At 32.6% G+C, this 72,089-nt stretch overlaps 1 non-coding gene across 1 annotated transcript; it reads right to left on the bottom strand.

Annotated features, from left to right (window-relative positions):
- Positions 1-25,126: 25,126 nt before the first annotated feature.
- LOC139873922 (small nucleolar RNA R71) lies at positions 25,127-25,233 on the bottom strand. Its single transcript, XR_011767633.1, has one exon. It is a non-coding gene; the product is annotated as a small nucleolar RNA R71 (small nucleolar RNA).
- Between the last annotated feature and the right edge of the window lie 46,856 nt (positions 25,234-72,089).

The raw sequence follows: 72,089 nt of genomic DNA on the forward strand, positions 1-72,089 counted from the left end.
TTCCAACAAAATTTGTTAAGCAATCATTTTTCAAGTAAACACGGTCGAAGTCCAGACTCACTAATGCATACTAACAAACTCGATAAGACACACTAATGCAAAATTCTGGTTCTCTAAGACCAATGCTCTGATACCAACTGAAATGTCCCGTTCTTATTGATTAAAAACGTTCCATATTAATTGATTTCATTGCGAGGTTTTGACCTCTATATGAGACGTTTTTCAAAGACTGCATTCATTTTTAAAACAAACCATAACCTTTATTTCATAAATAAAGGTTTAAAAAGCTTTACGTAGATTATCAAATAATGATAATCTAAAATATCCTGTTTACACACGACCATTACATAATGGTTTACAATACAAATATGTTACATCGAAATCAGTTTCTTGAATGCAGTTTTTACACAATATCATACAAACATGGACTCCAAATCTTGTCCTTATTTTAGTATGCAATAGCGGAAGCTCTTAGTATTCACCTGAGAATAAACATGCTTTAAACGTCAACAAAAATGTTGGTGAGTTATAGGTTTAACCTATATATATATATATATCAAATCGTAACAATAGACCACAAGATTTCATATTTCAATACACATCCCATACATAGAGATAAAAATCATTCATATGGTGAACACCTGGTAACCGACATTAACAAAATGCATATATATAAGAATATCCCCATCATTCCGGGACACCCTTCGGATATGATATAAATTTCGAAGTACTAAAGCATCCGGTACTTTGGATGGGGTTTGTTAGGCCCAATAGATCTATCTTTAGGATTCGCGTCAATTAGGCTGTCTGTTCCCTAATTCTTAGATTACCAGGCTTAATAAAAAGGGGCATATTCGATTTCAATAATTCAACCATAGAATGTAGTTTCACGTACTTGTGTCTATTTTGTAAATCATTTATAAAACCTGCATGTATTCTCATCCCAAAAATATTAGATTTTAAAAGTGGGACTATAACTCACCTTCACAGATTTTTACTTCGTCGGGAAGTAAGACTTGGCCACTGGTTGATTCACGAACCTATAACAATATATACATATATATCAAAGTATGTTTAAAATATATTTACAACACTTTTAATATATTTTGATGTTTTAAGTTTATTAAGTCAGCTGTCCTCGTTAGTAACCTACAACAAGTTGTCCACAGTTAGATGTACAGAAATAAATCGATAAATATTATCTTGAATCAATCCACGACCCAGTGTATACGTATCTCAGTATTGATCACAACTCAAACTATATATATTTTGAAATCAACCTCAACCATGTATAGCTAACGCCAACATTTACATATAGAGTGTCTATGGTTGTTCCGAAATATATATAGATGTGTCGACATGATAGGTCGAAACATTGTATACGTGTCTATGGTATCTCAAGATTACATAATATACAATACAAGTTGATTAAGTTATGGTTGGAATAGATTTGTTACCAATTTTCACGTAGCTAAAATGAGAAAAATTATCCAATCTTGTTTTACCCATAACTTCTTCATTTTAAATCCGTTTTGAGTGAATCAAATTGCTATGGTTTCATATTGAACTCTATTTTATGAATCTAAATAGAAAAGTATAGGTTTATAGTCGGAAAAATAAGTTACAAGTCGTTTTTGTAAAGGTAGTCATTTCAGTCGAAAGAACGACGTCTAGATGACCATTTTAGAAAACATACTTCCACTTTGAGTTTAATCATAATTTTTGGATATAGTTTCATGTTCATAATAAAAATCATTTTCTCAGAATAACAACTTTTAAATCAAAGTTTATCATAGTTATTAATTAACTAACCTAAAACAGCCCGCGGTGTTACTACGACGGCGTAAATCCGGTTTTACGGTGTTTTTTGTGTTTACAGGTTTTAAATCATTAAGTTAGCATATCATATAGATATAGAACATGTGTGTAGTTAATTTTAAAAGTCAAGTTAGAAGGATTAACTTTTGTTTGCGAACAAGTTTAGAATTAACTAAACTATGTTCTAGTGATTACGAGTTTAAACCTTCGAATAAGATAGTTTTATATATATGAATCGAATGATGTTATGAACATCATTACTACCTCAAGTTTAGTAGGTAAACCTACTGGAAGTGACAAGAAATGATCTAGCTTCAAAGGATCTTGGATGGCTTGAAAGTTCTTGAAGTAGGATCATGACACAAAAACAAGTTCAAGTAAGATTTTTACTCGAATTAAGATAGTTTATAGTTATAGAAATTGAATCAAAGTTTGAATATGAATATTACCTTGAATAAGAAAGATAACCTACTGTATATAACAAAGGTTTCTTGATCTTAGATGATTACTTGGAATGGATTAGAAAGCTTGGAAGTAAATTAGTAAACTTGAAGGGATTTTTGAAGTGTTCTTGAAGTGTTCTTCCTATGATGATTATAGCTTGATTCTTGAAGTGATTTTTGATGAAGATGATGATTAACTACAGGAAAAATACGTTCATAATAGTGTGTGTGTGTTGAGAGAGAATTAGAAAGAGAATTGGAAGTGAAATGGAGTGAATGATGAGTGGTAATTGGTGAGTGGTGAGTGGGGTTAAAAGGAGTTCTAGTTAGTTGACTAGCTCATGGTAGAAGTTAAAATTGATTAGTCATACATGACATAATCAAGAGTGGAATCCCATGCTAGTTCCTATTGGTATATACTCATAGTAAGTACGTTTTGAAGCTGTGTATAATACGGGTAAGAATACGACTAGAATTCTTGATGAAAGAAAAGAATGGAAAAGTAACTGTAACCATTTTCGTTAAGTATGAGTGTTTTGATATATGTCTAGAAGTCTTCCAAAAGTATTTTAATACATCTAAATACACTACATGTATATACATTTTAACTGAGTCGTTAAGTCATCGTTAGTCGTTACATGTAAGTGTTGTTTTGAGACCTTTAAGTTAACGATCTCAATTAATGTTGTTAACCCATTGTTTATTATATCTAATGAGATGTTAAATTATTATATTATCATGATATTATGATATATTAATATATCTTAATATGATATATATACATTTAAATGTCGTTACAACGATAATCGTTACATATATGTCTCGTTTCGAAATCCTTAAGTTAGTAGTCTTGTTTATATGTATATAACTCATTGTTAATATAATTATGGAGATACTTACTTATCATAATCTCATGTTAACCAGATGTATATCCATATATATATCGTCATGTCGTTTTTACAAGTTTTAACGTTCGTGAATCGCCTGTCAACTTGGGTGGTCAATTGTCTATATGAAACATATTTCAATTAATCAAGTCTTAACAAGTTTGATTGCTTAACATGTTGAAAACATTTAATCATGTAAATATCAATCTCAATTAATATATATAAACATGGAAAATTTCGGGTCACTACACTAAACACCATTTAATCCGAATTTTTAGTGTTCTTGAACAATTTTATGCCTAATTCGATTTTGATGCTTTCTAGTGTAATAATGCTTTAATTGTTTGTATATTATGCTTGTATAACCTAGATTGATGCTATTTAACATGATTAGAAGCTTTGAACTTCAATTTTTGAATAATCTAGGGTTTGTGTTCTTGAGCAAAATTAGGGCTTTTTGATATAAACAGGTTATGGCCGAATTTTGTTGTTAGTTTATGCTAAATTGAGTAATGTAACACGTTTAGATTGCTAAATGATCAAAACTTTGATCGTAAACATGATTTATGAAGATTAAAGTGGACTTTTTGAACCAAAATTGCATGAACTTGATTTAATTGATATGAATGCCATGAGGAACTTATTTAATTGTTATAATGATTGTTTTTGACATGTTTTAAAAGATAAATGCGAAGAAACTTTGTATACATTTTTGTAAAAGTGTAGAATTGTTAATATTTTGAAAATGTGTATAGAGTTTAATATGGATTAAACATGTCATTGTAATTGTTTAGATTTATGACTTTGCTAAAACTAATGCATATTTGGATGCACAAAAATTGTGTTTGATATATTTTGCAGACTGAAAGGGGTGAATCTTCATCCCAGGCTCACAATGCTCCTCCGGAAGATGCAGATCAACAGGAAATTAATAACCAATACCGATAAGATATGCCTCACCCAATTGTTTCATATTCAAACATTCATGAGGCAGATTTACATCCGAATTTGAGATTTGATAGATATTGGATAGACTATCCAAAATATCAAAAGAACCTGCACAACCTTGTATCTAATAATGTTGAGGTACCCAGAGTTATAGATTGGGAACCATTAGAGGTAGTGGAATTGGCCGAGCCAATCAGGGAATTACTTACTCAAAGGTATGGTAATTCTACTTTTAGTGATTGGGTATGTTTATTCAACAGGCGTAGACCTGTGTATAGAGAATGGTGTATAGAGTTATTATGTACTATTGAAATAAATGATCGGGTAGATAATTTAACCGATCGTAGTTTTCTTAGATTTTTATTAGGAGGGGAGATGCGCCATATGTCTTTACTAGATATGGCTCGGGCTTTACGTATATATACGCCCGAGGAGCTAGCATCTTATGATTGTCAGAGGTTAATAGTTTATGGTAGGAGGGTGGATGAGAATTTTGATACGAATGACGTATGGAGTAGGATGACTAGCCATCGCCGATTCCAGGGGGGATTATACTCTTATCTTGATATTAATAGAGCTGAATTAAGAGTAATCCATAGGTTTTTAGCCAATTCGATTACACAACGAGGTAAGAATAGGGAAAAGGTAAATGAACAGGATTTGTTTTACCACATGTGTATTCGAGACCCACAGAGCGCTGTAAGTATACCTTTTTGTGTGGGTTATTATTTATTGACTATGGTTAGGGGTATGAGGCGTGGTAGTATAATAGGAGGTGGTATATTTATTACTTTAATTGCTGAATATCTCGGTGTGGATAGAAGTCAGGGGGAATATTAATGGCAGAACCAGAACCCCGCGATAGAATAGATTTACTTGTTTATCATGGTACTAAGGTCTTAAAAAAACGAAATAACACGGCAGCACGTTATGATGGTAGGCATCCACAGGTTGAGAGAGATCAACAGCAAGGTCAACCGGGAGGGGGTAATCCAATGACAGAAATGCAAATTTTTATGTCTCGATACGAGTATGAAATGGCTAGACAAAAAGCATTTCAAGATTGGCAGTATCATCAAAGCCAAATCATAAGTCATTTTACACATGTAGGTAGAAACTACATTCCTACCGTTATGCCCGAATTTGCTCCTTGGACATTAGAGAGCCGACCACCATATCCTACATATAACCCGGCCCAAGCATTTTACAGCATCTATGGATACGCTTGGGACCCATACTGGAACCATCCTCCTCATCCGTAATTTTCTTATTTTATTGTAATGTTACTAATTCTTAATTTTCTTATTTCTTATTTCTTATTTTATTATTATAATAGCTTTTATAATTTTCTAACTTTATTAGATTTTAATAATTTTTGAATGTGGTGTGAAAACCCAACTTCAAAAATATATATATATATGTGTTTGTAGTTTATCTCATGTACAAAACAGGGTAAAACAGCGCATTTTCAAAGACTGGCATTAAGTTCAGCAAAAGCTATTAATTTTGACGACGAAACGAAAAAACAAATGTGATGTACCAACAGATGGAATGAACAAATGATGTGCACCATTTATCATTCAGCAAACAAACGCCAATATGTTTGAAAATTTTGGTAAAATTTTAATCATCTTTTTACACTAATCACCCTCAATAATTTAAATTGTTATTGATTTCTTACAAATGAGGGCATTGCAAGATCTTAAGTGTGGAAAGGGGTTAAATTTTTTCGGATTTTAAAATTTTTTTTAAACACTTGGTTACCATTAAAAATACTAGTAACGTAGTAGTTGTATTAGAATCTAGTACTCTCTGATAACAAAGAACAGCCCTAGTCTTATATACTGACTACCCACTTCTAGTAAAAGTTTTCAAAATTTTCAATTAAATGAATTCAAAATCATGTTTATACATATTTATGAACGATAAAACTAGGTGTTAACACCGAAATTATTGTTACCTCGGAAAGGACATAAATTGAGAAACAAACAAAAATGTTAGAATTCATTTAAAATGGAATAGAGGACAATAAAAAGGCAAATAAAAGAAAATAAAAGCCAAGTGTGGGAAAATTTACCAAGTTATTTAAAACATAAGTCACATATTTTTGTAACAAATAACTGAAGATACTTTTGTTTTGGACGATTTTAATCAGTTTTACCCGATTTACTATAATATATTTGAAAGAAAGATGGATCTACATGATGAATCAATTCCATCATTAAAAGGAAGTAAAGTCTTCTGAAAAAGAAACGCGCTTCTTGATTTAGGTCATGAAGTTGTCGTCCAGACCAGCTGTAGGTTGACGAAAAATCTAGAAAAATCATCACTAAAATCAGCAGGAAATCCACAGACCTCAACATAAAACATGGTCGCCAAGTAGTCAGACTTATCCTAACCATGAGAGGATCTGTCTTGTAAAATAGGGAGGACGCCGTGCAAATTAGCTGGATAAGACTAATGAATCAGATCCCCAGAAAGGATAATCTCCTTAAAAGATCAAAAATCAGCTTTTAAGCCTGATATTACTCAATCCTAGAGATGAACCTTAAAGATTGAGAATTACAAACTCATAGAATTCGATGATATCTAAACTCGAGCTTCAACGAGAAAATATTTTGATCAAAATTATAATCCAATTTGTTTTCTGAAAACCCATTTTCAATGCGTTCATTACCATTGAACGTAAAATCCTAGGAATTCTCCTGGAATTCATTAGGTCACCTGAACCAATTCGGGTGTCAACCGTAAGAACGGTGGTTGCATAGCATGGTCAAAGACAGGACCTTGTGCCAGACCGAAAAATTATAAGGGTGAGCTTTACTATTGCTCCTACAAAGGATAGTAATTGCATCTGATACGTTATAGACCATAATTAAAAGCATGTCAGGGGACATTGCCTTAGCAGTTGCTTGTTCAACGCTTTCCTTTACAACCGAACGATAGTTTACCGAAAGGTAATATACGGAGCAAGTATACTGGACGTGTTACTTTCCCAATACAAGGTTAGCAAGTGGGTGACACAAAACCTTAAGTTTTGAGCTAAAAATTTCAAATATGAAACCCACCAAACCCACAAAAAGAATTTGCAAACACCAGTGAAGGGTTATCCCGGAAAACTTATCTAGGGTAAAAGCTAGATTTAATTTTCAAAAGATCAAATGTTTTCATAAAGATCCAATTTCCTTAATGGATCTAAACTTTTATAGTCATGTGGGACTGTAAACCACATCGTTACTACCATTGTTTATACCGCCGTATAGAAATCACTGATGTACAAAGTGTGAAGAATAAAGAAGTGATTCTAGTATATTTCAAGACTATATTGCTTGAGGACAAGCAACGCTCAAGTGTGGGAATATTTGATAATGCTAAAAACGAACATATATTTCATAGCATTATCCCTCAAGAAAGACAAGCTTTTAGTTGCAATTGTTCTATTTACTAGTGATATTCATTTAAATAATAAAAGGTGAAGACAAAAGACAGATGCGATGAATTGAAGACGCAAATGACCAAAAAGCTCAAAAGTACAAAGTACAATCAAAGTGGTTCCAATTATTGATGAGAAACGTCTCAAAATTACAAGAGTACAAGCCGCAAAACGCAAAGTACAAGATATTAAATTATACGAAAGGACGTTCGAAAATTCGGAACCAAGACATGAACCAGCTTTCAACGTACGAAGCAACGGATCGGAAATTATAAATTAATTATGTATATAAATATAATATAATATATAATTAATTATATAAATTATATATTTATATTATATTTATAATAAAATCCGTCGGCAGACTAACATCCAAACTTGGATGAGCTGGAATCACGACCTCCGCACTCGCAGAGTTTGAAAGCCCACAAAGGCCACACTCGCGGAGCACTCTCTGCCTATAAAAGAACATGCATTTCGACGATTTATATATACCTTTTATATTTTATAGATATTTTTCTTTCCCCATTTTTATGTATCAAGTATCACTCCAAATCGTAATCTCAATTTGTAATTTTAATTTTAAATTAGTGATAATAATAAGGATCGATTAGTCGAATGTTTTAAGGTTTTGTAAGTCGAAACTCTGTCCGTATACCACTACGCTAATAACACCCACTGTAAGTTATGTTTATGTTATTTTCATTAATGTCTCGTAGCTAAGTTATTATTATTCTTATTTAATGCCGAAGTAATCGTGATGTTTGACTAAAAATATTAAAATTGGGTAATTGGGCTTTGTACCATAATTGGGGTTTGGACAAAAGAACGACACTTGTGGAAATTAGACTATGGGCTATTAATGGGCTTTATATTTGTTTAACTAAATGATAGTTTGTTAATTTTAATATAAAGATTTACAATTGAACGTCCCTATAAATAACCATATACACTCGATCGGACACGATGTGCGGGATATTTATATGTACGAATAATCGTTCATTTAACCGGACACGGGAATGGATTAATAGTCTATGGAATTATTAAAACAGGGGTGAAATTATATACAAGGACACTTGGCATAATTGATAACAAAGTATTAAAACCTTGGATTACACGCAGTCGATATCCTGGTGTAATTATTAAACAAAGTATTAAGACCTTGTTACAGTTTAAGTCCCCAATTAGTTGGAATATTTAACTTCGGGTATAAGGATAATTTGACGAGGACACTCGCACTTTATATTTATGACTAATGGACTGTTATGGACAAAAACCAGACGAACATATTGAATAATCCAGGACAAAGAACAATTAACCCATGGGAATAAACTAAAATCAACACATCAAACATCATGATTACGGAAGTTTAAATAAGCATAATTCTTTTATTTCATATATAATTCCTTTATTTTCATATTTATTGCACTTCTAATTATCACATTTTTATTTATTGTCATTGTATTTAATTGCACTTTTATTTATTGCAATTTCATTATCGTTATTTATTTTACGCTTTAAATTAAGTCTTTTATTTATTTAATATTTTACATTAGGTTTTAACTGCGACTAAAAGTTTTAAAAATCGACAAACCGGTCATTAAACGGTAAAAACCCCCCTTTATAATAATAATATTACTTATATATATATATATATATATATATATATATATATATATATATATATATATATATATATATATATATATATATATATATATATATATATATATATATATATATATATATATATATATATATATATATATATATATATATATATATATATATGTATTTTTATAAGATTAAAACTAATATAGCGTTAAGCTTGTTTAAGTGTATCCCTGTGGAACGAACCCGACTTACTAAAAACTACACTACTGTACGATTAGGTACACTGCCTATAAGTGTTGTAGCAAGGTTTAGGTATATCCATTCTATAAATAAATAAATATTTTGTGTAAAATTGTATCATATTTAATAGTATTTCCTAGTAAAATATAAGCTATTTCATATACGCCTCGCATAACATCACCTAGGATTGACGATTTGTTCGACCAACTCCAAGGTGCAACGTATTTCTCTAAAATCGACCTACAGTCCGGCTATCACCAAATGCGGGTCCGTGAGGAAGACATCGAGAAAACGGCTTTTCGAACGCGTTATGGGCATTTTGAATTCGTAGTTATGCCTTTTGGTCTTACGAATGCACCGGCGGCATTCATGGATCTTATGAACCGAGTGTACCAACCTATGTTGGACAAGTCGGTAATTGTGTTCATCGACGACATACTTGTCTATTCGAAGAGTATGAAGGAACATGAACATCATTTGCGAAGTGTGTTAAAGACGTTGCGGAAGGAGAAGTTGTATGCTAAATTCTCCAAATGTGAATTTTGGCTAAGGGAGGTTCAATTCCTTGGCCACATTGTGAACGAAAATGGTATTCAAGTAGATCCGGGGAAAATAGAGACGGTAAAGAGTTGTGGACGACCGACTACGCCTACGGAAATCCGAAGTTTTCTCGGATTGGCCGGTTATTATCGTCGGTTTATCCAAGACTTTTCCAAGATTGCTTCTCCATTGACGAAGTTAACGAGAAAGAATGCGAGATTTAATTGGGAGAACGAGCAAGAAATTGCTTTTCAATTGTTAAAAGAGAAGTTGTGTCAAGCTCCGGTGCTAGTTTTGCCGGAAGGGGTGGAAGACATGACGGTCTATTGTGATGCTTCTTTAAATGGGCTCGGTTGTGTTCTAATGCAAAGGGGTAAAGTCATCGCTTATGCCTCGCGACAATTAAAGGAACACGAAACGAGATATCTGACTTATGATCTTGAGTTGGCGGCGGTTGTTCATGCATTGAAAATTTGGCGCCATTACTTGTATGGTGTCAAGTGTACGATTTATTCAGATCATAAGAACTTGAAACATCTTTTCACTCAACATTATCGTCAACGTAGATGGATGGATGTGGTGAAAGACTATGATTGTGAGATACTTTATCATCCGGGTAAGGCGAACGTTGTCGCGGATGCGTTGAGTCGAAAGAGTTAACATCAGGCGATAAAGGTAGGATCGTTACGTTTGATTATTACTAACGATTTTCTCGAGAAGCTTGGTGAGATTCAAATAGAGGCGTACGTTCACAACAAGCATACGGAGCGAATCGTGGGCCAATCGGAGTTTATTACTATGGGTTCGCGTGGGTTGTTGTCTTTTCAAGGAAGGGTGTCGGTGCCTAAAATGGGTGATTACCGATGGGTGCTACTTGATGAAGCACATAAGTCAAAATATTCCATTCACCCGGGCGCGACGAAAATGTATCTTGACTTGAAGAAAGATTATTGGTGGCCGGGCATGAAGCGTGATGTTGTAAAATATGTTGAACAATGTGTTACTTGTTTGCAAGTAAAGGCTGAGCACCAAAATCCGTATGGTAAGTTGCAACCGTTAGAAATTTCGAAATGGAAATGGGAGCACATTACCATGGATTTCATCACAAAGTTACCTAAGACGGCGAGAACCCAATTTGACTCAATTTGGGTAATAGTTGATAGGTTGACGAAAAGTGCCTTGTTTATTCCCATTAAAGAAGCAATATCGTCGGAGGCCTTGGCTAAGTTATTTATCAAGGAAGTGGTCTCGCGACATGGGGTTCCTATATCTATTATTTCGGATCGAGATACCCATTTTACGTCTCGGTTTTGGGAAAAGTTTCATGAAGATATGGGTACACAATTAAAGTTGAACACGGCGTATCATCCTCAAACGGACGGCCAACCGAACGTACAAATCAAACTTTGGAAGATATGTTACGGGCATGCATTATTGATTTCAGTGGTAGTTGGGATGAGCATTTGCCTTTGGTGGAATTCTCGTACAATAATAGTTACCACACTAGTATTGGGATGGCACCTTATGAGATTCTATATGGGTAAAGGTGTCGAACTCCCATTTGTTGGGGAGAAGTGGGTCAAAGGGAAATCGGGAGTACCGATTTGGTTTTGGAGACGAATAACAAGATTGATATGATTCGAGAACATTTGAAAAAGGCGCAAGATAGACAAAAGTTGTATACCGATAAACGTAGACGAACGATCGAGTTTCAAGAAGGCGATATGGTGATGCTTAAGGTTTCGCCATGGAAGGGTATTATTCGGTTTCGAAAACGGGGAAAGTTAGCTCCTCGGTTTATTAGGCCATTTAAAGTTTTAGCTCGTGTTGGCGAAGTTGCATATTGTTTGGAATTACCCGAAGAACTTGCGGGGATCCATAATACATTTCATGTTTCTCATCTCCGTAAGTGTCTTGCGGATGATTCTTCATGGGTGTCGTTAGACGAGATTGAGCTAAATAACAAATTGGAGTATGTTGAGGAGCCGGTTGCTATACTTGATGAAAAGGTTAAGAAATTGAGAAATAAGGAGGTGAGGACTTTTAAAGTCCAATGGCGTCGAAGTATAGGTTCCGAGTTTACTTGGGAGCCCGAAGAGTTTGTTTTGGTGTATCTTCCTGCTTGTCATGCGGCGTGGATTGTGAGGTCGCAATCCGGTTCAAGTGGGGGAGAGTTGTAAGATCCGGTTTTCTCAGACAGGTGGGACGCCATCCAAAGGGTGGGACACCGTCCCAGATCAATGGACTGGACGCCGTCCAACTTCCTGGACGCCGTCCAGAATAGCTAGCAGACTCAACTTCGTTTTTTTAGATATTTAGTTGGGCAATTTTGTAATTTCACTTTGTGGACGACTTAAAGGCTCAAGATCAGTTTTAGGAGTATCATTTACTCCATCTTTCAACCACCAAACCTCCTCCATTCAATTCTAGAGAGAGAGAGTGTTTCAATAGTGAGAAAGCTCCATTTAAGGAAGAAGAAGCTCTTTTCGGGTTAGAGCTCGGGTATTAAAGTTTTTCATCTCCTCACTAGCTACATTTTGATAGTTGAGGTAAGCCCTAAATCTAATTTCCTTGTTTTAATTGTTTAAGAGTTAGGGTTTATGTAAGTGATGAACTTTAAAACCCATTTGTGAGTGTTTTGGGGGTTTTGGGTGAATATGGGTCATGAAGGCTCATAGATGACTAACCTAGGGTTTGAATGTGATAATTGAGCTCTTGGGTCTTAATTTAGTTAATTAACTACTAGCACACTTTAATGATATGTAAATGGGTGTTATTTGGGTATGAGGTGACCCGAATGGGTATGGAAACCTTGAATGGGTAAAACGGGTCTTTGATGACCTAAGTTTGACTTGTTAGTAGGGAAATGTGATAACCGGGTGATTAAATGCATATTAAGACCATAAATGGCTAGAGTTAGGGTTTTTGGTAAAGTTGACCCATTATTGGGGTTAAGGATGCAATCGGGTTGGAATTGCACTTTGAGTCAAACGACTCTAGTATGTTGAGTGAGTTAGTTGACAAATTCGATTGTGTGATTGATTATGTGCCTAATGTAATAGGTATACTTTGAAGGTTTACAAGTTCGGTTAACTTTCACGAAGACATTAAGGTGAGTGGAGTAATTATACATATGTGTATATGACGTATTTATTTGTGGGTGTTATGGTATGAACCATCGAGCCGGTAGTGCCATAACATGTGTGTGATCAAGTGTGAACCATAAGCCGGTAGCACTATAAACTAAAGTGTGAACCATGAGCCGGTAGCACTATAAACTAAGATGTGAACCACGAGCCGGTAGCATCGAGTGTGAACCACGAGCCGGTAGCACTATAAAACAAAGTGTGAACCACGAGCCGGTAGCACTATAAAAGAGTATGACTCAATTGAGTATGGTGTGAACCACTAGCCGGTAGCACCATAGCGTTATGGTTAACCATATTGAGATTGTTGATTGTTTAGCATATTGTTTAAATATATTGTGTTGAGTATATGCTAATGCGGTTTTGTGATAATGTGCGACTTGTTAAGTATTTCGGGTATGATGTTATGCTATTTTGAGTTTCAAGTTCGTACGAGGTATTCAGAAATTGTGATTGCAAATAGATGGGTTATATATATGTATGTATAATTATTGCATTCACTAAGCGTTAGCTTACCCTCTCGTTGTCTACCTTTTTTAGGCTCGGGTGCGGACAAAGGAAAAGGTATTCGGTTAGATTAGTTCTCCCGCTTGATTTGATAGGGGATGCTTTTGGGTTAGCTTTTGGAAGTTCGGTCAAGCTTTGAGTGGTTTAACCCCAAACACCATGCTCTAGGGTCGTTTGGGAATTAAACTTGTATTTGGTAGAAACTTTTATTTTTGGAACGAAACTCGTAAAATGGGCGATGTGGGCCCGATGTTGTAAAACTTAATTTGATGATGAAAGCCTCTTAGTTTATCATATTGTGTTATGTTGTGAAAAGGTTTTTGTGTAAAAGTGACGGGAAGCGGGTTTTCCGCTCACGTGAGTTGGACCCGTGATCAGTCCCTGGCAGTTCATTGGGATGCCGTCCCAATTGCTTGGAGGCCGTCCCATTCTTAAGGGCTGGATGTCGTCCCAAAATCTGGACACCGTCCAGATGGTCAGTCCCAGAATTTTTTTTTTTTTTTGTACGCGTTTTGAGTTTATGAAGTCGAGTTGTTACATAAGAACTTTTCATTTAGAACTCGTGTGATTTTGATGAACGGATTAAAAGATATAGTCAACTGAATTATTATTTATTTTAGTATATTTATTGTTATAATGATTATTACTATCGTCGTTATTATCGTAGTTATAATTATTATCTAATTATTATTATTATTATTATTATTATTATTATTATTATCAATATCATTATCGTTATAAGTATTATTATTAAAAATTGTTATTTTTATTAATATTATTACCGTTATTATCATTAAAATTATTATTAACATTATCATTACTTTTATTATTATTATTATTATTATTATTATTATTATTATTATTATTATTATTATTATTATTATTAAAATAGTTATTAGTATTATCATAAATATTATTATAATATTTATTAATATTAGTATTATCTAATTATTATGACTACTAATATTATCATTATTATGAATGCGATATAAAAGATGGACTAAAAGCTATTAATCAAATCAATTAGGAAGACATTGATTTAGATAAAAATATCGTTTTCATTATTTTTATCATTAAAAGTACTATTAACATTAAACTATCATTTTACTGAAGTTATCATTTTTAATAGAAATATCATTGTTATTATAAGATATAATTATTATTATCATTTTAGTATTATTATTAATTATCATTTTGAATAGAATTATTTTCTTTATAAAATATTATTATTATTGCTGTTAATATTAAAAAGTATCGTTATTATTATCATGAATAGAATTATCATTCATCATAATTAATATCATCATTAGTAAATATAAATATTGTTATTATTATTAGTAGAATAACAATACTTATTATTATTATAATACAACTTTTACATATTATTATCAACATTATTTATTCAAGTAAATATGAGATACAAAGATATTTTTACCACGCGTAATTTAATTACATTAATAATACCTATCACTATAGTTTTACGATATTAATTGAACTTCATAAATTTTATTACTTAAGATATATAAAAATATATTTTTATCATATATAAACTTTGATATAAAATTTTTTATGACTTTTATTATTTACTTTAAATTTGATAAATATATTTAAAACGACTATATTTAGGTTATATAATAAACAAGTATAGATTTTGGAAATCATTTTGAGTCAAGTTGACTTTTGTTGAATTTTGCATATCGATCTCGAGCATTAGGATTGTGATACACTATGACTTGACCTAAATTGTTAGACAGATATTGACCAACATACAAATATATATACTTAATATAGGTTCGTTAATCCAAGGCCAACCTTGCATTGTTCAGTGCCGTCATTTGCATTATTGCTACGAAATACAGTATCGTGAGTTTCATTACTCCATTTTTATATATATTTTTGGGACTGAGAATACATGCGCTGCTTTTATAACTGTTTTACGAGATAGACACAAGTATTTGAAACTACATTCTATGGTTGAATTATTATACCGGATATCACCCTTTTAGCTTGGTAGCCTAAGAATTTGGGAACAGACCCCCAAATTGACGCGAATCCTGAAGATAGATCTATGGACTTTGACACGTCCCATCCGGGTTACGGATGCTTTAGTACTTCGATTTTATATACAGATGAGTGTACCTGTATATCTGGGGATATCCTAGATGCATTTGTTAATGTCGGTTACCAGGTGTTCACCATATGAATGATTTTTAATTCGCAGGTTATGCGTACTATTTTGTACTCGGGTTACGTGTACAATTAAATATCTGAAATCTTTTGGTCTATTAAAGTGAAGAAAATGAATGTTTATGATAAACTAATGAACTCACCAACCTTTTAGTTGACACTTGAAAGCATGTTTATTCTCAGGTATTAAAGAAATCTTCCGCTGTGCATTTGCTCATTTAGAGATATTACTTGGAGTCATTCATGGCATATTTCATAAGACGTTGCATTCGAGTCGTTGAGTTCATCAAGATTACTATTAAGTCATTATTAGTTTGGATATATTATGAAATGGTATGCATGCCTGTCAACTTTCGATGTAATGAAATTTTGTCTTTTAGAAACGAATGCAATGTCTGTAAAATGTACCATTTAGAGGTCAATACCTCTCAATGAAATCAACTATTGTAATTCGTTTATAATCAATATGAACGGGTTGTTAAATGAAACGTTTAGGATTATGATGAAGATAAAGTCTTGGCAGTTTAGGACATGGTAAATATTTAAGCGTGTGAAATAATAAATAGAACGGGTCTGCAGTTAATTGGTTGGGTGTGTGTTGGTGAAACGAGAGGTCGCGGGTTCGAGTCTCGGCTGTGGTGTTTTTTGTTTTTAAGCTTGTTTTAAAGGTAGTTCTCTTTTTATGTTTATCATCATCATCATCATCATCATCATCATCATCATCATCATCATCATTATTATTATTATTATTATTATTATTATTATTATTATTATTATTATTATTATTATTATTATTATTATTATTATTATTATTATTATTATTATTATTATTATTATTATTATTATTATTATTATTATGATTATGATTATTATTATTATCAATATAAGTATCATTATTAATAAAATTATCATTTTTAGAATATTATTATTATTATTAGTAGTATTAACAATATTTTTATATTTTAACATTATTATTAGTATTAATATCGTTATTAACATATATCATTATTTTTATTATTATAAGTATTATCATTTTTATTAACATTACTATATAGTATCAAAATATTTTAATAAATATTTATAGAAGTAAACTCACTGTAGTAATAGTAAATACTAATTAGTTATTTAAAATGAATCATATAAATATATCTAACTTACTATTTAATATAACAAATTATGGATTTTTAAAGCTATATAAATATTAATTATTTAAAAAATATATAAAAAAAGTATATAGGACATATAATTTAAGATATAAAATATAAATTTGTTCGATTACAATTTTATGTGTTAATATATATGTAAATGATATAGGTTCGTGAATCCGAGGCCAACCCTGCATTGTTCAGTTCAGTCGTATGCATATTTTTACTACAAAATACAGTATTGTGAGTTTTATTTGCTCCCTTTTTAAATGATTTTGCAATATATATTTTTGGGACTGAGAATACATGCGCTGCTTTTATAAATGTTTGACGAAATAGACACAAGTAATTGTAACTAAATTCTATGGTTGAATTATCGAAATCGAATATGCCACTTTTTAGTCTGGTAATCTAAGAATTAGGGAACAGACACCCTAATTGATGCAAATCCTAAATATAGATCTATTGGGCCCAACAAGCCCCATCCAAAGTACCGAATGCTTTAGTACTTCGAATTTATCATGTCCGAAGAGAGTCCCGGAATGATGAGGATATTCTATATTCATCTTGTTAAGGTCGATTACCAGGTGTTCACCATATGAATGATTTTTATCTCTATGTATGGGATGTACATTTATGAGAAATGGAAATGAAAATCTTGTGGTCCATTAAAATGATGGAAATGAATGTTTATGATAAACTAATGAACTCACCAACCTTTTGGTTGACATTTTTAAGCATGTTTATTCTCAGGTATGAAATAAATCTTCCGCTGTGCATTTGCTCCATTTAAAGATATTACTTGGAGTCATTCATGGCATATTTCAAAAGACGTCGCATTCAAGTCGTTGAGTTCAATAAAGATTATTACTAAGTAAATGACAGATTAGGTCATTTATAGTTTGGATATTATGAAATAGCATGCATGTCTGTCAACTTTCGATGAAATGAAAGTTTGTCTTTTAAAACGAATGCAATGTTTGTAAAATATATCATATAGAGGTCAAATACCTCGCAATGTAACCATATGTTATTGTATTCGTCCTTATGGATTAGGACGGGTCGTCACATAGAAACACTACAAATCTTCAACTAAAGTTGATAAAGATTCCACCACAACTATAATATCATATATGAAGATTTGGATTTCACCACAATGTTTGATAAAGTAACACCACAAACACTGATAAAGAAACCACTCTTAGCCACCGGAATCAAAGATTCGTAAAGACACGGAGATTTTTGTAAATAGATAAGCTCTATCAAACTTTCATTCATTCATCAACTGAGTTTTACAATTACAAGAGCTCTCTATTTATAGGAGAAGCTTAAACATGCTTAAAAGTGTCAACCAAAAGATTGATGAGTTCATAGGTTTATCATAATCATTCATTTCCATAATTTTAATAGACCACAAGATTTCATTTTTATATTACACATAACCTGTGTAATAAAATAGTACGCATAACCTGCGAATTAAAATTCATTCATATGGTGAACACATGGTAACCAACATTAACAAATGCATCTAGAATATCCTCAAATATACAGGTACACTCATCTGTATATAAAATCGAAGTACTAAAGCATCCGTAACCCGGATGGGACGTGTCAAAGTCCATAGATCTATCTTTAGGATTCGCGTCAATTTGGGGGTCAGTTCCCAAATTCTTAGGCTACGAAGCTAAAAAGGGTGATATCCGGTATAATAATTCAACCATAAAATGTAGTTTCAAGTACTTGTGTCTATTTCGTAAAACAGTTATAAAAGCAGCGCATGTATTCTCAGTCCCAAAAATATATATAAAAAAGGGAGTAATGAAACTCACGATGCAATATTTTGTAGTAAAAATATTCATACGACGATACTAAACAATGCAGGGTTGACCTCGAATTCACGAACCTATATCATTTATATATATATATATATATATATATATATATATATATATATATATATATATATATATATATATATATATATATTAAAACATATAATGGAAATCACATAATTTTATTTATTAATATATATTATTTATATATATTTGTAGTTATATAGGATTTATATTAAATTCCATTTAAAAACATATACTTATATTATATCTTAAATTATATGTTATATATATTTATTTTGTATATATATATATTTTAAAATGATTAATATCTATTCATTTAGTTATATTAATATATATATCCATATATATACATGTATGTATATATACATATTTATTATTATGTTTGAAATTCAATAGTTTGTTACATGTAATTATTTTTCTAGATAATGTTAATATGTAGTTATATGAAATATTAATATAGTTATAGTATATATACTAAATACATTTTATATACAAAATTATTTATTTGTTAAAAATGATAGTTTTGACATTAGTGAGTTACTAATAATAATAACTTTATTAATAATGATAATACTGATAATAGTAATGATATTGTTAATAATGATAATAATAATACTAATAACTATAAAAATGATACTAATTAAAGAAAATAATAATAAATTTTATTGTTTTCATATTAATGATAATAATAATAATCCTAAACATTTAATAATAATAATACATATATTAGTAATGAAATTAATAATAATAGTTATAATACTTGTAATAACAACAAATAATAATAATAACAACATCAACAACAATAATAACAACAACAACAACAACATCAACAACAACAACAACAACAACAACAACAACAACAACAGCAGCAGCAGCAGCAACAACAACGACAACAACAACAACAACAACAACAACAACAACAACAACAACAACAACAACAACAACAACAACAACAACAACAACAACAACAACAACAACAACAACAACAACAACAATAATAATAATAATAATAATAATAATAATAATAATAATAATAATAATAATAAAACTACCTCACAAGAATAGGTCTTTAAAAAAATATAACGCCTCAGCCGGGGCTTGAACCCGCGACCTCCCGCTCACCCACAAACACCTCATACCATTCGACTATCCTTGTTTTCCTGTTTTAAACCCAACTTGATTATTTATAACCTGTTTCCTCTTATAACCTAGCCAAATCCTTCAGCCCAACAAACAACTAAGTCCAATAAAGATGTGGGATTCATGATTCCAGCCCAGCAGCAAAACTGATTAAATCAGTGGGTTTGGTTTGTTGGAAAACAGAAAAATACGCTGCAATAGCAGCAAATAACCAACATCATCATCTTCATTATCGTTAAAGAAAAAAAATCATCATAATCATATCATCTAACATCATAACCATCATCATATGAACGTCATCATGTATCATTCCAGCAATCGATCTCGATCATTATTCCTCATGTATCATCATCGATTATATCATCATTATCACTCATCACTACATCGTCAATCATCACTATTGATCATCATCATCTCATCATCGACATCATCACATCCTCTATTATCATCATCTTTATCATTTCCACTGTTCATCATCATCATCATCGCCGTCATCCAACAACCCGTAAGCATCATCATCAATTTTCTTTGTTTCCATCATCATCATGCTTCATCATTCATTTCATTATCATTGTTCAACAACATCACCATCATAATCATCATCGTTAACAGAAGAATAGAAACAGACGAGTAACATGAAATAAAGAAAAAATGGGTTTTGTTAGTGGGTTATAGCAACAGATATGTTAAGTGGTGGTGATGTTTATTGTTGAATCAAAACATAAAAGAAGAGACATAATAGCAGCTTGAATGGTTTTGATTGGTGGTGTTTTAATAATGGTGGTTGTCAGTGGTGATCGTTGTAGTGAAAACATGAGCAAGTAACAACGTAGCAGTGGCAACATGGAGGATATGGTGATGGTTTTCACGTAGAAATAGAAACATTTAGCTGCTGTATCAGCAATATAGTGACTGCAGTAGCAATACACAAGCTGTAAATTGGTTGTTTCATGTAGAAAGAAGGAAAGAAAGAAAAGAAAAATGCGTGATGTGAAGGTTGGTGGTTTCAAGTGATGTTTGGAGGTTTGAGTGATGTTTAAACTATAAAACAGGAAACGAGCAGTAGCCGGTGGTGTGATTCCTGGACAAATTAGAAATGTAAACAACAAGTACGAAGCAGCAACTACAGTGTTTGGTTTGGTGGTACATTCGAACCAGAAACACGAAAGAAACTGTAGCAACAGCAGTGTAGACGGTTATGGTGGTGGTATCCGGTGTAGGGGCGGTTGTAGGTGAAAATGGTGGTGGTTTATTGATAATGCTAAAAACGAACATATATTTCATAGCATTATCCTTCAAGAAATACAAGCTTTTAGTTGCAATTGTTCTATTTACAAGTAATATTCGTTTAAAAAATAAAAGATGAAGACAAAAGACAGATTCGACGAATTGAAGACGCAAATGACCAAAAAGTTAAAAAGTACAAAGTACAATCCAAGTGGTTCAATTTATTAATGAGAAACGTCTAAAATTTACAAGAGTACGAGCCGTGAAACGCAAAGTACAAGATATTAAATCGTACGAAAAGGCGTTCGAAAATCCGAAACCAAGACATTAACCAACTTTCAGCACCCGACGCAATGGACCAAAAATTACAAGTCAACTATGCACAAGAATATAATATAATATATAATTAATTATATATATTATTATATATTATAATTATAAGTAGCCCACGTTTAACTCAAAGAGATGAGCTAGAATCCAAAGCTCCGCGACTGCGGAGCTGTGAAGAGGAGAAATACCACACTCGCGGAGTTCAACAGTTAAACGTGGGCCTATAAAAGGCAACGAATTCTGCTCGATCAAACACACCTTTTTCTTTTCCTTTCTCTCAACATATACGATATATATATATATATATATATATATATATATATATATATATATATATATATTTATATTTTATAATTATAATTTTAATTTAAGTTTAATAATAATAAGGTTATGTTGGCGAATGTTTTAAGTTTGTAAGTCGAAATTCTGTCTGTGTAATGCTACGCTATTAATAATCATTGTAAGTTATGTTCAACCTTTTTAAATTAATGTCTCGTAGCTAAATTATTATTATGCTTATTTAAGCCGAAGTAATCGTGATGTTAGGCTAAATATTAAGATTGGGTAATTGGGCTTTGTACCATAATTGGGGTTTGGACAAAAGACCGACACTTGTGGAAATTGGACTATGGACTATTAATGGGCTTTATATTTGTTTAACTGAATGATAATTCGTTAATTTAATATAGAGATTTATAATTTGACGTATCTATAAATAACCATATACACTCGATCGGACACGATGGGCGGGATATTTATAGGTACTAATAATCGTTCATTTAATCGGACACGGGAGTGGATTAATAGTCAATGGACTCATTAAAACAGGGGTGGATTACATGCAAGGACACTTGGTGTAATTGTTAATAAAATATTAAAACCTTAGATTACACAGTCGATAACCTGGTGTAATCATTAACAATGTATTAAAACCTTATTACAGTTTAAGTCCCCAATTAGTTGGAATATTTGACTTCGGGTATAAGGATAATTTGACGAGGACACTCGCACTTTATATTTATGACTGATGGACTGTTATGGACAAAAACCATATGGACATATTGAATTATCCAGGACAAAAGACAATTAACCCATGGTAATAAATTAAAATCAACACGTCAAACATCATGATTACGGAAGTTTAAATAAGCATAATTCCTTTATTTTATATTTCATCGTACTTTTATTTACTGTCATTTTATTTATTGCACTTTTAATTATCGTACTTTTAATTACCGCATTTTTATTTATCGTCATTTACTTTACGCTTTAAATTAACTTATATTTATTTTTAATATTTTACATTAGGTTTTAATTGTGACTTAAGACATAAAATTGACAAACCGGTCACTAAACAGTAAAAACCCCCTTTTATAATAATAATACTACTATATATATATATATACAAATATAGTTTTTAAAAATATAGCGTTAAACTTGGCTAGCTCCCTGCGGAATGAACCGGACTTACTAAAAACTACACTACTGTACGATTAGGTACACTGCCTATAGTGTTGTAGCAAGGTTTAGGTATATCCACTCTATAAATAAATAAATAACTTGTGTAAAATTGTATCGTATTTAATAGTATTTCGCAATAAAAATATAACTATATCGTATACACCTCGCACAACATCAAGTATTTTTGGCGCCGCTGCCGGGGAAAATTCAACACCGATGCGAAACGCTATAAAAAAAGCTTTTTATTAAGTTTTAATCTATTTTTGTAAAAATATAAGTTTTAAATATTAAAAACAAAAATATAAAAACATAAAAAAAAATATATATATCTATTTAGGTGTTTTAATTAAAAAATTTTTTTTTAGAATTATAAAAATCTAATAAGTAATTGTTAAAATATAAGTTTTATTTAAGTTATATTTTAAAAAAACTAAAAACAGAAAATATAAATTAAAAGTAAAAAGTTAAAAAAATATATATATATTAAAAACTAAACCTGTCGAACGAATTTGAACCTACAGCTCATTTGAATCAGCATCCTCCGCACTCGCGGAGTTTTTGGGTAGAAGACATCCGCACTCGTGGAGCCGTTTGACATCTGCGACCTGGTACCTCATTTATTACGAAATTAGGGTTAAAAATTAATTATTATTAATTATAATTAGGGTTTAGTAATTTAATATAATTAGTTTTAAGTTTTAATCAAATTTTATATTTTTAAGTTTTAATTAGTTTTATTAATATATAAAACTAATATTTTTATAAAATACTTTATATAAAAATAATATATTTATAAAAATTGTATTTTTATAACTTTAAGTTTTATTTTTAACTTTTGTATCTTTTTATTAGTTTAATTTGTAATTTGTATTTTTATCGTTCGTAATTAGTTCGTAACTAAGTATTTTGCCGTAGTTATTTTATATCTCTAGATTCTTAGGCATTGCCGTAAAATCCCTTAAGTGATTTTTCTTTAGATTAAGATTTAGACGCTTTAGAATTTTACGACGTCGTTTATCGCTTTATTTTTAAATAAGTTTTAGTACCTTTTTAAGTTATTGCCGTTTTGGATATAGAATTCCTTTTAAGCTTTAATTCCTTTAGACACAATTTTTAATATTTAGTTTTTAGACTTTTAAATTTCGACGTTTTTCTTTCTTATTATAATTTTTCGACCTTTTATTTTTCAACGTTTTTCGATGCACTCTTTTTCTTTCTTATTTCTCGAAGCTCTAGTTTTTAGGACATAGATTTTTTTTTATTATTTTCTTTAAACTTCTACGAAAAATTATTTTAAGCGGTTAAATTGATAGACATCCAAAATTTTCTGGTTCGTAGTAATAGTTGGATTTGTTAGTGGCGAGTTGTGGGCTTCCGATTTAAAGGGTCCTGGCTACCTGCTGCATCTATTGGCTATTCGAAGCGTGGGAAAAATTAGAAAAGTCTATTAATTTGATAGCTTATATAATTTTTATCTTTATAACTAATAGGATATTCAGTGAATGCACCGAGCAAAACGTTCTCTACCTTTCATACATTCACCACCTGTAACTCGATCAAGACATTTAGCCAACATTGTCGCCGTTGATTTTTCTTTAGAATCCTCATCTAGTCGACCAAGTACTCCAATTTAAATTTTCGATAATCCATTTTTTGAACCCAACCTCACAATTGAGAATCCGGAGGATATTCAGGGACAATTCAGAGATCCTGAACCACTAATCATTCCTCCTGAACCACAAATCACTCATCCAGAGATTGTCGAGGAACAAACCATTAAATCAGAATCCTCTAGTGATTCAGATTCAACAATTTCAATCATGGAAAATCTGGAACCTCTAAGTATGGAAGACCGAATGAGGGCTAAACGCACTGGCCAAGGTCATGCAATTACTCAACCAGACATTAATGTACCAGATTATGAAATCAAAGAACAAATCCTACACATGGTAACTAATCAATGCCAATTTAGTAGTGCACCGAAGGAAGACCCAAACGAACATCTTCGTACCTTTAATAGGATCTGTACTCTATTTAAAATTAGAGAAGTAGAGGATGAACAGATCTATCTCATGTTATTTCCCTGGACTTTAAAGGGAGAAGCCAAAGATTGGTTAGAATCGTTACCTGAAGGGGCGATTGATACATGGGACGTTTTAGTTGAAAAATTTCTTAAACAATTCTTTCCAGCATCTAAAGCCGTGAGACTTCAAGGAGAAATTGTTATGTTTACACAAAAGCCAAATGAAACTCTATATGAGGCGTGGACAAGATTTAGAAAGTTGTTGAGAGGATGTCCTCAACATGGTTTAGACACTTATTAAATAGTATAAATATTCGACCAAGGATGCGATATTACTACATGAAAAGACATCGATATAGCAGCTGGTGGTTCCATTATGAAGAAAACCGCAACTGAAGCTTACAAAATTATTGATAACACTGCTTCACACCCACATGAGTGGCACCAAGAAAAAGATATCGTTAGATCATCTAAAGTGGCTAGAGCCGATTCTAGCCATGACTTTGATTCCATTTCCGCAAAGATAGATGCTTTCGAGAGACGAATGAAAAGGAGACTAAGGATATTCACGCAATACGAATTAGTTGTGAACAGTGTGGAGGACCACATTTGACAAAAGATTGTCTCAATATTGAACAAACAATGGAACAAAGAGAGAATGTTTCATACATGAACCAAAGACCTGGAAATAATTATCAGAATAATTATCAACCGCCAAGACCAAACTATACTCAAAATCAGAATTATAACCGAAATGTTCCGTACAACAACCAACAATGTCCTAGCAATCAACAAGTATCTAATAATACTTACAACCAGTAAATACCTATTTTTCCAAATAAACCACCACAAACCGATGATAAAAAGCCAAATTTAGAAGATATGATGTCGAAGCTAGTTGAATCTCAAACTCAATTTTTCACATCTCAGAAACAAACCAATGAACAAAATGCTCAAGCATTTAAAAATCAACAAGCTTCTATTCAAAATCTGGAACAAGAAGTAAGCAACCTAGCAAGGTTGATAGGTGAAAGAAAACCGGGGAGTCTACCCAGCGATACAAATGCTAACCCCCAAAATGAAACAGCTAAAGCCATTACCACTAGAAGTGGTATTACACTTAAACCACCTAAAATACCTGTAATTTCTGATGACTCTACTCCTACTACACAGGCACCACAGCCTGAACAAGAAAAGGAATCAAAACCGGTAGTTGAAAAGGTTAATGAAGATAACACAGTTAAGGCTAAACCTTATGTTAAACCATACCAACCACCACTTCCTTACCCGAGTAAAATGAGAAAAGAAAGACTTGAAGCCGAGCAATCCAAATTCTTGGATATGTTTAAACAAATAAATGTCAATCTTCCTTTCATTGATGTGATTTCAGGAATGCCTAGATATGCTAAATTCTTGAAAGATCTAATCACAAATAGAAAGAAAATGGAAGAACTCTCGGCTGTTACAATGAATGCTAATTGTTCTGCAGTGCTGTTGAATAAGATACCAGAAAAACTCTCAGATCCAGGAAGTTTCACAATTTCATGTTTTCTGGGTAGTCTTAGTTCAATAGAAGCATTGGCAGACTTAGGTGCTAGTAAAAATTTAATGTCGTATTCACTATATGCTAAACTAGACCTTGGAGAATTGAAACCAACACGAATAAGCATACAACTAGCCGATCGATCAGTAAAATATCCTAGAGGGATAATGGAAAACATGCTAGTTAAAGTTGGTACTTTAGTATTTCTAGTAGATTTTGTTATTCTGGACATGGAAGAAGATTCTCGAGTTCCTCTTATATTATGAAGACCATTCTTAAACACGGCTAAAGCAATAATTAATGTGTTCGGTAAGAAACTGACCCTAAGTATAGAGGACGAGAGTGTTACCTTTTCTGTTGATAGAGCCATGCAACAACCGTAATCTGCAGATGATACATGTTATTATATTTAAACTATAGATTCACATGCAGAATTGTTAGAAGAATTTCCAGAATTACAAGGAACAGAAGAATGTTCTTTAGGAGAAGGGACTGAACCAATTGATGAAACTGAAATGTTAGCTGCACTCATGGCTAATGAATATGAACCAACAACAGAAGAACTTCAAATGCTAAAAGAGGAAGACATATATCGATACAAATCATTGATAGAAGAACCACCGACATTAGAGTTAAAGCCACTTCCAAACCATTTGGAATACGCTTATTTACATGGTGAATCTGAATTACCTGTAATAATATCATCTTCTCTTACTGAAAATAAAAAATCTCAACTCATTTCTGTGCTAAAAGCTCATAAACCAGCTATTGCATGAAAGATTCATGATATTAAAGGAATAAGTCCTTCGTATTGCACACATAAAATCCTTATGGAAGAAGGTCATAAAACATATGTGCAACGCCAACGAAGACTAAATCCAAATATGCAAGATGTTGTTAAGAAAGAAATTATTAAACTGCTAGATGCAGGTTTAATTTATCCAATCTCTGATAGTCCATGGGTAAGCCCAGTTCAATGCGTACCTAAGAAGGGTGGCATGACTGTCATCACAAATAAAAAAAAATGATCTTATTCCTACTAGGACTGTAACAAGATGGCGTGTTTGTATTGATTATAGAAAATTAAATGACGCTACCAGAAAAGATCACTTTCCCTTACCTTTCATTGATCAAATGTTGGAAAGGTTAGCCGGAAACAGTTACTATTATTTTCTTGACGATTTTTTCGGATATTTTCAAATTCCAATAGCACCCGAGGACCAAGAGAAAACCACATTCACGTGCCCTTATGGTACTTTTGCTTACAAACGCATGCCATTTGGACTTTACAACGCCCCTGCAACCTTTCAAAGGTGCATGATGGCAATTTTTCACGACATGGTAGAAGAATGCATGGAAGTTTTTATGGATGACTTTTTAGTCTTCGGTGATACTTTTGAAACATGTCTAGTTAATCTTGAACTAATGCTTATTAGATGCGAGTAATCAAATCTAGTATTTAATTGGGAAAAATGCCATTTCATGGTTAAAGAAGGCATCGTTCTTGGTCATAAAATTTCAAAGGAAGGAATTGAAGTGGATAGAGCTAAAGTAGATGTAATTGCTAAACTTCCACATCCCACCAATGTTAGAGGAGTTAGGAGTTTTCTAGGGCATGCAGGTTTTTACCGACGTTTCATAAAAGATTTTTCTAAAATTGCTACTCCTATGAATAAACTCCTAGAAAAAGATGCTCCATTCATCTTTTCGGATGAATGCATCAAATCTTTTAATAATTTTAAAGAAAAACTCAATAATGCACCGATCATGATAACTCCAAATTAGAATCTACCATTTGAACTAATGTGCGATGCAAGTGATTTTGCAATGGGAGCCGGTTTAGGACAAAGGATTGAAAAATGATTTCAACCTATTTATTACGCTAGTAAGACGTTACAAGGAGCACAAACGAATTACACAACTACTGAAAAAGAACTCCTTGCTATTGTCTTTGTTTTTGACAAATTTCGTTCATATCTAGTTCTAGCTAAAACGGTGGTCTATACCGATCATTCTGCTCTTAGATACCTATTTTCAAAACAAGATGCTAAACCACGATTAATCCGTTGGATCTTACTCTTACAAGAGTTCGATATTGAAATCCGAGACAAAAAGGGGGCAGAAAATCTCGCAGCTGATCATCTTTCTCGTCTTGAAAATCCCGAATTAGAAGTTCTAAATGAATCGGCTATACAAGATAACTTTCCTGATGAATATCTTTTGAAGATCAATTATAATGAAATTCCATGATTTACAGACTATGCAAACTACTTAGTATGTGAATTTCTTGAAAAAGGGTTGTCATACATAAAATGAAAGAAATTCTTTAGTGATATAAGACACTATTTCTGGGAAGATCCACATTTGTTTAAAAGTTGTCCCGATGGAATAATAAGTCGATGTGTATTCGGAGATGAAGCTAGTTAAATCTTAAACCATTGTCACACTGGACCAACAGGAGGGCATTATGGGCCTCAACTCACAGCAAGAAAAGTTTATGATGCTGGATTCTATTGGCCTACAATTTTCAAAGATGCACACCTTCTTTGTAAATCCTGTGATGCATGTCAAAGTGCCGAAAAAATAAGTCAACGTGATGAAATGCCACAAAATGTCATTCAAGTATGTGAAGTATTTGACGTTTGGGGTGTTGACTTTATGGGTCCATTTCCAAAATCTCATAATAATCTCTACATTCTCGTTGCCATTGATTATGTATCTAAATGGGCGGAAGCACAAGCTCTCCCAACTAACGATGCATGTGTTTCAGTCAACTTCTTAAAAAGTCTTTTTGCTAGGTTCGGAACACCGAGAGTTTAATAAGTGATCGGGGTACTCATTTTTGTAATAATCAACTTGAGAAAGTTCTCAAAAGATATGGAGTAACTCATAAAATCTCAACCGCTTATCATCCACAAACAAGTAGATAAGTTGAAAATACCAACCGAGCTTTAAAACGTATTCTAGAGAAAACAGTAGGATCAAATCCAAAGGAATGGTTCATGAAATTAGAGGATGCACTCTGGGCTTTTAGAACATCCTACAAAACTCCAATTGGAACCACACCTTTTAGACTCGTTTACGGAAAAGCATGTCACCTTCCAGTAGAAATTGAGCACAAAGCATTTTGGGCTTTGAAGACATGTAATCTTGATTTACATGAAGCCGGACGTTTACGATTAAGTCAACTAAACGAATTAGAAGAATTGAGACATGAAGCATATGAAAATTCGTTAATCTATAAAGATAGAATGAAGAAATGGCATGATAAAAGAATCAGAAGTTCAAAAGAATTTAAAGAAGGAGACAGAGTTCTTCTTTTCAATTCACGATTCAAGCTATTTCCTGGAAAATTGAAATCAAGATGGTCTGGACCATTCATAGTTAAAAGAGTTTTCCCGTACGGAACAGTAGAGTTAATAAATTCAAACGGGATTGAATTTAAGGTTAATGGTTACAGAGTTAAACATTACATAGATAATCCAATGGAAGTTGAAGATGAAGTTAATCACAATTTCGACACCACAGCTAACTAAGTGTGGGAAGATTCGAATCTTTTAAGGGTAATATGTATTTCTGTTAGAGTTAGATTTTATGTTTTCGTTTAGTTCTCGAAAATGGAATCCGCATGGTCTTTCCCTAGCAGACCCTAAAGAGCTAGTCTTCTCCCTCCATTCTGAATTTTTATTTCTTTTAGGTTTTACGAGATGAAGAATTTCTTTGATCTAAACCATGGTCTACTACTACACGCTATGATTACTAAACATAATAATGACACACTCCCGAGTGAAGTGGTATCATTCATAAGAGGCAAAATGGACGAAGTGAGGAAAGAACTCAGGAAGAATCATCATAAGACACATTTTGGTAAAGGAAAATCAAAATCCGCAACAAAAAGAAGAGCACGACACCTTGAAAGATGTCATAAATGCAAAAAATGGTCACACGAAGGTAAATGTTCGAACAATCAAACATATTCAAATACCAAATTTGTTACTCTATGCAGAGAAGGACCGTTCATATGTTTAGAAGAAAAGTTATTGAAGAATCGAGGTTACGCTTATGTAGCTATGGAAAACCAAATCACACGACTCTCCTATGAGTCGGCTAAAGCAGGTCTCTGAGAATTCTTTCTCATAGGTAAGTATGTACAGTTTTTATTTATTTTATTTTATCGCTTTTAACCTTTTGATAATAAATGCTGAATCGTTCGCTATAAAGTATTAAATTGATATTCAATAAAATTAGGTATGCGAAACCGAAATTATTGATATCATACAAAAATTTATTACATCACTGCGAAATTTACCATTTATTCTTAAGGTATAAATATCTTTAATCAATCAATCCAAAATATTTCAGAAATTCATCAGGAGTAAAACTAGGTAAAATAGCCGAAATTACTTTACCCAAAAGAGGGGCGTATATTTTTGATAATATTTGATTGATTAAAGTGGGATAAAAGACCAAAAAGATTTTTAATTTTATTTTTACCTTGTTTTTAAAATTAATATATAAATATTAAATTAATATTGTAAATCTTTTTAAATCAATATATTTAAGTTTTTAAATATTTTAAAAATTAATATTTTCAATATAAGTTTGTAAAATTAATGTATAAAAATATTAATAATATTAATATGAATTTTTAATTTGATGCATTTTAAATTTAAGTTTGGTGTGAATTTAAAAACAAAAATTTACTTTATTTCATTAAGTTAAAATTTTGATTTTTAAAATTCGTCATGAGTTGAAGACTAGGTCGTTGAACCGAAATTGCTTTACCCGAGGGCGGGACGAGAAATTTTGTTATCATTATTTTTAATCTTATTGATTTAAAGTATGCCAAAAACATTTAAAAAACCCAAAAATCTTTTCTTTTAAAACAAACGCTTTAAAATGACAAATTTTAAAATTTTGTCGAGGGACGGACTATGTAAACGTACCGAAACAACCTCGTCCTAAATAAAAAGGAAAACAAAATTTTAAATTTAATTAATTGTTTTATTATTAAAGATTTTATAAAAAAAAAGGAAATTTTCATATATGTTTATTTGTAAAAGTGTAGAATTGTTAATATTGTGAAAATGCGTATAAAGTTTAATATGGATTAAACATGTCATTATGATTGTTTTGATTTATGATTCTGATAACACTAATGCATATTTGGATGCACAAAAATTATATTTAATGTGTTTTGCAGACTGAAAGGGGTGAATCTTCATCCGCATCTCAGGCTCGTAATGCTCCTCCTAAGAATGCAGACGAACGGGATATTAACGACCAATACAAACAAAATATACCTCATCAAGTCATTTCATTTTCAAATATCCATGAGGCAGATTTACACCCAAACTTGAGGTTTGACAGATTATGGATAGAATATCCAAAATATCAAAGGAACATACACACCCTTCAATCTAATGTTGTTGAAGTACCCAGGGTAATCGATTGGGAACCGTTAAAAATAGTGGGATTGGCCGATCCAATCAAAGAATTACTTACACAAAGGTATGGTAATTCTACTTTTAATGATTGGGAATGTTTGTTCAATATACGTAGGCGTGTATATAGAGAATGGTGTGTGGAATTATTATGTAGTGTTGAAATAAATGATCGGGTAGCTACCTTAACCGATCAGAGTTTTATTAGATTTTTATTAGGAGGTGTGATGCGTCATATGTCTCTACTAGACATGGCTCAGGCTTTGTGTATATATACGCCTGAGGAACTAGCATCTACTGATTGTCAAAGGTTGATAGTTAATGGTAGGAGGGTTGATGAAAATTTTGATATGAATAGAATATGGAGTAGAATGACTAGCCATAACCGATTTTGTGGGGGGAATTACTCTTATACTGATATTGATACAGCTGATCTAAGAGTAATCCATAGGTTCTTAGCAAACTCGATTACACAACGAGGTAGGAACAAAGAGAAGGTAAATGAGAATGATTTATTTTATCTCATGTGTATTCGAGACCCATAGAGCCCTGTGAGTATACCTTATTGTGTGGGTTATTATTTATCGGCTATGGTTAGGGGTATACGGCCTAATAGTATAATAGGAGGTGGTATCTTTGTTACATTAATTGCTAAGTATCTCGGTGTCGATAGAAGTCAGGGGGGATTAATAATTGCAGCACCAGAACCCCGTGATACAATTGGTTTGAAAGTATATCATGGTGCTAAGATTTTAAAGAAACGACATAACACTGCATCACCATATGATGGCAATCATCCACAGGTCGAAAGAGATCAGCAGCAAGGTAATACGGGAGGGGGGAATCAGATGACAGAAATGCAAATTTTTATGGCTCAACATGAGTATGAAATGGCTAGACAACGAGCATTTCAAGATTGGCAGTATCATCAAAACTAAATCATAAGTCATTGTACATACATAAATACAAACTACATTCCTACTCCAATGCCCGTATTTCCTCCCTGGACTATACAGACCCGACCACCGTACCCTACATATGAACCAGCTCAAGCATTCTACAGCACTTACGGCTATGAATGGAATCCCTACTGGCACCATCCTCATCAACCCTAATTTTATTTTATGCCTATTTTTATTTATTTGGTAACTTGTAATTTTATACTTTTAATACTTCTTTTGATACTATAATAGTTTTTACAATTTTCTAACTTTTAGTATTCGATTTTAATAATTTTTGAATGTGGGGTGATATACCCAACTTCAAAAATATGTATATATATGTTTGTAGTTTATCTCATGTACAAAACAGAGTAAAACAGCGCACTTTCAAAGACTGGCATTAAGTTCAGCAAAAAGCTATTAATTTTGATGACAAAACAAAAAACAAGTGTGATATAATAACAGACGGAATGAACAAATGAAGTGCACCATTTATCATTCAACACAAACAACAATATGTTTGGAAACTTTGGTAAATTTTAATCATTTTTCTACGCTAATCACCCTCAATAATTTAAATTGTTACTAATTTCTTGCAAATGAGGGCATTGCAAGATCTTAAGTGTGGGAAAGGGTTAAATTCTTTCGGATTTTTAAAATTTTAAATTAAACACTTGGTTACCATTAAAAATACAAGTAACGCTGTAGTTGTATTAGAATCTAGTGCTCTCTGATAATAAAGAACAACCCTAGTCTTATATATTGACTACCCAATTCTAGTAAAAATTTTAAAAATTTTCAAATAAATGAATTCAAAATCATGTTTATACATATTTATGAACGATAAAACTAGGTGTTAACAATGAAATTATTGTTACCTCAGAAAGGACATAAATTAAGAAGCAACCCAAAACGATTGAATTCATTTAAAATGGAATAGAGGAGAATAAAAAGGCAAAGAAAGAAAAATAAAAGCCAAGTGTGGGAAAAATTTACCAAGTTATTTAGAACATATATCACATATTTTTGTACAAATAATTGAAAATACTTTTGTTTTGGACAATATTAATGAGTTTTACCCAGTTTATTGTAATATAAATAGAATTTATAAGGAAGTACAGTCTTTCGAGAAAAAGACACGCGCTTCTTGATTTAGGTCAGGAAGTTGTCGTCCAGACCAGTTGTAGAGTCTACGAAAAACCTTGAAAAGTTTTCTCAAAAATCAGCTGGAAACCCACGGACCTCAGCATCAAACAGGGTCGCCAAGTGGTCAGACTTATCCTAACCATGAGAGGATCTGTCTTGTACAATGGGGGACACCGTGCAAATTAGCTTATAAGACTAATGAATCAGATCCCCAGAAAGGATAATCTCTTTAAAAGATCAAAAATCAGCTTTTAAGCCTGATATCACTCAATCCTTGAGATTGACCTTAAAGGTTGAGAATTACAAACTCATGGAATTCAATGATATCTAAACTCGAGCTTGAACGAGAAAATATTTTGATTAAAATTACAAACCGATTTGTTTTCTGAAACCCTATTTTCAATGCGTTCATTACCATTGAACATAAAATCCTAGGAATTCACCTGGAATTCATTAGGTCACCTGAACCAATTCGGGTGTCAACCGTAAGAACGGTGGTTGCATAGCATGGTCGAAGATAGGACCTTGTGCCAGACCGAAAAACTATAGGGTGATCTTTACTATTGCTCCTACAAAGGATAGTAATTGCATCCGACACATTTTTGACCATAATCAAAAGCATGTCACGGGACATTGCCTTAACAGTTGCTTACTCAAGTTCTATATCGCTTGAGGACAAGCAACGCTCAAGTGTGGGAATATTTGATAATGCTAAAAATGAACATATATTTCATAGCATTATCCTTTAAGAAAGACAAGCTTTTAGTTGCAATTGTTCTATTTACAAGTGATATTCGTTTAAAAAATAAAAGATGAAGACAAAAGACAGATTCGACGAATTGAAGACGCAAATGACCAAAAAGCTAAAAAGTACAAAGTACTATCCAAGTGGTTCAATTTATTGATGAGAAACGCCTAAAAGTTACATTAGTACGAGCCGTGAAACGCAAAGTACAAGATATTAAATCGTACGAAAAGGCGTTCGAAAATCCGGAACCAAGACATTAACCAACTTTCAGCACCCGACGCAACGGACCAAAAATTACAAGTCAACTATGCACAAGAATATAATATAATATATAATTAATTATATATATTATTATATATTATAATTATAAGCAGCCCACGTTTAACTCAAAGATATGAGCTGGAATCCAAAGCTCCGCGACTGCGGAGCTGTGAAGAGGAGAAATACAGCACTCGCGGAGTTCAACAGTTAAACGTGGGCCTATAAAAGGCAACGAATTCTGCTCGATCAAACACACCTTTTTCTTTTCCTTTCTCTCAACATATACGATATATATATATTTATATTTTATAATTTTAATTTTAATTTAAGTTTAATAATAATAAGGTTATGTTGGCGAATGTTTTAAGTTTGTAAGTCAAAATTCTGTCCGTGTAACGCTACGCTATTAATAATAATTGTAAGTTATGTTCAACCTTTTTAAATTAATGTCTCGTAGCTAAATTATTATTATGCTTATTTAAGCCGAAGTAATCGTGATGTTAGGCTAAATATTAAGATTGGGTAATTGGGCTTTGTACCATAATTGGAGTTGGACAAAAGACCGACACTTGTGGAAATTGGACTATGGACTATTAATGGGCTTTATTTTTGTTTAACTGAATGATAATTCGTTAATTTAATATAGAGATTTACAATTTGACATATTTATAAATAACCATATACACTCGATTGGACACGATGGGCGGGATATTTATAAGTACTAATAATCGTTCATTTAATCGGACACGGGAATGGATTAATAGTCAATGGACTCATTAAAACAGGGGTGGATTACATGCAAGGACACTTGGTGTAATTGTTAATAAAGTATTAAAACCTTGGATTACACAGTCGATAACCTGGTGTAATCATTAACAATGTATTAAAATCTTATTACAGTTTAAGTCCCCAATTAGTTGAAATATTTGACTTCGGGTATAAGGATAATTTGACGAGGACACTCGCACTTTATATTTATGACTGATGGACTGTTATGGACAAAAACCATATGGACATATTGAATTATCCTGGACAAAGGACAATTAACCCATGGTAATAAATTAAAATCAACACGTCAAACATCATGATTACGGAAGTTTAAATAAGCATAATTCCTTTATTTTATAATTCATCGTACTTTTATTTACTGTCATTTTATTTATTGCACTTTTAATTATCGTACTTTTAATTACCGCATTTTTATTTATCGTCATTTACTTTACGCTTTAAATTAAGTTATATTTATTTTTAATATTTTACATTAGGTTTTAATTGTGACTTAAGACATAAAATCAACAAACCGGTCACTAAACGGTAAAAACCCCCTTTTTATAATAATAATACTGCTATATATATATATATATATATATATATATATATATATATATATATATATATATATATATATATATATATATATATATATATATATATATATATATATATATATATATATATACAAATATAGTTTTTAAAAATATAGCGTTAAACTTGGCTAGCTCCCTGCTGAACGAACCGGACTTACTAAAAACTACACTACTGTACATTAGGTACACTGCCTATAGTGTTGTAGCAAAATTTAGGTATATCCACTCTATAAATAAATAAATAACTTGTGTAAAATTGTATCGTATTTAATAGTATTTTGCAATAAAAATATAACTATTTCGTATACACCTCGCACAACATCATTTATCGAGCAAGAAACAGGATGATGATCTGGTGTTTTTATGGGTTTCGATGGCACATGGTGGGTTGATTGTGGTGAACCGAAAGTGATGACTATGGTGGTAAAATAATTGTCGAACAATAAATATAATTAGTTGTATATGGAAAAACTCGTGGTTTTGTGTATCGTTGGCAACATAAATCAATAAGGATGGTTTGGTCGAGCTTGAAGCAGGAAAAGGTAGTATGTTGTGGTTATTTGAATTTCAAAGATATTTATAGAAAGTTGATACATGGTGGAATGTATGCGTGCATATAATGCACTCTCAAAAAGTTAAAGTAACCCAGAAACAAATAATATGAATTGAATTTAAAAAGTGTCAAATAGCAAAGTAGCAATTTAAATTTATCTGCCGACAGTTTTCACGGACCGCTAAATCGTACTCCGTGATTAATCAATGGTGAATAAAAATCTTCAGAAAAATCTCAAATTTTTATATTAATTATCTTTATTTATTTTAGTCATTATGGTATAAAATTCGATCATAATTTGTTAAATAAAAATTACATCAACTGTCCCTCTCAATTCTGGATAAAATATAAAAAGTGTTAAAACTTAACAAATAGTTCCTAAATACATTTTTAATAAGCCTAAAATTTATAGAACTCATTTTCGTATCACTGTTTATTTTAAAATTACATAAGTTTGAATTTAACTTGCTTAATATCAATAGGAACATCAAACGAGTATTATAATCATTTAATATTTATTTTAATATACTTTATTTATATATAGAGATATATTTGAAATAATTATTATTATAATATAATATTTTTATTTTATTAATTTTTAATAACAACAACATATAATACTTCAAATTATATTTTCAATTACCATTTATATATATATATATATATATATATATATACACACACACACACACACACACACACACACATATCTATTTACAATTAATGGTTCGTGAATCGTCGAAACTGGTCGAAGATAATTGAATACATGAACATAGTTTCAAATTTTTCGAGACTCAACATTATAGACTTTGCTTATCGTGTCGGAAACATATAAAGATCAAGTTTAAATTTGGTCAAAAATTTCCGGGTCATCACAGTACCTACCCGTTAAAGAAATTTCATCCCAAAATTTGATTGGGATGGTCATGGCTGACAATAAGTATGTTTTCATGACGCATATAAGCTAGAAATTAGAGTTTTATCATCATTGAGTAATATGGATAAAACAATTTGATTACGCGAAGAGTATAATTGAAGCTATCACAAAAGACTGAAATGAGATAATAGAGATTTGTCTTAACCTCTGATGTAGTCAAGGTGGATTTTAGGGATTCCAGGGATTTAAAAATAATCTTCGAAATCTATATAAGATTTGATTCTTCGGTAATTTAGGAAATTAGGATTCTCTCTAATTAAATGCGGAAATCTGCCTTGATTTCTTTATCATATATTTCACTATAAATTAACTTATTCCGTTCCATTACTTTTATCACTCCTATACTCAATTCCCAAATTCAAAAGATTGTGTAAATGCTTAATCCAGTTCTGATCATTGTCCTTATCCTGACTATTGCAACAATCATTCTCCCTTTCCAACTTTCACCGAAGGAATCTGTTTACTTCTACTTCGCCCTTGGGGTTATAGTGTTTTTAATTCTCCCATGTCTTTATGTTGCGATAAACATTGATATACACGGTTTGTAATTTATGTGTTGTTATCGGGCTTTATATTCTCCCATATATTTCGGAGTTCCATGCTTTTGTTTTCTCTTCCCGAGTTCAAGTCAAGCGGATAATGGTTCAGAATTCGTAGGTATGGAGTTTCGAATGAACATGACTAATGTTCTAAATAAGAAATTGTAATGGCAAAATTTTGATTTGTCGAATTACCAGAATATCCAAAAAAATAGAGCTATCAAGAAGATATGTTCTTAATATGTCTGGAGATTAGAATGTAAGATTCGTGTAACATGGCACATGATGACATTATGGTCTGTGAATCATCACGTTCCATTTGAAACTCAGCATGACTTACTGTAATATAATCACATTGATCAAGTGTCATTATATTATACTAACTCATGCTTCAATTCCCAACACTACTTCAAAAACATTCATACTTTAAACTCGAAGGTTTCAGAATTTAGAAAATAAAACAGTTTCTTTTATGATGTAACACAGATAGTACGAAGAGATAAATGATTTCATATAAGATTAGTCCGAAAATATCTTCAGAAATATCGAGGATATTTATAATGAAAGATACGATGATATCTTAGAATTTATAATATCGAAGGATGATGAAGAAAGATTTGTCCGTAAAGGTTTAGAGTCAGGAGCAAGGTATTTGTTAATGACTTCAGCAGATTCTTTGAAGCCAGGTTTAGTCTTTGTGATTTGTCTACAGCCTCCTTCATGGTTTGCTCAATCCGTTTTCCAGTTCCAACATTTTTGAGCTTTGCTAACATACAATTCTTTATCATCAAACTTTTGGCTGTTAAGGTCGTTTACAGTTTTTGTTGCTTCATTCAACTTTTCAAAATTCAGAGTATTGATTCGCAGACTGGGTGCTTTTCAGAATTTCAGAATGGAAGGTCATAATTCTAAGAGATAAAGGTTATATGTATACATATAACTATTGATGTAGACATGCTGCGAGATTTCAAAATACTGATTGCTAATTCCCGGTAATTGATGTGGTAATTCTCATTATAAGATGTGGATGAGTATATGAATAGGTTTTAACGAATAAATATAATGGTTCTTCGAAGAGACTTAAGCCAATGAGTAATGAAGTTGCAGGTAAGTTTACTGCTAATGTGGTGGAATATAAACGGCTCTCCGGTAACGATGATGAAGGGGTAATCTTTATAATAAGGTTTATTCGAATGAAACATTGAAGTTGATTTGCTGGAGCTGTGACAAAATTAGCTAATTTGAAAAAGAATTTCAATGTTATTTTCGGTAATAGCAATGCCAAAGGAGCTAACACAGATATGTGTTAAACATTTACTCAGGTTCCGAGTGTTTTCAGGTGCATAACTATATGCATCAATCTTTTCTTCCGTAGATTAAGTGCGGTTGGTTCATCCTCTCGATTGAGGTGTTTTCAAGAATCATGAAAGGTTTGAAAGCAGATTGTAATCGTCAAGATACAATGAGGTTTAAGATGAAATCAAGTGGCAAACTTAAAGAAATGCTTAGTTTTGTATGTTATAATTAATATTTTAATTCATTTTAATTGTTCAATGTTAGTAGTCCACAGTTAGTAGTTCAATAATTCATATATAGTTTAATATATAATATTCGAATTAATTAATACGTGTCGTGACCCATTGTAAACAAGTCTCAGACTCGATCACAACTCAAAGTATATATATTATTTGAGAATCAACCTCAACCCTGTATAGCTAACTCGAGCATTATCGCATATAGAGTGTCTATGGTTAATCCAAATAATATATATATATATGACGTCGATATGATATGTCAAAACATTGTATACGTGTCCCGATTTATCCGACGATATTTAAAGTGTGTAAAGAAAATAACAGAAATTAAATGACGATAAATAAAGTTGCGAAAATTAAAATTGCGATAAATAAATTACGATAAATAAATTGTGGTAAATAAATTACAATAATTAAATTGCGATAATTAAAATGTAATAGGGTATTAGGAACAGTTAGCTGGGAACAGTTAGCTAGGAATAGTTAGCGTGGATTCTTAACAGAATTTCTCATAGTTAATTTGTTTGTTTCTAACAAATTTTATTTTGTCAAATGTTTTATTCATTATGCCACTTGTTGGATTCTGATAGGTCAAAATCCAAATATGAAATTGAATGAAAATGGTTATTGTGTGGTGAACGGATTCGTATATCTTTGGATGTAAGTAGGATAGTAAATGACTGTTGAATCAGATTCGAAGAATGTACAGTGTAACGTATTAATGTGAAATCTAAATATTCTTAGGTATTACCTACCCGTTAAAATATTTTCACCATTAACAGTTTGTACAAAAGAATTTTCAATTACAATCTTTATGAAAATATATATACATATATATTTTCTTCAAATGTAATCATGGATTTAATGAGTTAAGTATGATATTAATCTCATTTTATTTACCGTTAGAACTAGAATATATATATAATCTCAAAAACATTAGAAATTACATAATCGTCATGCAGAACGAAGATAAATGATGTAGAACGATTCGTAGAACTATGATTAAGTTTGAGGTATGGATTGTGATGTTGAGATGAGTGATGTTGAAACTTGGGTAGTTTGTGGTACTGGTGTTGATGTTGGTGGTACTATTGTTGAAGCTGGTAAGTTTTGCACCATATTCTCCAAATTTATTACTCGAGCGCGAAGCTCGTTGATTTCTTCTATTATACCTGGGTGGTTGTTGGTTTAGAAGAGTGGATGGATGAGATCTAGAATTGTAGATATTACGTAATCGTTGCGAGCTATTCTGGAAATGAGGGTGAAAATGGTGTTTCGGACTGGTTCGCCGGTAAGTGCTTCAGGTTCATCGCCAAGAGGGCAATGTGGTGGATGGAAGGGATCGCCTTCTTCTTGTTTCCAATGATTAAGTAGGCTACGAACCCATCCCCAATTCATCTAGAATAGATGATGGCTAATCGGTTAATCCATTCCGGTCACACAGCTTTCGGAGCTCGAGTGAAACTCCATATCAGAATCCGAGGGACTTGAACTAGTGGCGAGTTCCATTTCGTACGATTGAGTAAAGGGTTTTTCGGTATGAAATGATTTTCGGCTATCGGATGGTATTCTATTTACATAGAATACCTATATATATAGAACAAAAGATTTCGTAGATTACGGAGGAATTTACAGAATATGTCAGGCAAAGTTTGCAGTAACAGATACGCTAAGATATGAATTAGCAGATACGCTAAGATATGATTTTTGTCTATACACTATTCATGAAATTAATGCGGTAACATGTGTCTAGACTAAGAATGATAAGCAGGTAATTTCCTAATGATGATAAGCAGATGATTTCCGACTACAAATGATAAGCAAAACTTTTGACATGCAGACACGGTCGAAGTCCAGACTCACTAATGCATCCTAACAACTATCAGTTAGACACACTAATGCAAGACCTGGTTTGCTAAGACCACCGCTCTGATACCAACTTTAACGACCCTTTCATATCGATTATAAACGATTCATCTCAATTGATTTCATTGCGAGGTATTGACCTCTATATGATACGTTTTACAAATATTGCATTCGTTAAAAGACAACTCATTTCAAAATATAACCTTCCGATACAAATGATATATGATTCTCCTAATATGAGTGACTAATCTTTTATAACCGTCTTTTTGAACTCAATGACTTGAAAGCAACGTCTTTTGAAATATGCCATGAATGACTCCAAGTAATATTGCTAAATTAAGCAAATGCACAGCGGAAGATTTCTTTCGTACCTGAGAATAAACATGCTTAAAAGTGTCAACCAAAAGGTTGGTGAGTTCATAGGTTTATCATAATCATTCATTTCCATAATTTTAATAGACCACAAGATTTCATTTTTATATTACACATAACATGTGTAATAAAATAGTACGCATAACCTGTGAATTAAAATTCATTCATATGGTGAACACCTGGTAACCAACATTAACAAATGCATCTAGAATATCCCCAAATATACAGGTACACTCATCTGTATATAAAATTGAAGTACTAAAGCATCCATAACCCGGATGGGATGTGTCAAAGTCCATAGATCTATCTTCAGGATTCGCGTCAATTTGGGGGTCTGTTCCCAAATTCTTAGGCTACCAAGCTAAAAAGGGTGATATCCGGTATAATAATTCAACCATAGAATGTAGTTTCAAGTACTTGTGTCTATTTTGCAAAACTATTATAAAAGCAGCGCATGTATTCTCAGTCCCAAAAATATATATAAAAAAAGGGAGTAATGAAACTCACGATGCAATATTTTGTAGTAAAAATATTCATACGACGATACTGAACAATGCAGGGTTGACCTCGGATTCACGAACCTATATCATTTGTATATATATTAAAACATATAATAGAAATCACATAATTTTATTTATTAATATATATTATTTATATATATTTATAGTTATATAGGATTTATATTAAATTCCATTTAAAAACATATACTTATATTATATCTTAAATTATATGTTATATATATTTATTTTGTATATATATATATATATATATATATATATATATATATATATATATTAAAATGATTAATATCTATTCATTTAGTTAAATTAATATATATATATATCCATATATATATATATATATACATGTATGTATATATCCATATATATATATATATATATACATGTTTGAAAATCAATATGTATATATACATATTTATTATTATGTTTGAAAATCAATAGTTTGTTACATGTAATTATTTTTCTAGATAATGTTAATATGTAGTTATATGAAATATTAATATAGTTATAGTATATATACTAAATACATTTTATATACAAAATTATTTATTTGATAAAAATGATAGTTTTGACATTAGTGAGTTACTAATAATAATAACTTTATTAATAATGATAATACTAATAATAGTAATGATATTGTTAATAATGATAATAATAATACTAATAACTATAAAAATGATACTAATTAAAGAAAATAATAATAAATTTTATTGTTTTTATATTAATGATAATAATAATAATCCTAAACATGTTAATAATAATAATACATATATTAGTAATGATATTAATAATAATAGTTATAATACTTGTAATAATAACAACAACAACAACAACAACAACAACAACAACAACAATAACAACAATAACAGCAACAGCAGCAGCAGCAGCAGCAGCAGCAGCAGCAACAACAACAACAACAACAACAACAACAACAACAAGAAAACTACCTCACCAGAATATGTCTTTAAAAAAATATAACGCCTCAGCCGGGGCTCGAACCCGCGACCTCCCGCTCACCCACAAACACCTTATACCATTCGACTATCCTTGTTTTCCTGTTTTAAACCCAACTTGATTATTTATAACCCGTTTCCTCTTATAACCTGGCCCAATCCTTCAGCCCAACACACAACTAAGTCCAATAAAGATGTGGGATTCATGATTCCAGCCCAGCAGCAAAACTGATTAAATTAGTGGGTTTGGTTTGTTGGAAAAACAGAAAAATACGTTGCAGTAGCAGCAAATAGCCAACAGCATCATCTTCATTATCGTTAAAGAAAAAAAAATCATCATAATTGAAAGGACCCGTTCATATACATAATAAACGATTCACAATAGTTGATTACATTGCGAGGTATTTGACCTCTATATGATACATTTTACAAACATTGCATTCATTTTTAAAAGACAAACTTTCTTTACATCGAAAATTGACAGGCATGCATACCATTTCATAATATCCACTATCCAATTATAAATTGATTTAATAATAATCTTGATGAACTCAATGACTCTAATGCAACGTTCTTTGAAATATGCTATGAAAGACTCCAAGTAATATCTTTAAAATGAGCAAATGCACAGCGGAAGATTTCTTTAACACCTGAGAATAAACATGCTTTAAAGTGTCAACCAAAAGGTTGGTGAGTTCATTAGTTTATCATAATCATTTATTTCCATCATTTTAATAGACCACAAGAATTTCATTTCCAGTTCTCTTAAATATACGTCCCATGCATAGAGACAAAAATAATCATTCATATGGCGAACACCTGGTAACCGACATTAACAATATGCATATAATAATATCCCCATCATTCCGGGATCCTCCTTCGGACATGATATAAATTTCGAAGTACTAAAGCATCCGGTACTTTGGATGGGGCTTGTTGGGCCCGATAGATCTATCTTTAGGATTCGCGTCAATTAGGGTGTCTGTTCCCTAATTCTTAGATTGCCAGACTTAATAAAAAGGGGCATATTCGATTTCGATAATTCACCCATAGAATGTAGTTTCAATTACTTGTGTCTATTTCGTAAAACAGTTATAAAAGTTGCGCATGTATTCTCAGCCCAAAAAATATATATATTGCAAAAGCATTTAAAAAGGGAGCAAATGAAACTCACGCATATAAATATTGTAAAACAGTTAATAAAGCATTTGTATGTATTTTCAGCCCAAAAATATATTGAGTAAAAAGGGGTAAATGAAACTCACCTGACAACTTCAGAAATAAATCACAGAGATGACCGAAAATCAGAATGCAAGTAACCGTAGACCTCAACCTAGAGAACATATGTTGGTCAATAAATGTCTAACAAGCTAGGTTGGTCCATAGGGTTCGTATAGTCCTATTGCTCGAGTCCGACTCACAAATTCGGCAAAAGTCAACAAAAGTCAACACAAGTTAATCGATGTTCAACTAAAGTCAACACGGCCCAATTATGACTTTTGAAACTCATACATATTTATTATATAATTTTATTGTATTATTGTGAGTTTTGGGTTAGTTGAACGAAATAATGTGTAAAACTTAAAAAGTTGCAAAATGACCCAACTGCACACTTTGGCAATTTTTAGAAAAATTAGCGAGACTCCGTTTGTTAAACGGCCAAAAACTAATGTTTCTAGTTACAGCAAAGATTCTACACAAAAAGTTTCAGAATTCAACTCAAAGTAGGAAGTTCTGTAATGACTAACGTGGTTTTGACATTTTAAAGATTTACAATCAGCTTTCCGAAAAATATGCATATATGACCAAGTGGCCAACTTTGGTGATTTTGCGAATTGACGAAAGACCAATTACAAGAGTTCCTATTTGAATCAAGTATAATTCACAAACATCATGAAAAGTTAATTTGACTTAGGTAAGGAGTAGGGACCGAAATGGTTTTGACACTTTAAGTTTATAATTTTCAACATTTCAGAAAAATGTACAAATGCGCTCAGGTGACCCACTTTGACAATTTTTAAAATGACGCACGGGACTCGGTTTGACAAACGAGCACAAGAAAATGCTTCTCCTTGCTATCAAGATACTACATGATTAATTTAACGATTTTTACATCATTTAAATGACCATGTTGATCGACATGATTTCAACAAAAGTTCGTTTTCTGCATCAACACTCTAATAAGAAAATTTATTTTTATGAACTTTGAAAAATCAAATCAAATCCGAAAAGTATCCAAATGACGCATTTCTGGAGTCTAAACTTAATTTTTTTCTGAGGCGCACACAACCACGGACTCCGATTTCTGACATCGGGTCGCACGCATCCCAGAATTAAATCAAAACCTGTGCAGAATATTTATACATATTTATTGAAAAACGGATATCTTGTTTTCACTATAATTTTTGACTCGTTCATCGGATATGCGCGATATCCAAATGAAAACTTAATATTTTTCTACAAAGAATTCAATTTTAAACCTTGCATGACCAGATTATAAATCATACTCTTCCAGATCATCAAAATCAAATACGAATATTAAACCAAAAGTAAAATGGTCATATCTTCCAAACGGTAAATCGAAATCATGCGATTCTTAAACGAAAAATTATTAATTTTTCAAAAGCTATCCAACTATATACATATTTCATACATGTTATAAGTCATACATATCAGTAGCATCAAGTACAAAATCGTGATTTTCAATAAAGTCATCGATCGAGCAAATTAGCGACTAAAATCAAGCATACACACAAGGACTCGAGCACTAGATATGGGTACCCTATAAAATCATATGAAAATCAGAAATTACAGATTAGGGTTTGAAGAATTATACCCTAGATCAAGCAATTGTGCTTATATCAACGCGTAGAGGAGAAGGAGATGAACACATATCCGTAATAAATTTTATGATCAAGAAAGTAATTAAGAGAATTTGAAGGTTGCTGGTGAAAGGCTACTGCTGTGCCGTTTGTATCAAAAGAGAAGAGAGAAAATATGTATATGGTTTTTGAATTACTTGGGTTTATATTTGAAAGATAAGTCTAGATATAAAAACTAATATGATAATGTCTAGATAAAAAAATAAACTAATATGGCCAAAAAATGTGGGGATAGCTAGTCACGGATCTACAAAGGCGTTATATACATATACATATAAACATAATCAGATGTGTGCCAAAATATGCGAAAAGCATGGATAGCATATTTGAACCAAATTTTAATTAAAGCATGAAAAAGAGTTGGTGACCTTTTTGAATTTACTTACGCCCTACACTTTATTTTTATTCTTTCTTTTATCATTATAAATTCTTTCATGGAGGCAAAAAGAGGAGACCCACTTTTAGGGCTAGTCATGTAAAAACAACGAAAAAAAAATGTAGAAAGTTGTTGGTGTTGCGGGATATCCACGGCGCAGAGAAAAAGAAAAGAGAAAAATATTGTATGTTTTTGTTTGATCATTTCAATAAGTGAGGCTAGACTAGGGTGGTTGTAAGGATAAAAATAATTATAAAGTTGAAATGGGCATCATGGAATGGTCGGCCACCATGGCCTTTCTCTATTATTTTTTATTTATTTATTATTATTATTATTATTTTAATTATATAATATATACACCTAAAATATGAATTTATATAGAATTGGAAGTTTTAAGAGATGACCATCATCGAAATTCAGAAGCCCGAGCTATAAGTAATAGAGATCCGTAATCTACACACATATAAATGTATTTCTAAATGATCCAAGCATGATTATAATATGTCTAAGTTCCCGTTACTTGACACTTTTGTTCTTACATGTAAATCACTTTACCAATTATTTCGAATATCGTTAAAAGGGAAAGATTTCTTAAATCATAGTGGACCTCATAACAGAGACTCGTAATCATAATTCAATGTATCTGAAAAATCAATCATTTGATATTATCTTTTAATCTCGTCGATAAATATAATAAACTTGTATCGAAATAAAATACGTTCATGTAAAGTATTATATATCTAATACTTTGTTAACGTTTTCAATTAACAAGTATATATATTGTATATACATATCTATATACACATAATTGTTTGTGAATCGTCAGGCATGGTCAAAGGGTATTTGATTACATGAATATAGTTTCAAAATTTTCGAGACTCAATATTACAGACTTTGCTTATCGTATCGAAATCATATAAAGATTAAGTTTAAATTTGGTCGGAAATATCCGGGTCACTACAGTACCTACCCATTAAAGAAATTTCGTCCCGAAATTTGATCGAGGTCGTCATGGCTAACCATAAAAATGTTTTCATGACGAATATGTGTTGATAAATAGAGTTTTATCATCATTGAGTAATATAGATAAAACAACTCAATTTTTGTGAAGAGTACGAGTGAAGCTATCCCAAAATAGTGAAATGAGGAAAATAAACTTCGTCATAACTTTTGACGTAGAGGGTTGAATTCCGGAATTCAAGGGATATAAAGAAAATCTTCGAAATTTAAAAGATTTGATTCTTCGGCGAATTAAGATCTTTATAATTAAATACGGTGATCTGCCTCGATTACTCTGTCTGATATTTCCATTATAAATTTACCTTTTTCGTTCCATTAGTTTCCACCACTTCTATACCATCTTTCTCAGTTCATATATCCAAAAGATTATAATAATGCTTAATCCGGTTCTAATCCTTGTTCTTATTCTAACTATCGTAATGATCGTTCTTCTTTTCCAACTCTCACCTGAAGAATCAGTTTATTTCTATTATGTTCTAGGGATTATTGTATTTATAATCCTCCCGTGTCTTTATATTGCCATACGTACTGATATCTACGGTTTGTAATTTCGGTGTTGTCATTGGGTTTTATATTCTCTCTTATATTTTGGACCTCTTTGCCTTTTTTATTATCCTCTCGGCCTCTAGTAAAGCGAGCAACGGTCCAGAATTCATAGATATGAATTTCGAAATGGACATAGTTAATGTTCTAAGAAAGAAATGGTAATAGCACGATCTTGATTCGTCAAATTACCAGAATATTCGGGAAAGATAGAACTATCAAGAAAATATGTTCTTGATATGTTTATATATCAGATAAAATGTAAGAGTCGTGTAACATGGCACGTGATGACGTTATAATTTGTGAATCATCATGTCCCATTTAGAAACTCAGCATGACTTATTGTAATATAATCACGTTGATCAAGTGTCATTATATTATACTAACTTATGCATCAGTTCCCAACATTACTTCAATAACATTCATATTTTAACCTCGAAAGTTTACAGAATATAGAAACTAACAGTTTCTATATGATGTAACACTGATGGCACAATGAGTTTAATGATTTCAGATAAGAATAATTATGAAATATCTTCAGAAATATGGAGGATATTTATAATGAAAGATACGATGATATCTTGGAATTTCTAATATCGAAGGATGGTGAAGAAAACTTGTCCGTAAGAGTTTGGAGTCAGAAGCAAGGTATTTGCTAAAAATTTCAGCAGGCATTGAATCATTTGGATTCTTTGAAGTCAAACTTATTCTTTGTGATTTGTCCACTGCTTCCTTCATAGTTTCGCATAATCCGCTTTTCGGTACTAAATTTTCTTTTGAGTGTTTCCAATACCCCATTCTTTATCATTAAACTTTCGACGGTTGAGGTCATTTACAATTATCTACAGTTTCTGCTGCTTCATTCAGCTTTTTCAGAGTTCAATGTATTAATTCGCAGGCTGGGTGCTTTTCAAAATTTTAGAATGGAAGATCATTATTCTAAGAGATAAACGTTATACATATAACTGTTGATGTAGATATGCTGTGAGTTTTTAAAGTACTGATTGCCGATTCCTCTACATTTACTGCTACCATATCTGAATCATTGGTTATCGATTCGAGGTGATTTCAAGAAAATTGCATTTTTAGATGATTAAACGCTGACGGTAATATGGTGGAATATAAAAGGTTCCCCGGTAACAATAAAAGAGCATACATATAAATCAAGGTGATAATAAGGTTGTTTCGAATGAAAAGTCGAAGTTAATTTGCTGAAGCTGTGACAAAATTTGCTACTTTAAAAAGAGATCGCAAAGTTATTTTTGCTAATAAATGCCAAAGGATCTGATGCGGCTACGTGTTAAACTTTTACTCAGTTGCCGAGAGTTTCTCAGGTGCAATACTATATACATAAATCTTTCCTTCCGTAGATGAAGTGCGGTTGGTTCATCCTCTTGATTGAGGTGTTTTCAAGAATCATGAAAGTTTTGAACGCAGATTATAATCGTCAAGATACAAATGAGGTTTAAGATGAAATCAAGTGGCAAACTTGAAGAATTGTTTTGTTTCATATGTTATAATCAATATTTTAATTCATTTTAATTGTCCAATGTTGGTAGTCCTCAGTTGATAGTCCACAGTTGACAGTTCAATAATTCATATATAATTTAATATATAATATTCGAATTAATTAATACGTATCGTGACCCGTGTACATGTCTCAGACTCGATCATTACTGCATATAGAGTGTCTATGGTTATTCCAATTATATATATAAATGCGCCGATATGATATGTCAAAACCTTGTATACGTGTCCCGATATTTAAAGTGTTTAACATAAATAACAGAAATTAAATGACGATAAATAAAGTGCGTAAAGTAAATAACAGAAATTAAATGACGATAAATAAAATTGCGAGAATTAAAATTGCGATAATTAAATTGCGATAATTAAAATGTAATACGAAATTAACAGTTAGCTAGGAACAATTAGCTAGGATTTTTTTAGCGTGGATTCTTAATAGAATTTCTCATAGTTAATTCATTTGTTTCTAACAAATTTTATTTTTTGTCCAATATTTTCTTCATTATGCCACTTGTTGGATTCTGATAGATCAAAATCCAAATATGAAATTGAATGAAAATGGTTATTCTGCGGTGAACGGATACGTATATCGGTGGTTGTAAATAGGATAGTAAATGACTGTTGAATCAGATTCGAAGAATGTACAATCGATGAATGTACAATGTAACTTATTAATATGAAATCTAAATATTCCTCGGGTATTACCTACCCGTTAAAATATTTTCACCATTAACAGTTTGTACAAAAGAATTTTTAATTACCATCTTTATGAAAACATATATACATATATATTTTCTTCATACGTAATCATAGATTTAATGAGTCAATGTGATATTAAACTCATCAGATTTAAGGCTAAAACTAGAGTACATAATCTCTAAAACATTAAAGATTACATATTTGCTATGAAGGACGAAGATAGTTTATGTAGAACGATTCGTAGAACGATGATTATATTCGAGGTACAGAATGAGATATTGGGGCATGTGGTGTTGAAACTTGTGTTGTTGGTGGTACTGTTGATGCCGGTGATGTTGCTGAAGCTGGTACGTTTTGCACCATATTCTCCAAATTGATTACTCGTGCACGAAGTTCGTTGACTTTTTGTATTACTCCGGGATGATTGTCGATCGGAACGAGCGGATGAATAAGGTTTAGAATTGTGGATAGAATATAATCGTGTTGAGATATTCGGGAAATGAGGGTGAAAATGGTGTTTCAGACTGGTTCGCCGGTAAGTGTTTCAGGTTCATCGTCAAGAGGTAAATTCGGTTGGTGGAAGGGATCGCCTTCTTCGCGTCTCTATTGATGAAGTCAACTACGAACTCATCATATGAATTGGGGATGACTGATTGGTTGATTCATTCTGGTGACGCTGATTGGTGAAACTCCATATCGAAATGGCTGTCGGAATCCGAGGAATTCGAACTAGTTAATGGATTCATCTCGTACGATCAGATGAAAGATTTTTTTTTATAAGAAACAGATTATAGGATGTAGATTAGTACCCTGCAATACATAATTTACATATGCATATATAATACTAAAATCCCATAAGTTACGGAGGAATATCCGGAAGCTGTCAGGCAGAGTTTACAGTAACAGATATGCTAAGATATGAATTAGCAGATACGTTAAGATATGAATTTTTGTCTATACACTATTCATGCAATCATTGCAGTAAGATGTGTCTAGACTAAGAATGATAAGCAGATGATTTCCGACACGAACTGATAAGCAAAACTTTTGACATGCAGACACGGTCGAAGTCCAGACTCACTAATGCATCCTAACAACTATCAGTTAGACATACTAATGCAAGACCTGGTTCACTAAGACCATCGCTCTGATACCAACTGAAAGGACCCGTTCATATACATAATAAACGATTCACAATAGTTGATTACATTGCGAGGTATTTGACCTCTATATGATACATTTTACAAACATTGCATTCATTTTTAAAAGACAAACTTTCTTTACATCGAAAATTGACAGGCATGCATATCATTTCATAATATCCACTATCCAATTATAAATTGATTTAATAATAATCTTGATGAACTCAATGACTCGAATGCAACGTTCTTCGAAATATGCTATGAAAGACTCCAAGTAATATCTTTAAAATGAGCAAATGCACAGCGGAAGATTTCTTTAACATCTGAGAATAAACATGCTTTAAAGTGTCAACCAAAAGGTTGGTGAGTTCATTAGTTTATCATAATCATTTATTTCCATCATTTTAATAGACTACAAGAATTTCATTTCCAGTTCTCATAAATATACGTCCCATGCATAGAGACAAAAATAATCATTCATATGGCGAACACCTGGTAACCGACATTAACAATATGCATATAAGAATATCCCCATCATTCTGGGATCCTCCTTCGGACATGATATAAATTTCGAAGTACTAAAGCATCCGGTACTTTGGATGGGGCTTGTTGGGCCCGATAGATCTATCTTTAGGATTCACGTCAATTAGGGTGTCTGTTCCCTAATTCTTAGATTACCAGACTTAATAAAAAGGGGTATATTCGATTTCGATAATTCACCCATAGAATGTAGTTTCAATTACTTGTGTCTATTTCGTAAAACAGTTATAAAAGTTGCGCATGTATTCTCAGCCCAAAAAAAATATATATTGCAAAAGCATTTAAAAAGGGAGCAAATGAAACTCACGCATATAAATATTGTAAAACAGTTAATAAAGCATTTGCATGTATTCTCAGCCCAAAAATATATAGAGTAAAAAGGGGTAAATGAAACTCACCTGACAACTTCAGAAATAAATCACAGAGATGACCGAAAATCAGAATGCAAGTAACCGTAGACCTCAACCTAGAGAACATATGTTGGTCAATAAATGTCTAACAAGCTAGGTTGGTCCATAGGGTTCGTATAGTCCTATTGCTCGAGTCCGACTCATAAATTCGGCAAAAGTCAACAAAAGTCAACACAAGTTAATCGATGTTCAACTAAAGTCAACACGACCCAATTATGACTTTTGAAACTCATACATATTTATTATATAATTTTATTGTATTATTGTGAGTTTTGGGTTAGTTGAACTAAATAATGTGTAAAACTTAAAAAGTTGCAAAATGACCAAACTGCACACTTTGGCAATTTTTAGAAAAATTAGCGAGACTCCGTTTGACAAACGGCCAAAAACAAATGTTTCTAGTTACAGCAAAGATTCTACACAAAAAGCTTCAGAATTCAACTCAAAGTAGGAAGTTCTGTAATGACTAACGTGGTTTTGATATTTTAAAGATTTACAATCAGCTTTCCGAAAAATATGCATATATGACCAAGTGGCCAACTTTGGTGATTTTGCGAATTGACGAACGACCAATTACAAGAGTTCCTATTTGAATCAAGTATAATTCAAAAACATCAGGAAAAGTTAATTTGACTTAGGTAAGGAGTAGGGACCGAAATGGTTTTGACACTTTAAGTTTATAATTTTCAACATTTCAGAAAAATGTACAAATGCGCTCAGGTGACCCACTTTGACAATTTTTAAAATGACGCTCGGGACTCGGTTTGACAAACGAGCACAAGAAAATGCTTCTTCTTGCTATCAAGATACTACATGATTAATTTAACGATTTTTACATCGTTTAAATGACCATGTTGATCGACATGATTTCGACAAAAGTTCGTTTTCTGCATCAACACTCTAATAAGAAAATTTATTTTTATGAACTTTGAAAAATCAATCAAATCCGAAAAGTATCCAAATGACGCGTTTCTGGAGTCTAAACTTAATGTTTTTCTGAGGCGCACACAACCACGGACACCGATTTCTGACCTCGGGTCGCACGCATCCCAGAATTAAAACAAAACCTGTGCAGAATATTTATACATATTTATTGAAAAACGGATATCTTGTTTTCACTATAATTTTTGACTCGTTCATCGGATATGCGCGATATCCAAATGAAAACTTAATATTTTTCTACAAAGAATTCAATTTTAAACCTTGCATGACCAGATTATAAATCATACTCTTCCAGATCATCAAAATCAAATACGAATTTTAAACCAAAAGTAAAATGGTCATATCTTCCAAACGGAAAATCAAAATCATGCGATTCTTAAACGAAAAATTATTAATTTTTCAAAAGCTATCCAACTATATACATATTTCATACATGTTATAAGTCATACATATCAGTAGCATCAAGTACAAAATCGTTATTTTCAATAAAGTCATCGATCGAGCAAATTAGCGACTAAAATCAAGCATACACACAAGGACTCGAGCACTAGATATGGGTACCCTATAAAATCATATGAAAATAAGAAATTACAGATTAGGGTTTGAAGAATTATACCCTAGATCAAGCAATTGTGCTTATATGAACGCGTAGAGGAGAAGGAGATGAACACATATCCGTAATAAATTTTATGATCAAGAAAGTAATTGAGAGAATTTGAAGGTTGCTGGTGAAAGGCTACTGCTGCGCCGTTTGTATCAAAAGAGAGGAGAGAAAATATGTATATGGTTTTTGAATTACTTGGGTTTATATTTGAAAGATAAGTCTAGATATAAAAACTAATATGATAATGTCTAGATAAAAAAAATAAACTAATATGGCCAAAAAATGTGGGGATAGCTAGTCACGGATCTACAAAGGCGTTATATACATATACATATAAACATAATCAGATGTGTGCCAAAATATGCGAAAAGCATGGATAGCATATTTGAACCAAATTTTAATTAAAGCATGAAAAAGAGTTGGTGATCTTTTTGAATTTACTTACGCCCTACACTTTATTTTTATTCTTTCTTTTATCATTATAAATTCTTTCATGGAGGCAAAAAGAGGAGACCCACTTTTAGGGCTAGTCATGTAAAAACAATGAAAAAAAATGTAGAAAGTTGTTGGTGTTGCGGGATATCCACGGCGCAGAGAAAAAGAAAAGAGAAAAATATTGTATGTTTTTGTTTGATCATTTCAATAAGTGAGGCTAGACTAGGGTGGTTGTAAGGATAAAAATAATTATAAAGTTGAAATGTGCATCATGGAATGGTCGGCCACCATGGCCTTTCTCTATTATTTTTTATTTATTTATTATTATTATTATTATTTTAATTATATAATATATACACCTAGAATATGAATTTATATAGAATTGGAAGTTTTAAGAGATGACCATCATCGAAATTCAGAAGCCCGAGCTATAAGTAATAGAGATCCATAATCCACACACATATAAATGTATTTCTAAATGATCCAAGCATGATTATAATATGTCTAAGTTCCCATTACTTGACACTTTTGTTCTTACATGTAAATCACTTTACCAATTATTTCGAATATCGTTAAAAGGGAAAGATTTCTTAAATCATAGTGGACCTCATAACAGAGACTCGTAATTATAATTCAATGTATCTGAAAAATCAATCATTTGATATTATCTTTTAATCTCGTCGATAAATATAATAAACTTGTATCGAAACAAAATACGTTCATGTAAAGTATTATATATCTAATACTTTGTTAACGTTTTCAATTAACAAGTATATATATTGTATATACATATCTATATACACATAATTGTTTGTGAATCGTCAGGCATGGTCAAAGGGTATTTGATTACATGAATATAGTTTCAAAATTTTCGAGACTCAATATTACAGACTTTGCTTATCGTATCGAAATCATATAAAGATTAAGTTTAAATTTGGTCGAAAATCTCCGGGTCACTACAATAATCATATCATCTAACCTCATAACCATCATCATATCAACATCATCATGTATCATTCCAGCAATCGATCTAGATCATTATTCCTCATGTATCATCATCGATTATATCATCATTATCACTCATCACTACATCGTCAATCATCACTATTGATCATCATCATCTCATCGTTGACATCATCACATCCTCCATTATCATCATCTTTATCGTTTCCACTATTCATCATCATCATCATCGCCGTCATCCAATAACCCGTAAGCATCATCATCAATTTTCTTTGTTTCCATCATCATCATGCTTCATCATTCATTTCATTATCATTGTTCAACAACATCACCATCATAATCATCATCGTTAACAGAAGAATAGAAACAGACGAGTAACATGAAATAAAGAAAAAAAATGGGTTTTGTTAGTGGGTTATAGCAACAGATATGTTAAGTGGTGGTGATGTTTGTTGTTGAATCAAAACAGAAAAGAAGAGACATAATAGCAGCTTGAATGGTTTCGATTGGTGGTGTTTTAATAATGGTGGTTGTCGGTGGTGATCGTTGTAGTGAAAACATGAGCAAGTAACAACGTAGCAGTGGCAACATGGAGGACATGGTGATGGTTTTCACGTGGAAACAGAAACATTTAGCTGCTGTATCAGCAATATAGTGACTGCAGTAGCAATACACAAGCTGTAAATTGGTTGTTTCGTGTAAAAAGAAGGAAAGAAAGAAAAAAAAATGCGTGAAGTGAAGGTTGGTGGTTTCAAGTGATGTTTGGAGGTTTGAGTGATGTTTGAACTATAAAATAGGAAACGAGCAGTAGCCGGTGGTGTGATTCCTGGACAAATTAGAAATGTAAACAGCAAGTACGAAGCAGCAACTACAGTGTTTGGTTTGGTGGTACATTCGAACCAGAAACACGAAAGAAACTGTAGCAACAGCAGTGTAGACGGTTATGGTGGTGGTATCCTGTGTAGGGGGCGGTTGTAGGTGAAAATGGTGGTGATTTATCAAGCAAGAAATAGGATGATGATGTGGTGTTTTTATGGGTTTCGATGGCACATGGTGGGTTGATTGTGGTGAACCGAAAGTGATGACTATGGTGGTAAAATAATTGTCGAACAATAAATATAATTAGTTGTATATGAAAAACTCGTGGTTTTGTGTATCGTTGGCAACATAAATCAATAAGGATGGTTTGGTCGAGCTTGAAGCAGGAAAAGGTAGTATGTTGTGGTTATTTAAATATCAAAGATATTTATAGAAAGTTGATACATGGTGGAATGTATGCGTGCATATAATGCACTCTCAAAAAGTTAAAGTAACCCAGAAACAAACAGTAAGAATTGAATTTAAAAAGTGTCAAATAGCAAAGCAGCCTCAAATTTAAATTTATTTGCCGACAGTTTTCACGGACTGCTAAATCGTACTCCGTGATTAATCAGTGGTGAATAAAAGTCTTCAGAAAAATCCCAAAATTTTATATTAATTATCTTTATTTATTTTAAACCTTCATCCATATCTTCAAACCTTCATCATCTTCATCATGAAGATATGAAGATCTTCGAATTTTTTTGAAAAATTTTCGAAAAATTTTTCGATACCGAATCTCACCAAAACATAAACTCAACTAAATGAGATTCAAAAAAATACCGAATCTCATTTACCGAAGATGCTGTTTTGGATCAACATACTTTACCAGATGTGTTAATCGCTACATTTAGTTGATTATGACACCGTTTTGGAGTTTAATTTCATCATATTCGAATTTCTCAATATTTGGTGTTCATGTGTTCTTGGCGGTTACTGTACGTTGATGAAGATGATTCGGTACACATTCTTATTCGGTATTGGTGTTCACATGATTCAACATTCGATATGTGCCTCGGTATGATACTCGGTATATATCTGCTTCGGTATGTGATTCGGTATTTGAAGATGATGATTTTGATTCGGTATTACAGTCATCTCATTTGGTTAGTTTGTTCAGGTGCTACAGTACCGAATAATGAATGATGGTAAAGATCTTAATGGACTACTCACTCTTTACAGCCCAACAAGAGACATGTTGTGTGCCAATAGCTTACTTGTACTTGGGCCTAACGAATCTGAATGAGCCCAACAAGCATTTCAGTCCACATATCAAACTTTGATGTATTTTGTCAGTTTTAGTCCCTGATAACTTTTAGACTTTCGCATGGACAGTCCTTTACCGAATCTGGCTACAATTTTTGACACTTTTGGCCCCTGACTTTTGACAGAATTTGCAGAGATGGTCCTTTACCGAATCTGGACCTCCAAAGCGTATTTTTTCACTATTTTCGAGGCTTAGATTTACACGGCTTTTCTCACATGCGTTATTTACGATATTTTAGAGATTTGCCGAGCACGTCAACCATTTTAAACAATGATGTTCTTATTTTATCCGATATTCATGCGAGCATCATTGTGGGGGAGATATGTATATGGTTGATGTGCGTGTGACTTCAATACATGTACGATATTGGACTCGGACTTCAAAGAGACAAAATCGATGTGTTACTTATTTGACGAGTGAGCAAAGGAAAACGAAAAGGACTTCCACATCCTTGGGGGAGTATTGGAGACGTTAGGAACTTCGAAGGAGCCAACAATCAAAGCCAACTATATTGATACCAGCAATATATGAATAATTGAGGCTATCAAAGATGTGATGAGTACACACTTGATTGGCCGTATGCCCCATACATTCTGGGGGAAGTTTCTCAACTTTTTCGAGCTTACTAATCAAGTCAAGTGTTAGGGGGAGCTAAGTGATTTCAAAGAAGATCTTTCTCCATTGGGGTTTAGTCAAAAGCCGGGACTTTAGCAATCTTCCGATAATCGTGCTAAGTTAGAAGATGCTTGTTTCAAGATCGTTCTTAGTTCACGTAGGAAAGCCCAAGTACTTTGAAGGGGGAGATTCTAAGATTTCGAGGTATTCTTCATCAACATGAAGTGATGCAATGATGAATGTCTACCTTGCGCATTCCGCTGTGCAAACTCAAAGACCGTTGAAAGAACAATGATATCATGATTTGAAGATTCAAGATCTTCATCAACGGTCGTACATCATTCGAGTGGGGGGGGAGTTAGTAAGCAATAGTTGATTCTTTCCTTGTAATGTTGTATGTTTACTAGGGAGTTAGTTTTTGGAAACCCATCTCACTCCTGGGGGAGATTGTTAGAACCCCGGGAAAGGAGTAATACGAGTTTCCCTAGCCTTATGGAGGATCCTTTATACGAGGCTATATAAAGGATCCAAGGCTTCCTAGAATAGCTAAGCTTAGCCATTGTTATGTAAAGATTTTCAAGAGAGCCGTGGAAAGTCAATCTTGACTGATTGACTTTCTCTCTCAATCTTAATGGCTATTCTTCACATTCATGGTATTCATGAGATCTAGGATCCTACAGTCATTATGGTATAAAATTCGATCATAATTTGTTAAATAAAAATTACATCAACTGTCCCTCTCAATTCTGGGTAAAATATAAAAAGTGTTAAAACTTAACAAATAGTTCCTAAATACATTTTTAATAAACCTAAAATTTATAGAACTCATTTTGGTATCACCGTTTATTTTAAAATTACATAAGTTTGAATTTAACTTACTTAATATCAATCGGAATATCAAACGAGTATTACAATCATTTAATATTTATTTTTAATATACTTTATTTATATATAGAGATATATTTTAAATAATAATTATTATAATATCTTATTTTTATTTTATTAATTTTTAATAACAACAACATATAATACTTCATATTATATTTTCAATTACCATATATATATATATATATATATATATATATATATATATATATATATATATATATATATATATATATACACACACACACATATCTATTTACAATTAATGGTTCGTGAATCGTCGAAACTGGTCGAAGATAATTGAATACATGAACATAGTTTCAAATTTTTCGAGACTCAACATTATAGACTTTGCTTATCGTGTCGGAAACATATAAAGTTCAAGTTTAAATTTGGTCGAAAATTTCCGGGTCGTCACAGATTCTAATTTCATTTTATTATTGGTCTATGAATAGAAGTTGATTATGATTATGATTTATGTTGTTCATCTTTTTTGATAATAGAAAATGTCGAATTTGAAAAGGCTTAAATTTGCTCCTTTAAAATCAAGTGGGAACAACTACTTAACATGAGTTATGAATGTAAAAAAACATCTCGAATCAATTGGTATTTTAGAAACCCTAAATGAAAATAACAATTGTTCCGAACAAGAGAAAGCAATAGCAAGTATTTTTCTTAGAAAACATATTGACGAGTCCTTATGATGTGCAAAACGTGGTATATGAATTGTTATATAAAATAGTATGGAAAAATACCGATTATAGATTGCTACACACTAACGGGCAGTGTACCCGATCGTGTAGTAGTATAGTAAATGGTAAAATCCGTGTATTGTTCCAAGGACAGTATCTAAATCAAATTAGGATTATAGACTAAATTGTGATTGACTAAGAAAATTACAAGTACAGGATATATTTTGGTTTGCCCTTTTACGATAGGCGAATCAAGTGATGAATAAGATTAAAAAGACAATATTTTTGGTATTTTTAGTTTATGAAAACAAAAAGATAGTTTTGATATCAAATTAAGGAAATATACTCATCTAGACTTTTTACCCTTCATGTTGAATGTTATTTAGGATGAAGACCGGATTGATTGGTTATGCACGAGAACTAATTAATTGGTTCACCAAGAGTAGTCTTGCGCAAACAATCAAACGGGATTACAAGACGCAAGTGATGTTCTTGTCATCTAAGACCTCCTATTTGTAATCAACTAATTCAACTAGTTTGAAGACTTGAAGAATGATCATGTCAATGGTGTGTTGTACATGATCCACTCCTATATCAACTAAAGGTTTAACTTAGTTCCTTCCCTTGGTCCGGTTAAATGCTCAATTCACCCAACCCAAATAATTAACTAAGTGTTATAACAAGATCCCTATAAACATCACTAGATAAGGCAAATCACTAATACATGTTAATTGATGGAACTAGGTAGTTGAAAATGTGTATAACAGATTCTAAGGAATTGGTCATTCTCCTAGACAATTACACATACTAATTAAGCTATTCCAAAGTATCTACAAGAATCGTTCTTACATTCTTATGTAAATTAACCATTTGAACTAAACTAATCCCTTTTGGTAAAAGACGGATAAACACATGTCACTAGGTATAAATCAATACATTAACTTAACAAGATGATGTTTCTTAATCAAATGAACATATCAACTAGTTGAATCGAAAGGATTATATTTAACAAGAATGGTTCTTGTATTCAAACATCAAACTATCGTGCATAATTTCAATCAATCAAAAATAAACATTCAACATCTTGGTTATTTATCTAGATGAACATAAAATGGACTAGCCAACAATCATGCTTGGAAACTTAAACACAACAGTAACAAAGATAGAATTCATTGTAAATACAAGATTAACCTTTTAGGAGTAATCTTGGATGAAGCTCTTGAATGATCTTGGATTCTTCAATGATTTGAGTGCTTAGATGCACTTTGATAAGCCCAAGAACTGCTTTGAATCGTATGTTTTCGTCTCTAAACAGAAAGGAAACTGGTACCCTTGAAATGAAACTGGAAATGGAATTAAATAAGCTGAAAAGTTGGTGAAAAGTACTGTGCGCAGCGCGCACAGTAAGGCTGCGCTGAGCGCACTCTCACCTACTTCACTTTTCCTTTACAGCTCGACAACGCACGTTCAAATCTGCTTTTCTGTTAAAAGTGCGCGAATGGGTGCGCTGAGTGCACTACTGTGCGCGGCGCGCACCACCTAAATGTACGCTTGGCACACTTTGGTTTTGGCCAAGAAATCCTCTGATCAAATTTATGCAATGTGCGCTGAGCGCACATTTTGTGGTGCGCTGAGCGCACATTTTGTGGTGCGCTGAGCGCACATTTTGTGGTGCGCTGAGCGCACTCTTCTGTCTTTGGGTTTCTGGTCTTGTTTTCGATCTCTGAGCTGTTATCATACATAATCTTCATATTTCTTCAAGTTTACAATGATTCTAGACTATATTACAATACTATGAAATACAAACAGAATTACTATGTTTACATATGAAATAAATAATAATAGGACGCGATATTACGACTAAATATATGACTAATTTGAGCAATATCAAAATCCCCCATACTTAACTCTTGTTTGTCCTCAAGCAAGTCTTGTTCTAATCATTCATATACAAAACACAAACATCAATGAATCACACGCATTATTTGAGGTACAATTTACACAAATCACACGAATCACGCAAAACACACACAAACTCATGCTATATGAAACCCATAAAACACAAATGGAATACACACTCATTTAGGTACACACACAATTTATGAAACACACGCACACATTTGGATTATTTGGGAGAGACGAACTTTGGTGAACGTTCTTTTAAAAGTTTGGATCCTTAGGGAAAGTTGGATCTTTGAGAAAACGTTTTAAGATTTTGAAAATGTCAATGCTAGTTTTTAAACTAAACACATTTTCCGGTTTTAACCTCAAATTCCGGTCGAGGGTAACTGAAAACCGAAGTCTCAGTCGGCGATTAGCAAGCTATCCGCCCCCATGATTGTAGTATCATGGAACTCTTAATCGAATGTCCAAAAAAATTGGTTTTACATAATATAGTTCATAAAATAGCATAAGTTTTAGAAGAAACTTATATCGTGTCCAAATATCATCGGTGAACCATGAGTTTGCACACCTCAATTTGTTATGGCATATGTATGTTGACCGCGGTCAAACATAGATGCGGTTGATCTTTACGGAGATCATCCATCTGGGGATTAGATTCATTAGTCTTAAAAGCTAATTTGCAATGTGCCCCCCATTGTACGAGACAGATCCATCTCATGGTTAGGATAAGTCTGACCACCAAAAACCCTGTTTGATGCTGAGGTGAGGTGGATTTCCAGCCGATGATAGAGATGACTTTTCAAGTTTTTTCGTCAACCTACAGCTGTTCTGGACTACATCTTCTAACATAAGTTAGCAAGTGTGTCATGATTCATCCTTTTTGTTCAGTGACTTTTATTTCGTTTATTTCCAAGCCCAAAAGTACTTTAATCGTTTTAAGAATAAGATTAAAAAGACAATATTTTTGGTATTTTTAGTTTATGAAAACAAAAAGATAGTTTTTGATATCAAATTAAGGAAATATGCTCATCTAGACTTTTTACCCTTAATGTTGAATGTTATTTAGGATGAAGACCGGATTGATTGGTTATGCACGAGAACTAATTAATTGGTTCGCCAAGAGTAGTCTTGCGCAAACACTCAAATGGGATTACAAGACGCAAGTGATGTTCTTGTCATCTAAGACCTCCTATTCCCCCACCTTTGGTCATACCTTACCGCCCAATTATGCTCGTATTGTTCTTCATGATATTGGTTAAATTATTGCCTTTGTTCCTCATATTGGTTATCCCTGTGTTGATAACCTACCCTCATATCATGAAAACCGAAAATCACTTCCTCCAACTCTTCTTCCCTTGACCTTTGTGTCCGCCTACGCCTTCGCCTTTGAGCTTGTGGTAACTCTTCTTCAGTTTCAGGTTCTTCCATGTGAACCTCTTCCCCCGCTTCATCTCTTCCAACACCGCTACCACCTGCTTCATGATCATGGGCACGTGGTGGTTCGTTTACTCTCGGGACAAGTGGAATAAGCCTTTCATGATTATTATAGCTTAAAAATTCTGCATTTAGATAATAAGTCTTGCTTAAAGGCTTCATTATTGTACTGTTTGGAATCAACCGAGAGAAATCGACACCAAAATGCCTGGCAATCTGGGTGATGTAATGCCCACCAACAATCTGATTCAACCCTCTATCTCCTCGCGAATTGTCAAGATAATCCGCTAAAGTAGATGGAATGTCGATACTACTTTGGTTGTAGATTTTGTCTACAAGAAAAACATCTTGATGTGTTACCTTATTTGTGTCATGTTTTCTTGCATTAAACGTACATGCAACTAGTCGATGAAGCATTCTTTTGTCTTTATCATTTATATTGGTGAACTTGCTTCGGCTAGAGGAGAATTGAGTGTCGCTCATATCGTTCCAAAATGGGCGTGGATCAGAAGAATCGTCATAATACTCGGCTGACCGTAACTAAGCATTGAGTTGGGCATCATCTAGTTCGATATACAGATCAAATAGTCGGGCAAACTCGATTTGACTAAGTGCCCGATCGATCCCACCTAAACGAAATCTCATGAAGTTTTGATTTGTCGGGTCCATAATGAGATCAAAACGTAAAGATGCTATGAATTCTTTGCATAATTTCGGGTATATGACATCATTGAATCCCATAATTCTTTCCCATGCCCTGATTGTTATTAACCTGCCAGTTAAAAGCCGGTATTTAACCTCCAACATTCTCGACACTCTATCATATTCCCTTGCTTCAACCAATGGAGCCGGGTCAAAATACCAAGTGGCATCACATGTTTTGTTCGCTACCCAATTATATGCACTTGCGTAATCCGAATCATCTCGGACATAAGCTAACCAAACCCTTGGATCATTTTGATCCGGTGATCCTTCAGGTGAAGATTGTCGTTCATTTGGTGGAGAATTTTGTTTATCTGAAGAATCTTGTTCTTCTCGTTACCGATGGGAAGGTTCTTCTTGTTGTTGACTTCCCCTTGATCTAAAGTTGTACTGCACACATAAAACATACACCAAAACAAAAGAGGCGCATAGACAATAGTATGCATTAGTGTGAGTTCATCATAAATCAAGTATATGTTCAAAAATACATATAGCACATAATCATGTTAATCATTCATGTAAACATTTTCTCAAAAGATCCAAGATCAACATAACTAGTCTAGCATTCTAGAAACCAAATTTGAACATGAACCTCATATCATTCTCATCCCCCAAACTACCACATTAGACACAAAGTAATGGAAACTTAATAATTTTCAAGTATTTATATCAATTAAGAACCAAAATATGTTAGATTTCCAAAACATTAACCATGTCATGCTCAAAATGTGATACATACTTATGAAGTACACAAATTATCTAAAACATTCATAAACACTTAGCTAGGAACCAAATTCAACCTAATTCAAAGCCAAAATTCGGATTCAAATTCTATATAAACCCTAGAATCAAGAATATACCCTAAAAACACAATGTAACATGATTTCAAGGCATACAAGGCAATTATAACAACCTAAAGCATGTTAATGTTCATAATAATTAACAATTCAAGAAAACCCACATAAATTTCTTAAACAATCTAAAAAATTAAGCATGAAATCGAAGTATTGGAGAGAAAATTAAGTGGAATCACAAGAACATTAGGCTTTGATATGAGAAGACTTGGTTAAAATTGGAAGAATTAAAATTAGGGTTTGGAGTGTTTTAGAGTGAAAGAGAGAATGAATCTGCAATTTTGGGTGAGGAGTGAGTGAAAAACGAGTGTGTGGTGGTAATGAGGAGATAAAAACGTGGACCCCACAAAAATTTGAAGCTGATCCGAGAATTTTGAGAGAGTGCGCCAAGCGCACATTTGTGGGTGCGCGGCGCGCACTAGTGATCCGAGCTAAAAAACCTTCTGACCCAGTTTTTGCAAAGTACGTTGAGCGCACATCTGAGGGGTGCGAGGCGCGCACAGTTGGTTTTCAGGCGTTTTTCGCGTTTGGTCAGTATCGTGAGGTTGGTAACATATTGGTGAATGTAATGGCATTCAACAAAAATTAAAAATCACTCAAAATCATGTAATTCACACAAAAACCTATCTTTAACATTTGTGAAGGTTTTAAAAACGAGTCGCTTCACCCAACTCTTCCCCCAAACTTAGGTAGCTTTGGGGTTGAAAATGAGTTTTACCTCATCTTCAATGTTCATGGGTCCGTCGACATATAGTTTGACCCTGTGTCTGTTTACCTTAAACGTATCACCCTTCGCATTCCGTAATTCCACCGTTCCATACGGAAAAACCTTGTTAACAACAAATGGTCCCATCCATCGGGACTTGAGTTTTCCAGGGAAAAGTTTAAATGGTGAGTTGAATAACAAAACACGATCACCTTCTTTAAAATCTTTCGGATTCTTAAGACGATTATCGTGCCAAACTTTGGTCTTTTCCTTGTATATGAGCGAGTTTTCATAGGCGTTATATCTCAACTCATCCAACTCATTTAGTTGGTTTAAACGAAGGTTTCCCGCGTCTTAAAGATCGAGATTACAAGTCTTAAGAGCCCAATGTGATTTGTGCTATATCTCCAAAGGGAGATGACATGCCTTCCCATAGACTAGGCGGTAAGGTGTGGTTCCAATAGGAGTTTTGTAGACGGTTCTAAATGCCCACAAAGCATCTTCAAGCTTCGTTGACCACACCTTAGGATTGGATTAAACCGTTTTCTCAAGGATCCTTTTAAGTGCCCGATTCGTATTTTCAACTTGCCCACTTGTTTGTGGGTGATAAGATGTAGAAATTTTATGGGTTATCTCATATCGTTTTAACACCTTTTCTAATTGAGTGTTGCAAAAATGGGTACCACGATGTAATGACCCGCACTTTTTCGATCGTTCTATACTTATAAGATTAATATTTACATAAATTAAACCTTACCAACATGATAAGCAATCCAAATTGTTGAGATTTATGTTTTCGAAAAGAGTTTTACACAACGTTTGACCGTCTAGTTTGACCGATGATATCACGAACTATATAATATATGATAATTATACGTTTGTGTATATATATGTATATATACATATTTAACATGATCTAAGGATGTTTTAATACCTCATTTTGTATTAATAACAATAAGTTATAAGTATATTTTGAAACTACTAACTTAAGTTTTTAAAACGATAACCATACGTAACGTTATTTGACATAAATACTTATGACCTATAATGTTTATACATATATCATATAAGTAATGTATTTAATCACTTTTTAAGGACTTAAATTCATAAAACAATATAAGTGTATTCACAAAAGATAGCTATATTTGAATTCTCATTCCATTTTTCACAAGATTTCTATACGTATATCTACGGTATATGTACCCGTATCATACCTAGCTTCTATACGTATTTACTATTGGTATATACACATCAAATCACCACCTAACCAGCCCTTGTTACTACCCTAGGTATAAGGTAATTAGAATTTGGAAGCTTGTTGACTAATTACATAAAATAACAAACTAAAAATCTTATCATGTTCTCCATGATACACGTTTTTTTTAAGGCTATAAGGATCACCATTTCTAGTTCAATTTCTAACCTCATTTCTTAGTTAAACACACACTCTTTCATAACCCTTATACACCTTAAGCAATTCAGCAAGTTACCATGAAGATCTAGCCATAAAAACATCACTTAATCACCATAAGAAAACCCTTACAAAAACACTTCAAGAATCCTTCCAAGAACACAAGTTTACTTCCAACCTTTTGATCCAACTCCACCACTCTTTTGGTTCTAGGTTTTTACTCCTCTTTTACAGAAATCTTGTCCAAGTAACTTGAGGTAGTAACTTTGTTCATAACCTTATTCGATTCATATATATATAGCTATCTTATTTTATGGTATAAAATTTTAACAACAAGAACATAGTTTGAATGTTTTCAAACTTGTTTGCAAAATAAATAGATCCTTCTAACTTAACTTTTAAAATACTTCAAGACCTGTAATATATCATAAATATATGCTAATTTAACAAGGTATAACTTGGTTTTTCAAAGAACACCTTAAAAACTGTTTTTACGACGTCGGAGTGCAACCGGGGGCTGTTTTGGGTTGGATAATTAAAAACTATTTTGAACCTTGAATTGGAGGTTTATTTTCTGGAAAAATGATATTTACTATGAATATAATAACACATAAAAATTTCATGATTTAACTCAAAGTATAAGTATTTTTAGAAAAATAATCATTTAATGTTGTTTACATAAGGGAAAATGATTAACTTCATAAGTTTCACCAAAGTTTGACCTATGACCTGTGATTTCGAATACAAACTAAGGTATTTACAGTTCATAGTCTTAAAGAAGAACTCGATCCAAGGAAGTGGCAAGTTGAACCAACGAAAACGGAGTTGTAACGAAGAAACTATGACCAAAACAAGATCGGATATCCAAAACTAGTTTAGCCACGAAAATAATTGGAGAAAAATTAAATGAATCACATCTTTCTAAAATAACATGATATTTTATATATATGTACTCATAATTTAATTTTATATATTTCAGGACCACCCGTAAACAATACGAGAAGATTAATCATAAGATTCCATGATTGTACGCAACACGTCATTTGACAACACCGGTACTTTATGTACGCAACACGTCATTTGACAACACCGGTACCGTGGGTCAAGATTAATCCCGACCAATACAAATACGATGGGGTTTTATTTATTTCGATGGGGGTTTTATTTATTTATTAAACACCTAAATATGAACCATTAAAATTGAATTACTAACATCGGACTGCTAACTACGGACTAAGAAGACATTAAAAGTATTATAAGTATATATATATGTGACGATTGTTTTAAATGAAAATATATTGATAAATTATATATGGATAGGTTCGTGATATCAATCGGAGACCAAGTCAAAATATATATATCTTCAAGGCAAAAGTGAGTATATAGTCCCACTTTTAAACTCTAAGTATTTCGGGATGAGAATACATGTATTTTATGTTTTACGTTATGGACACAAGTAACTGAAAAATATATTCTACGTTGAGTTGTACCACTGGCATACTTCCCTGTAGCTTGGTAACTATTATTTACAGCGGTATTGTAAACGCGAATCCTGTTGATAGATCTATCGGGCCTGACAACCCCAACCGGACTGGACGACCAGTATTCAACGGTTGCACAGTACTTCGTTTCGTGACTACACTTGGTACGGTGTAGTAAGATTTCATAATAAAGGGAATATGCGACGTGATTAAATGTTAAGTATGGTTACCAAGTGCTCAACCACTTAGAATATTTTTATTAAAATGTTTACATATGAAATCTTGTGGTCTATATTTATATCGCTGCCGGCATTAAACCTATATCTCACCAACTTTATGTTGACGTTTTAAACATGTCTATTCTCAGGTGATAACTAAAAGCTTCCGTTGCAACATGTTGAATTTAAGCAAGATCTTGAGTATGCATATTTGTGTCAAAAATAAAACTGCATATCCGAGGAATTGTAATGTAAAATATGCTAGAAATCGTATTGTTATCATCACATGTAAAGTTTGTAAGTCTAAGATTATCGCTAAACGATAATCATCTTTATATTGTCTAAAGCTTGTATTAACATAAGAGTTATGGTTTTTAATGTAAAATAAATGCAGTTGTTCTTTTAAAAATGTCGCATATAGAGGTCAATACCTCGCAATGAAATCATACGTTATCTAACTCGTTCTTATGGTTAAGGACGGGTTATGACATGTGGTATCAGAGCGGTGGTCTTAGCGAACCAGGTTTGCATTAGTGTGTCTAACTGATAAGTCGTTAGGATACATTAGTAAGTCTGGACTTTGACCGGGTCTGATTTAAAAACCATTGCTTATCATTGTTGGTTAAAATTTATATGTAAATATTATGTAGTACTAATGGGTTAGTTGTTGTGTGATAGATGTCGGGCTCAAAACTTGTTATCACATTCAGCGACTCCGAACCAGAATCTTCAGATGGTGTTCCAGTCATTAACCTATCCGATGACGAAAATGATATCTTTGGGGAAGACTCACAAATTCCGGATGAACCAACTATAGGGAACCCGGAAAGTGAACCCGAGGAGGAAAGTGAACCCGAGGAGGAAAGTGAACCCGAGGAAGAAATACAGGAAATTACGAAAGACAAGTTCGAACTAGGAAAGAAACGAAAGGCTAATGAATTAGAAAATTCAAATCTCGAAGAGGATGATGTGGCACCAACTCCACTAGACACTACCACCCCTATTCCCGCTATTCCTATTCGTTCTATCCCGGCATCTAGTTCTTCAGCCCCACAGCCAAAATATAGGCAGACAGCTAGGATAAGCGTTAGGCCATTCCTTGAACCTAAACGTCCTAGAAAATAGACCAAACGATGCGCTGCCGTATTAAACCATGGGATCATATAATGTTTTGTATAATATTATTAGTGTGGTTTGCTTAATGTTCGATGTAAGATATGCATATGTAAAATAGTGAAGTATGAAATGCAATAATTTTCCATGGTTAAGTATTATTTAGATGGTAGTAATTGGTTCTGTACTAAGCTATTAAGTATGAACATTAACGGGTAGGTACTACCCTAGATATAATTATAAAATGCTAATAAGAAGAAAAGGCTTTTATAACAATACCTGGTTCATATTATTAACAAGCTATAATGTACTGTAAATATACACTACATCTATAATATTCCATGTGAATAATTATTTTCTTTTCATTCTTATAGAAGAATATGGCGCGATTGAATCGAATGACGGAACAAGAAGTAGAGGAATTCATCAACCAGCGAGTGAACGACAGAATGTTATGGGTCGAAGCTGCAAGAGCTGCTGCAGTTAACCCAAATCCTCGTGTAGGATGCACCTACAAGACTTTTCAAGCTTGCAAGCCCTCATCATTCAGTGGAACAGAAGGACCGATCGGTTTAACCCGATGGATAGAAAAGATGGAGACTGTGTTTAAAATCAGTGGTTGTGTTGAAAAGGACATGACCAAGTATGCATCGTGCACTTTACAAGATAGTGCACTTACGTGGTGGAAAAATTATGTGAAGGCTGTAGGAGGAGATGTAGCTTATGATACTCCATGGGAAGAATTCAAAACAATGTTAATCAACGATTATTGTCCAAGGAACGAGGTTAGGAAGTTGGAAGATGAATTACGAAGTCTGAAGGTTGTTGGTACTGAAATCACCAACTACAATCAGCGATTCATGGAATTAGTTTTGCTATGTCCTGAATTGGTTCCAACCGAAGAACGGAAGATTGAAATGTACAAAGATGGTTTGCCCAAAAAGGTCAAGGCAAATGTTACAGCATCGAAACCTAAGACAATTCATGAAGCTATAACCATGGAAAACGAGCTAATGGATCAGGTCATCATGGATAAGAAAGCATCCAATACTGATGTGAAGGTATCAGGTAACAAAAAAAAGTGGAATGGAAATTATGATCGGGGTAACCAACAACAATCTTTTAAGAAACAAGAAATCACGCGAGGTGCGGGTAGTGGTTTAAGCTTTGGTTATAAAGGACAAAATCCTTTATGCAACCGATGCCACAAACATCACTCTGGTTACTGTAATGTTGTATGCAACAAATGTAATCGAAAGGGTCATCTTGCTGAAGATTGTAGGGCTCTCGTTACAAATACAAATGGTACCAAGACTCCTGCCACCAATGCAAATAGAACTGCTTTCGCTACCATTACTTGTTATGGGTGTGGAAAACAAGGTCACTATAAGAGCCAGTGTCCGAATCCAGAGAAGAATAATGGATCTGCACGTGGAAGAGCATTTGTTATTAATGCTAGAGAGGCGTGTGAAGACCCAGAGCTTGTTACGGGTACGTTTACCATTAATAACTTATCCGCATCTATTATATTTGATACTGGTGCCGATAGAAGTTACGTGAGTAGAGGCTTTTACACTAAATTGAATTGTTCATCATTACCTCTAGATGCTAAGTACATGATTGAGTTAGCTAATGGTAAACTAATTAAAGCCGATAAAATTTGCCGCGATTGTAAAATAAATTTAGCCGGAGAAACATTTAAAATTGACTTAATACCCGTAGAATTAGGAAGTTTTGATGTAATAGTCGGCATGGACTGGATGTCCAAAGTAGGAGCTGAAGTTGTGTGTGCCAAGAAGGCAATTCGCATTCCTTGTAAGGATAAAATGCCGGTGATGATTTATGGAGAGAAGGGTAACTCAAAGCTAAAACTCATTAGCTGTTTGAAAGCCAAGAAGTGTTTAGAAAAGGGATGTTATGCTATTCTAGCACATGTTAATAAAGTCGAAAAGAAAGAAAAAGAGAAGTGCATCAACGACGTGCCTGTGGCAAGATATTTTCCTGAAGTTTTTCCGGAAGAGTTGCCGGGATTACCTCCATTTAGATCTGTAGAATTCCAAATAGATTTAGTACCAGGAGCTGCACCAGTTGCCCGTTCTCCATATAGACTTGCACCGTCCGAGTTAAAAGAACTTCAGAGTCAGTTAAAAGAATTACTGGATCGTGGATTCATACGACCAAGTACTTCACCGTG

The sequence above is a fragment of the Rutidosis leptorrhynchoides genome, chromosome 10 (genome assembly GCF_046630445.1).
Source record: "Rutidosis leptorrhynchoides isolate AG116_Rl617_1_P2 chromosome 10, CSIRO_AGI_Rlap_v1, whole genome shotgun sequence".
NCBI classification, from domain to species: Eukaryota; Viridiplantae; Streptophyta; class Magnoliopsida; order Asterales; family Asteraceae; genus Rutidosis; species Rutidosis leptorrhynchoides.